Source organism: Pinus tabuliformis, chromosome 2_2 (genome assembly GCF_031772625.1).
Source record: "Pinus tabuliformis cultivar Carrire ecotype Pingquan chromosome 2_2, CPIR1, whole genome shotgun sequence".
Lineage (NCBI taxonomy): Eukaryota > Viridiplantae > Streptophyta > Pinopsida > Pinales > Pinaceae > Pinus > Pinus tabuliformis.
Window position 1 is genome coordinate 972,075,609 of NC_142300.1, and position 72,089 is coordinate 972,147,697.

The 72,089-nt window shown below is 40.2% G+C and overlaps 1 pseudogene across 1 annotated transcript; it reads left to right on the plus strand.

Annotated features, from left to right (window-relative positions):
- The first annotated feature begins 27,925 nt into the window (after window positions 1–27,925).
- Window positions 27,926–51,553, plus strand: LOC149196487 (UDP-glycosyltransferase 86A2-like; annotated as a pseudogene). Its single transcript, XR_016255144.1, has 5 exons — window positions 27,926–28,058; window positions 28,214–28,320; window positions 28,552–28,775; window positions 49,796–50,271; window positions 50,420–51,553. The product of XR_016255144.1 is annotated as a UDP-glycosyltransferase 86A2-like (transcript).
- The last annotated feature ends 20,536 nt before the right edge of the window (window positions 51,554–72,089 follow it).

Sequence of the window (72,089 nt, forward strand, 5' to 3'; positions counted from 1 at the left end):
GCGACTATGTTATGATGAATATTGGGTTTATGATTTAATAATGTATTGATGCACGCTTCTGCAAGGTTTACATTGTTATATGAACGTAAGTAATAATATCTATTTATGCGAAGAATATCTTAATACATATCAAAGATATCAGACACTTAAGCCAATCTGGGTAATAATAGACTTAGGAGTAATTATAGAGGCGCTTAAGTGGTGGATTTACATATTTAAGGTCTGGGAAAGATAGTCGTAGACCTTCGTGAAGGTCTAGAGGTTGATAAGAGTAAGTTATACCGATAAGCCTTAAGGGCTTATCGATTTGTGTGAAGGAAGGTTTAGGGCATAAAACAACATCACGCTCATCTCTGGGTGTGAAAAATTGGTTCCAGCATCCCCCCATACTACTTCAGGTGAGACTTCAATCCGTCCTCCACAGGTTGATGCTGAAAGGGCTAGTAGTGTAGGGATTCATTTGGCAAACTTAACTCTGAACCTAGCTGAGGACCCACTAAGCCAATAGGTCGACATGTACACCCAATAGTTATGGCATGTATCAATGTACCCCACAAAGATCCCCAACTCTATTATTGGCTCAAGATTTTTCCATGCATCTTTGGTCACATGGCAACAAACTGATGACCGAAAAATCCTTAAGTGATAATCTTCTGGCCTATTACCATAATAAGACTCCTCTGGTGTCTTCATCTCAAGTATTTGATGTAGGTTATGGTTCTGAACATAAACCGTTGTGTTGCATGTCTTATCCCACGAGTGTAGTGGTAGGCCTTGATCATGAAACATCGCCCTTGTTTTCACTACTATGCTTCTGTTCTTCCTCTCGGAAATCCCATTCTATTGAGGGTTATGGGATGCTATCGACTCTCGTTTAATCCCTTCTGCTGCACAGAAATTCTTAAACTCATTGGAGACATACTCACCACCATTATCACTACATAGATATTTAACCTTCTTGCGAGAATATTTCTCTACTAATGCTTTGAACTCACAAAACTCTGTGAAAGTTTGATCCTTTTTATGCATAAAAAAACCCAACATTTACGAGAATAGTCATCAACAAATAGAACATAATACCTGTGTTTCGTCATGGATGCTATCGAGAATGGTCCACACAGATCTGAATGGACTCTCTCCAGAATAGATTCTGCTCGACAGTCTCTATCTCCAGAGGAAGACTTGGTGTATTTTCCCAAAGTACAACCCTTGCATGTATCAACTTGCTCAAGCGTACCTTTGGGAAGACTAATAGAGATTTGTTGCAATATATTCAACGCCCCATGATGCAAGTGGCCCAATCACCTGTACCACAACTCGTCAATATCTAAACTCAACATATTTTCCACTTTTGGACTCAAAGCAACACAATTCTCTACTTCTATCTTATAGAGATTCTGAACTCGAATCCCTATCTTCTTTACTTGACCTCTGGCTATGTGTTGAATGAAATCCTTTCCTTTTGAAAATATCACATCATAGCCTCTATCCTCAAGCATAACAATGGATACCAAGTTATTCGTTAGTCCGGGTACATGCATAACATTCTTCAAGGTCAGTGGAGTTGAATTCTCCCTCTATAAAGTAGTAGTTCCCACTCTAGTAACACTATACTTACCATTATCACCCATCTCGATATGCATCTTGAGATCTTTCTCCTCTAGTTCACTGAATAACTATTTGTCGCTAGTCGTGTGGAAAGAAGCTCCACTGTCTAAGTATCAAACACTTCCCACCATTAAAGACACCATGCATGCAACGAGGGAAAAGTCCAATTTGTATAGGGAGGCCAAAGCCTCACCCACCGCTCCTCTTGAGGACATCTCCTTGGACTTCTCCAATGGACAGTTTGTAGCAAAGTGATGCATTTTGTGAAAATGAAAGAATTAAAATTTCGTCATGTCCTTCTTCTTACCTCCATGACAAGAATCTGATTTGGAACAAGAAATTTTACCTTTCCCCTTCCTCTCCTTAATCGCTAAGGAACAATTCTCTTCATCATCAGTCATTGATGAAGAGCCATCCCTGGTGTTCCTCTTGATCTCATCCTACATCAAATTCAAACATAGTCGTTCTCAAAATAACAATTTCTTCAGACCATTGGTGGCATCCTGATAACTATGCCAACTCTTTGGGAGTCCAAGAAGAGAAAGGCTCACTATATCATCCTTAGAAATCATGATTCCAACACTTCCAAGTTCATCCCTACATTAAATTAACTTGTTCAAGTACTTTGGAATCGTCTCGTCTTTCTCCATCTTGATTTTACGAAGTTTATCCTTCAACGCCAACTTCCTTTGATCACTGCTATTCTGATACAAGTCTGTCAATGTTTTCCACATAGCATGCAGGCTTTCCTTTCCATGGATACTCGAGAAAATATCATCTTTAACTTCCTCAAGTATTATCCACCTTGCCTTCACCACACACTTTTTCCATTCAATCAAGTTATGTACATTCGTAGCTATTGGCTTGGGGACTTCTTGATTAATGAATTACTTCAAGCCATTATCTTCTAGCACAACCTCCATCCTATCCCTCTAGGCTATAAAATTTGAGCTACCTTCCAAGGCATACTCAGGCCTCAACCCATGTAATTTCATCTACTGATTCTGAAGTATGTATGCAAATTTGACTTTCACCTGTAACCAAAAACTCAAAACTTTGAAATCTCCATTAGAGAGGTGACTTTAAATCAACGATATCTCCCTCATAAGAACTTTGATCCTGTCGATTTTTTTTTTTGAGTTTGGGTATATTTTCCCAAGGAATCTAGATATGAAATTTGTTTATAAAAATTTTGCACATAAATTCTCAGATCTTCTTTGCAAACTCTAGGCCAAAAAAATAATATTGCTTCGATACCATGTAGAAAATCCTATAGATTCACAAGTTAATGCAATTTTCTAAAGCGAGAGACAAGAATGTACTTCTACTCTTTACAACAAAAGCCCATAAAAATAGAGAAAACAATTATCAATAGAGGAGGAGAATCAAAGACATATAACAAAATAAATATCCGAGGAAAGACACAACTCAAAACCCCACTATCGGTTTTGTATTAATCAGGAAAATCAAGATGAAATTACAATGCTTGTTCTCTCTAGAACAATCCCAACACTCACCAAATTCAATCTCCAACTCATAAGTAAGCTCAAAGACAAATCTTAGCCTCTTCACAAGCTCTCCAAGTCTTTATTCCAATTGTGTAATTCCTATGAAGGATAGCTTATATTTAAAGGGAAATAAAGCCTTTAAAAACTATGTGTTGGCTTATTGGGGCCTGACTCAGGTTCAGAGTGTTTTAGCCAAACAAATCCTGAAACTACCGACCCTTTCGGCAACAATCCACGGAGCGCAGACTGCGGTATCACATGAGGTAGTATGGGAGGGTGCTGGAACCAGGTTTCTACACCCTAGTGATGTCTTGATGAGGTACAGAACATTCGCAAACCGATCCTATGCACTGCGCTACTTCTGTGAAGCCGTCTGTTCAATGCAACGACCTTCGCGTGGTGAGAGTGAATGTTCTTTACCCTTTTTGTGCTCAGTATTATTATAGATCTTAAATTAAGTAGGTCCAATACTTCTAGTTATCATTTAACATAAACAAAAATGTGCGGAATCATAAACCATAAATAGATGCATAGACCAGAATATAGAAACATATACGCAATATTCCAAAACCAACTTATCTTTATTAATGCTTTTTTAGTTACAATCAACTCCCTACCCTGCGCACTCAGCTACAGGGATCTGCGCACATAACTGCAGACTCTACTAGGCCTCTGTGCACACAGTTGTAGAACCTCTTCTACTGCTACGACCCATGACTTAGACTTACAGACTTAGATCGAATATTACTTTCAGAAACCCGTACACTTCTGATCTCCATAAAAACTACTTCTACACTTAGAGCCTCGCTCTATTTATACATTCCCATGGTCTGCAGACCATTGGTAGGTTGACACATTCTAGATTAAATTACAATATTTTAGGGTGGGCTACCCTTTGACTTGACTCATTACAACTCACACTTTGTGCACTTCATGGAGCCTTTACAATACCAATACCCAAAATTGTGGGCTTTAAGCCCCAAAATCATTACGCAGGCAATCTGCTACCCAACAGGCCCCCAACACAACCATCGTGACTTGTCTCGAGTCACTTGGCTCATGCGGTGATCTTTACCTAAAGTTCATCCAACAATCTCTGCACTTTTCTTACATCTACCAAACATTCCTCCACTGTCTGCTATATCAATTGTGCTTTTTCACATATGTGTCCTACATCTAGGCTAGCTTTTCCTTAATCGTGGCAGTGATTGTGAACGCTTCTTTGAGCCAAGGCTGGATGTGTCCTTTAAGCCTGTTGCTTTCTATCATGCAATGTCCACCTGTTCTTTCAGAGTATGGGCCTCCCTCATCTTGGCCAGTCATTGGGTAATGACAATCATCTGTACGGTCCCCCGAACATTGTCATAGGCCTACTGTAATTCCGATGCCTCTGTTTCTAATTGCTAAAGCATTGGGTCCTCTTGTAATGAAGTGAGCGTGACAAGTGACTGGTCCAACAACCTTGTGTAGTCCTAGACAACATGCACTATTTCTTCCAACCCTGATTGAATGGCGTGGTGGTGCTGCTCTCTGAGTTCTAGGGGTGTAGAGGATGGCACCTTCATTCGCAGCTCTGTGATCTACAGGTTTAGCTCCAACTAAACCTTCTCGCCCTCCTCCTGGGTCTTGCGGACTCCTGCTGCCAGTTGATGATTTTTTTCCATGGTGGGGAGTGCCGCTGGCATGGCCAATGCCGGGATGATGCTACAAGCCTCTTCCACTACCTGTTCTAATCCCTAGTTTTGGGCAACCATGCTGTTGCACTGACGGCTAAGCTGTTCTAACTTGTCCTTCTGCTCACTTAAGATTTGGAGAGTGTGACCCTCCCTAGTACGAAGCTCTATAGTTATCCTATCGTCCAGCTAGTATAGAGTTTCTCTGGGAAGGGCAGCGAAATTCAATCCCCAGCCCCTCATGTCTCTTCGGCTTCTGTGAATACGATGCCTTCTAGTAACATCAAAGTGTTCATTTTTTGGGCGTGCACCATCTACTTAGCTTCAGCTACACCTTCTGCAAGGTGCGGTGTCATCTCTCCTGGGGGTCGCACCTGTAATGCCTACAACCGCGCTCTGAGCGCCCCCAACACAGTGGTATTCTCCATCATCAACTCCTCCAGGGAATCCTTAGTGACTTCATGAATTGGTTCATTACTATCAATGAGGTTTCCCTCCGTAGTATTCATTGTCTTTGTCTTTTTGTGGGGGGTGGTTGCTCCTGGATGCGCGGCTTCTTAATTTGGGTCAATTTTGTTGTAAGGTCCGTGCATTCTGGTGTCTCCTCCTCCCCCTGTATGTCCTGCTCCATGGACATTTCCTGACATTCCTTGGTTTCCTCAGTGGGCACAGCTATGGTTCGTACCATATTCTCTATTGCTGTTGCCTCATCCATCTTCTTCTGCGCGGCCACATCTTATTCCTGACACTTTCTCTCCGCCAGCTTCATGATGCGCAGCTTGGTCTCCCTCTTCCTCTTCTGTGCAGTGATCTTTCCAGTTTTGCCAAGTCTAGGGCATGCCACTGCAGGGACCATGACGCCATGACTTCAAAGATCGCATCATCTGTGGAAATGAACGACAATTTTACCCATTCTCGGGCTGGATCCTTGCACTCCCCGATATACAAGTTATGCATATCCACCTTGAATTTTGTTGCACTTTGTAAACTGTTATATACTGTTGTTGGGTTGTGTTATATTCTTTCCACGTAGTTAACAGGGGGTTTGAGGTGTACCCGTAACCCCACTTTATGGGGTCCAGGGCAGCGCCCTGGAAAATTTTAGTTTTGGACCCTATGTTAGGTTGGGCCGACCCACCTATGGTTTTGTGCATGATATTCGCACATGTTTTTTTTGGATGCAATGGTTTTCGGTCCATGGTATTGGACACGATTGTTTTTCAGTCCATGGTATTGGATGCTTCGGCATGTATAAATATGTATTCTAACATTGAAAGAAACATAATGAAAAATCAAGCTAGTAGTCCCGGTTTTGGGATTTAGGGGAAAATCTCTGTGTATATGTGTTTTATGTGTTATGCTCTCGCATTGTTTATTTTATGTGTTTTAGAATTCGTATGCAGGTAATTTCTGTACAGGGTTAAAACCTACACTTGGTATCAGAGCAGATTTGGCTTCAAGGGGATGCCTTTGTTGCTGAGGGGTTTCTCTCGGGCTTGTGGTAGACGCTGTTTAGTGGGAGATCTGTGAGATCGATTCTGGTGGTGAAAGAAGATGGTGAGCAGTGGAAATATAGAGATCGAGAAATTTAATGGTCAGAGTTTTGAGTTGTGGAAACTCAAGATGGAGGATCTATTGGTCGATAAAGATCAGTGGATCGTGGTAGATCTGGGTACTAAACCAATGGGAGTGTTTGATGAAGAATGGAAGAATTTGGATTGGAAGGCAAAGAGCACAATACGATTGTGTGTCTTAGATTCAGTATTGTTGAATGTATCAAGGGAAGCTACAGCAAAGGCTTTGTGGGACAAGTTAGGGACTTTGTACCAATCTAAGTCTCTGGTGAATAAACTGTTCCTGTGCAAAAAGTTGTATAACCTGAGGATGAAAGATGGAGACTTGGTGACAGAGCATCTGAACGCATTTAATACTATGGTAAGTCAATTAGCATCTATTGATATTAAGATTTCAGTTGAGATAAGTGCATCAGTTTGTTGTGTTCTCTACCAGATTCGTGGGATAGTTTGGTTATTGCAATAGGTAGCAATGCAACTAACTTTCAGTTTCACTAAATAGTCTCAGCCTTGCTAACAGAGGATATGAGACAGAAAAATATGGAGAGCCAAAATGGTGATTCCCTATCTGTATGAGGATAGTCCCAGAACATAAACAAAAATAAGTCATCAAATGGGAGATCTAAATCTAGACGGAGATCTAAATCTCCAGGAAATCCTGTAAAGGTGGTGTGCTGGAAATGTGGAAAGGAAGGCCACTTCAAAAGGGATTGTAAATCTAAAGCTCCTGACAAAGGAAAGGGATTTGATGAGGCTCCTTTTGTAGAGGCGAAAACCACCTCAGATGAAAGTGGGGACGTGTACTTGGCTTCTTCAAGTACACATGTAGATCATGAGGCATGGTTGACTGACTCAGGCACATCCTTTCAGTTCACTCCCCTTAGAGAGTGGTTCTGTGAGTATGAGAAATATGATGGTGGTCATGTCTTCTTGGGGGATGAAAGGAAGGCTAGAATCATTGGTCTTGGAAAATTAAATTTGAAGCTGCAAGGTGGAAGGGTTAGAACCCTTCTGGGTGTTCTACATATTTCTGCATTAGCCAAAAATCTGATTTTTGTTAGTAAGCTAGAAGATGCAGGTGTAAAAACAGTGTTCGAGAAGGATACTTGCAAGATGGTTCGGGGAGCACTGGTATTGATGCGGGGAGTTCAGATAGGAACTCTGTACAAGATACAAGGTAGCACTGTTGTTGATGGGTGCAACAGTTTTGTGGTTCCTGAAAGTGGAGCAGAAAATCTAATGGTCTCTAGAGAAAAGACCATGATGTGGCATCAAAGGCTTGGACATATTGGAGAGAAGGGCCTTCAAATACTTCATGGTAAAGGTATGGTAGAAGGTATGAGTAATAGCTCTCTGGATTTTGATTTCTATGAAAATTGTGTATACGGGAAGTAGAATCGGGTGAGTTTCCCCTTTGGTGGTAAGAGGGCGAAACATATATTAGAGCTTGTGCACAGTGATGTGTTTGGACCTGTGAAGGTTCCATCACCGGGTAATTCTGTGTAGTATGTATCATTTATAGATGTCTTCTCAGGGAATACATGGATATATTTCCTTAAGAAGAAATCTGAAGTCTTTGATAGGTTTAAAGAATTTAAGGCTCTAGTGGAAAACCAGACAGAGAAGAAGATAAAGGTGTTGAGGACAGATAATGGTGGAGAGTTTTGCAGTAAGGAATTTGAAGAATTCTGCAAGAAGTGTGGTATAGCATGGCAGAAGACTACTCCATATGCACCTCAACAAAATGGAGTTGCAGAAAGAATGAACAGAAATAACGAACAAGACGTTGATGGAAAGGGCAAGAAGCATGCTTAGTGGTGCCAGGTTAGGACAGGAATTCTAGATAGAGGTGGTGGATACTGCATGTTACCTAGTCAACAGGTCACCTTCATCAGCTTTGGAGGATAAGACTCCACAAGAGGTATGGACTTGTAAGAAACCTTCTCTTTCACATCTAAGGGTATTTGGATGTGATGCGTATGTACATGTTCCAAAGGAGAAAAGAATGAATTTGGATAGTAAATCTAAAAAGTGCATCTTTATTTGGTATAAGGATGGTTTAAAGGGTTAGAAGCTTTGGAACCCAGTAATAAGGAAGGTTATGTACAACTGAGATGTGGTGTTCAAAGAGGTGAAAGATGTTATTAAACATGAAGTCCAACCAAAGGAACCTGAGAAGATAGAGTTTGAGCTAAAGGAGGGAGAATCAGACTCTATAGCAGAGGAGGAATCAGAAGATGAAGAGCCACAAACTCCGACTATGAGAAGATTAGTTCGAGAAAGAAGGGAACCAGAAAGGTATAGTCCATCTACTTTCTATTAAAAATTTTCTTTGTCGGTTACTAATGATGATCCTATAACTGTGAAGAAAGCAGTGGATTTAGAGGATGGAAAACTCTGGAAAGAGGCCATGGTTGATGAAATGGCATCTTCACAAAAAAATGAGGCTTGGGATCTAGGGGAGTTGCTGGCTAGAAGGAAACCCATTGGCAGCAAATGGGTGTTCAAAAAGAAGACAAATGTAGAAGGAGAAGTGGAGAAATACAAAGCTTGGTTGGTAGAAAAAGGCTATTCCCAGGTGCCGGGAATTGATTTTGGTGATATTTTTTTCTCCTGTTGCCAAGGTAACTTCTATTAGATTACTTTTATCTATTGCTGCTGCTTTTGATTTTGGGATAGAACAGATGGATGTGAAGACAACATTTCTTCACGGGGATCTGGAAGAGGAAATCTACATGAAGCAACCTGAAGGCTTTGTAGCGAAGGGTAAGAGAGAACTGGTATGCAAGTTAAAGAAGTCTTTGTACAGGTTAAAACAGACACCAAGGATGTGGTATCAGAAATTTGATACATTTATACGGGGACCTGGCTTCACCAGAAGCAAAGTAGATCATTGTGTGTATTTTAAATTAATTAGTGACCGTGTTATTTATCTCGTCTTGTATGTGGATGATATGTTGCTGGTTGGAAATGACAAAGAAATTATCCAGGATTTGAAGACCCAATTGTTCTCAAAATTCGACATGAAAGATCTTGGTGCTACAAACTATATTTTGGGCATGGAAATTAAAAGAGATCAAGCAAAGAGGAAGCTCAGGTTAAACCAGAGGAAGTATGTCGGGACAATATTGCAGAGGTTTGATATGCAGGATAGTAAACAAGTGAAGGTTCCTATTCCAGTAGGTGTGAGGTTATCTGCTAAACAATGTCCCAAGACACAAGAAGAGGAAGAGGACATGTCCCATGTTCCATATGAAAGTGCAGTTAGTAGCCTGATCTATGCAATGGTCTATACTAGACCAGACATTGCACATGCAGTGGGAGTATTGAGCAGGTTTATGTCAAAACCAGGAAAGGAGCATTGGACAGCAGTGAAGCGGGTTTTCATGTATTTGCATGGCATTAGTGATTATGGTCTGTGCTACCAAGGAAGACCATGATTGGATAGAATGTTGGATATTCATGGCTTTGTTGATGCAGACTGGGCTAGAGATCTGGATCAGAGAAGATCTACAAGTGGGTATGTGTTTAACCTATTTGGAGGTGCAGTCAGTTGGATGAGTAAGAAACAATGTGTAGTGGCACTGTCAACTACAGAGGCAGAATATGTGGCAGCCACTCATGCAAGCAAGGAAGCAATTTGGTTGCAGAGATTGTGTTCAACTATGGGGTTAGTACAGGAAGCTATAAGGATATACTGTGACAACCAAAGTGCAATTTTCTTGGCAAAGAACCCTGCATATCATTCAAAGACAAAGCACATTGATGTTCAGTATCACTTCGTGAGGGATATGATAGAAGAAAAAAAGGTGTTGTTGGTAAAGGTGGACACTTTGAAGAATACTGCAGATTCATTGACAAAATCTGCGAACTCTGAGAAGTTCTCTTGGTGTAGAGAGACAATGGGCATTTCAGGGTTGGGAAAATGACTAAGCTCTCTTGTGGCTCCCTGTGGAAAGAAAACAATAAGTGGGAGAATGTTGGGTTGTGTTATATTCTTTCCACGTAGTTAATAGGGGGTTTGAGGTGTACCCGTAACCCCACTTTACAGGGTCTAGGGCAGTGCCCCAGAAAGTTTTGGTTTTGGACCCTATGTTAGGTTGGGCGGATCCACCTATGGTTTTGTGCATGATATTCGCACATGTTTTTTTGGACGCGGTGGTTTTCAGTCCATGGTATTGGATGCGATGTTTTTTTGGTCCATGGTATTGGATGCTTCGGCATGTATAATTATGTATTGTAACATTGAAAGGAACATAATAAAAATCAAGCTGGTAGTCCTGGTTTTGGGATCCAGGGGAAAATCTCTGTGTATATGTGTTTTATGTGTTATGCTCTCGCATTGTTTATTTTTTGTGTCTTAGAATTCGTATGCAAGTAATTTTTGTATGAGGTTAAAACCTACAACTGTCGGGGACAAGCGTGGAATGCGGTGGATACATGTTCGTAAACATGCCTCTATGAATGCCCAAAACACTTTTATCTCTCGAATCTGCACCACGTCTTTCATTGCCCAGAGTGAGGTGTACCTCATGGCCTCGGTTAGGTTCCTGTCAATGGTGGGAAACTGGCTGGCCATTGGCAGCTCCCCGGTAATCAGCAGGATGGATAACAACAACCATGCGTAGTGGAAGGTCTTACCCTTGTCCTGGGCTTCCTTGCAATTCGTCAAAAATTCCTCGCAGAGAAACTGCGCCTAGTTGAACTGAACCTCTTCTACACACTGCTCTACCAACGCAATTACAGATGCTGGCACTTCATTTGCGTGACATTTCCTCATGAGCTTGCCATCGAGTAGCTGGGTGGCGACGCGCACCCCTCGGTCCTTGATGCTTGCTATTACATACCCTCGCTTCCTCTTCTCTAGCTTATATTTGGCCTTCATAGCTTCTGCGATGCCCAAGTCACTGCTCTTTCCTGCGATGTCTGCGGGATTGCTTCCTTTAATAGGCAGTCATGATATTCGGTGAATTAAGTTGGTCGTGATGGGAATCGACTCCTCTAGCCACAGATGCCCATAACGTACTAGACACAGTAGCTACCGAATTACAAAAATTGTGATGGGCACATGGTGCTAGTGGGGTATCCACTGCAGATGGAGTAACCCAGCCATCTCCACACCACGCAACCATTTCTGCTGTAGTAATTTCTCTGCGGGAAACTATGGGAACTTCTCATTATCTGCAAGGTCCCAGTATTCAAATTTGATATTCGGTACTCATCCTAGCGGCAGACCATCAAATCTTATCTCATCCAGAAGAAGCAGGGTCTCAAGTGCACTCTTCGTGGCCTCCAGGTCCTTCGGTATTTTGGCTGTCCCTTTCCACGGGGGAATGTAGGGGGGTAACTTTATCACCGATAGTGTTTGGGAGACATTCTCTTCCTCATCGTCCTATGACTCAACTTGGGTTATTAGGGCCTACAAATCTTCCTCCTCTTCATCTGTTTCAGCAGTGACAATGTTGCCCTTCTCTGTCATTGACAATTTACTAACTCTTGGGTTGCATGGTGATACCTGGACTGGCCCCATTGGATGTTTGTTTTTCTTTGTTCGCAGCATGCATGGGGAATTCGGTACCTCTGGTGCACCTGCTGCCTCTCCAAGCTCTCCCTGGGTCACCCAGGGTTCTGGGTTAACTTCCGTGAATCGCACTCTAGTTCTGGACATTTGTGTCTATAGTGGGTTCGTTCGGTCACGTACTTACAGGCGGTGAGGTAGCTTGGTGTTCGTCGTTTTGTACTAGCTCAAATCTCAAACCACCCAGTGTCATTCTGTAGCTACCCCATGGATTTTTATGGTAACTTTTGAATTTGAACTCAGTTGTTCCCTCCATATCTAAGTCAATAGTACCTACTTGGCGGCAGATCATCCCGAATCTAGCTCTTATTTCCTATCTTAATGGCCCACCGCCCGCTCCTTTTTGCCTTAAATTAGACCTCTTGTCATGAATAGTGACATCAATAATCACTTCCCAGCCTACCTGTGCAACAACGCAGATTCTTAGGTGCGACCGCGATCCTTGTGATAGAATGACCCTGCGCAAACCCTCCTTTCCGCGGAACTCTAATGCAGACTTGTTTATAGTCTCATGCCTTCTTTCAACTACGTGGGGTGCTGAGACTGTGCTTCCTACAGATAGTCAGGTGGTCGCACCTCTGGTGCGAGGCTTTTATTTTCCTGCTAGCCCAAGATGCGGGCACTCTTGAAATACCCTTACGTCCAGTGGTGTGCCACACTCTTTTGTATGTGGTATGCTTCCTTGTTCAGTAACGTGTGGTTGTAGCCATGATAGCAGGGTCATTCCTCTTTCTAATGTAGTAGTAGGGCTGGCTAGCCTTGATCCCAAAATGTTTAGTTTCTCGTGGCCTACATGTGCGACTTTGGTGTTCAGTTCACTGATTTCTTCATCCATTGTCACACTTCTCTTCCTTAGCCATGCCCACTCATCATCGAGTTCATGAAGTCTCATGACTCCTCTCCGAAGGTCTTCTTGCAGCTTCCTAATTCCTTTACCTAGGTCCTCATGTCCTGTCCCTATAGTGGTCTGGGGCCACTTCTCTGGTTTCCTGGTTTCCTTACTTCTTGATACTGTTGCGCTCTGGTTTTTTCTTATGGTCCTATAGGCCCATCGAACTGCTGGTACGTGTAGGTCCCAATCCGTTCGTCCCACCTGGTAAACTTTATTCATTATTCCATGTAGCCTTGTGAATGCTTCGTCATGGGGTATTTGTGGTGTGTGTCGCTTTTCCTGTTGCCGCGTTAGGTTGATCCTTAGCCTCTGATGTGCTTACCCATCACTCATTTATACCCATCAACATAGGTGGCTGCGCAAACTGCTTTGCCCTAGCTTCCCTACTTGCTTTCAACGCGAGGACTTCCAAATCATAAGTGCATCTATCCCCTGCATTCATGCCAGTTCCCAATATTTTCTGGTGTGTTTGCTACCATCGTGCCAGTGTCGCGCTCAATGCCCATTCCATCGCACTGTACCTCTATTGCTTTGGTACTTACCATTTGAATTTGTCTAGGAATTCATCCATGCTTGTCTCCCCATTATATGTTGGCAGTTCCCTTGCTTCGGACCTCACGCACCGCAGTGATCTAACCATCATGTTGCAACTTAGCGTTGTTACTTCGTGCAACTGGTTCTATCAACGTTATATTTCTTCATCCGAATCTGAAGTACATGAACTGTGGCACTCCCATGAGATTCTTCCATCTTCAGTCGGGTTCAACCGATCTTGGTCTTGTGTAGTTATCTGATAGATGTAATCCAACTCATTGTCACTGTCACCCTTGCGCACAAGTTCTATGTAGTGTGCCCCTTTGGCCGGATCAAGTGGAACTACTACATGTAGGGACTTTTTCTGGAAAATCATTTTTTCGTTTCTCCAAGTTGATGACTCCATTCATATCCGTGGCCTAGTCTATCCCTAATAACACGGGGTAAGGGTTACTATCATCCACAATCTCTATTACTTCAAAGTCATTCTGCGTTCTCGCACCTTCGATATTCACAGTTACCCCTTGCAATCTTCCCATGGGCACGATCTTTTGTTGGTTCGCCATCCATAATTCAATAGGAGACCATAGTAACGCGGGCCTGCCCATGCATTCCCATGTCTGCTTTGGTAACACATTCGCATCTGATCCTAGGTCTAGGATGACCTGATCCATCTCATATTCACCAATTTGTGCCATCAATCGCATTTCCCTTCCAGTGTGCAAGCCATGCTTCCCCAAATTTCGAACTACGAATAGGCTCTAGTGCCTCCTTCCTTCTCCTATTGTGTCATATTTGTAAATCCTTCAATCCTATCCCAAGTTGTTCTTAAGGGGGGAGGTTAGGATATTCCGACACATAGGAAATAGTTAAGTATAACTTGGTCTAGTATAGAGTTAGGTAAAGTGTGTTTCTTTACTATGTACATTTTGTAACTTACAATCCGATGGTCACGATATGTAGTGATCCGATGGTTCATTCTCTCCTCGGTATTACCGAAACTTGATCCGTGGCTTAACACCTGATTGGTCCATGCTCTTAGTCCATCAGATGGATGTTAAATCTGCCTTCTTGCATGGAGAAATCTATATGGAACAACCTATTGGCTTTATACAAACAGACTCTAGTCTTGTATGTCAGCTTAAGAAATCCCTTTATGGTCTCAAGCAAGCTCCTTGAGCTTGGTATGCCAAAATGAATAACTTTCTTTTAGAAAATGGCTTTTCTAGGTGTCATTCTGACAATACTGTCTACACCAAGAAAGTGGGCAAGTCTCTTATCATTCTTGTTCTTTATGTTGATGATCTTATCCTGACTGGTAGTGATCCCAACCTTATAAAACATGTGAAGTCTAGCCTTAAAAGGAATTTTGAAATGACAGACTTAGAACACTTACATTATTTTCTTGGTCTTCAAGTCTTGCAATCCAAGGAAGGTATTTCCCTTTCCGAGTCCAAGTATGCCTGTGATATTCTATGCCATTTTCACATGGAAGACTGTAAGCCAGCCCCTTCTCCCTCTCAGTCTGGAGTCAAACTTTTAGTCACTTGTACTTCTCCTAAAGTTGATGCTACCTTATACACTCAACTTGTAGGAAAACGTTTGTATCTAACCCATACTTGTCCTGAACTTTCCTTTGTCGTTGGCCTTGTTGCTCGGTTTATGCAAAACCCACATGAAAGTCATTAGAAAGCAGCTAAAAGAATACTTCATTATGCTCGAGGTACAATTCAGTTTGGGATTCATTACAGTGCCGAAGAAGCTCCTCTATTGGTTGGTTTCATTGATTCCGATTGGGCTGGTGACCCTGATGATCCGAAGTCTACTGCAGGTTATGTGTTCACTCTTGGTTCAGGACCTATTACATGGTCTTGCAAGGAAAAAGGTGCCATTTCTCTTTCTTCAGCAGAAGCAGAGTATTGTGGTGCCGTAGAAGCTAGTACGGAAGCCTTGTGGCTTCGTTAGATCCTGTCATAGTTTGGCTTTCAGCAGCAGCATCCGACCACACTTTAGTGTGATAATCAAAGTACCATTCAACTATGCAAAGATCCAGTCCAACATTAGCGCAGCAAACACAATGAACTGCACATGCACTTCATCAGAAAGCTCATTCATGACCATGTTCTTGAAGTGCAATATTGTTCAACAGATGATCTAGTTGCAGACATCTTTACAAAGGCTTTCACAGAGGCGAAGTTTACTAAACTTCGATTTATGGTTGGAGTTCAGGAAGTTGTCACTAAGGGGGGATAGGCTCTAGTGTCTCCTTCCTTCTCCTATTGTGTCATATTTGTAAATCCTTCAATCCTATCCCAAGTTGTTCTTAAAGGGGGATGTTAGGATATTCCGACACATAGGAAATAGTTAAGTATAACTTGGTCTAGTAGAGAGTTAGGTAAAGTGTGTTTCTTTACTATGTACATTTTGTAACTTACAATCCGACGGTCACGATATGTAGTGATCCGATGGTTCATTCTCTCCTCGGTTTTACCGACACTTGATCCGTGGCTTAACACCCGATTGGTCCATGATCTCTATTTAAAGAGCATGGAGGGTCATTTGTAGGTTAACCATTCATGAGAGAAGATTACGTAAAATTTCATTCTTTTATTAATAAATTGCCTGAAGTGGCCACGTTGGCTCAAGCCGCGGACTGTTTCCTTCTTTGAGGGTTTTAACCACGTCAAAAACACTGGTGTATTTATCTGTGATCTATGTGTGAGCGGTGTCCTTTGGTGTTCTGTCTGAGGAACTTACCCTGTAAATTCCTACACTACGCGTGGTTCACTCGGTCCTACGCACCTAGCGATCAACTCTTGTAGTCCTTTAATTGCCTTATTGTAGCGTAGCAGCTTCATGCATGTCTCTAAAAAGGTAGTAAGCATAGAAGGATCCATCCCTGTCTCTGGTTGATCCTTACTACCTGAAGTAGAGGCTTCTGCGAAGCTCTTCTTAGCTTCCATAAACGTTTCTCTTGCGCACTCCAAGTCAAACTCAGGTTCCTTTGTAGGAGCCTTGCGAACCCACGTATCGCCCTCGGGTTGCTTTCCCTTATCTTCCCCTATGGTCGCGCCACTTCTGAGTACCATGTTCATGTTAGGGTCTTCTTCGTGCAGTTCTGACCTCATCATTTGGATATTTTTGAGTTGGAGTAGGCTATAGTACCCCTTTCTCATGCATTTGTGCGATCAGCATCAGACAATCTACCATTTCATGATCAAACTGCTCATAGTACGGATAAGATATTCTCATCGGGTTGGTACAATCACGAACGTAGTGCCCTAGTCCTCCATAATTGTAACAGATTAGTTGTTCGCGCCCTCATCCAGGTCCCATTTAGTTCCTTCTACAAATTAATTACTCCAAAAGACTTGGAATATGAAATTATCCATTGAGGATATAAATATTATATTTTAAAATGTGTGAATAAGAATGAGAATATACAATTGAATTACAATGAGGACAAGAGGCTTGCTTATATACCAAGCAAGTGTCTCTTCATGGAGAGTCATGTCCTATCAGACCTACCTCTTCAACCTAATTACTAGCTTAACTAATTATTATTTATGATTATTATCATTTACATTATATTTATATTATTTATATATTTTATTCGTAACATTGCCTCCTTCCTAAAAAATCTTTGTCCTCAAAGCATGTCGATGAAAAAGGCTTGGTCTCTGTTTCAGCTTCAAACGTCTTTCTCTCTCGGAATAGTCATCCTCGTCAATACAAGTTGATATGATCTTCTTAGTGACAAACAAAATTGTCGCACTGAGAAGAGATCAGACCATCCCAGGTTAATCTTCTGTATAATATTTTGATCACTGGAATTTTGTAATGACTTGTTAGCATAAGACTGGATTGAGATTACATTACTATTATCTAGAAGGTCAATTTGTTGTTTCGGTTCTGAATGGTTCAGATACGTAGCATGGTTGATTCGTCTATTCTCATGATTCGGATGTTGATATGGGACTTTACTTTCCCTTATTGGGCATGTGGCAATTTTTAGATTTTCTTTTGGAAAAGATGTTGTTGAGTTGGTTATGGAACATTCACTGGGGGTGTTCATTGTTTGAACTGCAACATCTAAGTGTGTCATTTCTTTAATTGACTTGTCTTCTTGAGTAGTCATATTCATTGGATCAGTATTTGTTCCCTTATTTTCAACTTGAATTCCTACATTTTATGCTTCCTTCTCGATAAGTTGTTGTACCTTGTTTTCTAATGACGTCTTATCCTTCTTAAGTTTCTTAATTTGCGTCAGTAATTTTTCACTATGGTTTTTAAGTCGAGAAACTTCTTCATTTTTTTCAACAGTGATTTTGTCAATTTCACTTTGCATATTTTGTAATACTTTTTTTCCCTCTTTAGACATTACTTTTGAAATATCTGATATATCTTCTGGTGTTACTGAATTTGGTTTCAGCGTAACATCTTGGAGTGTTATTTTCTTCTTCTTGTAAGAAAATGTTAAAAACTTTTTCTTCATATTTAAGATGATAGATCCTAGATTTTCCATCCAAAGTGATCCCAAAACAATGTCACTATCGTCAAGAAATAAGGTTTTCACAGTGAATTGTGAGATAAAAGTGTAATCTCCAATACTTAGGTGTAGATTGCTCATGTCATATTGTTTTTCACATGTGCCAAAAAAATTCGTTTCAACTATATTTGATTCAGGAATCACCAATTGGATAGCACATTTAGGACTAACATAAATACTTTTTTCAGCAAGACTGATAGAGATTATGATATCTCTTCCTCCTAGTGATCCTTTGATTTTAAATAATGTATCAATACTTTTACTAAAGGTTTTAGGAAACCTTTCATTACTAGTCTCCATTTTAGTTCTTAAATATTACATACTTTTTGAAATCACTTTTTTTTTTAATAAATATCTTTTTAATATATATATATATATATATATATATATATATATATATAGATATATATATATATATATATATATATAAATTATATATATTATATAATTTTAATTTATATATATTATAAAATTATAATTATATAAAATTTATATACTTTTTTTTCAATCAATAATATTAGATTAAATAACCCTTTAATAAGTTTCTTTTATAACTTTCGCTTCGAAAGAAGGCAGACTATTTTCCTTTTTCTTAAAATCTCTTTTTATCTTAATCCTTTGATAATATTTTTAATAAAACCTTTGAAATAACCTTCGTTACAACAATTTATGTTAGCTTGAACCATCATAAAAGCATAAATATTCAGTGGCTACAGAGTTCAATTGGCAGACAGATTCCTCATTCACCACAATGATCAACGTGAGTTTGAACAATCACTTTTTTTTCTCTCAAGAACAAGCTTGGACTCAATCTATGCTGGAATCCATAGTTACAGAATTGCTTTTAGCAATTTCCTTCTTCCGTCAAGCATGTGTCTTAGACTTCACTACATATTTACTCGAGAGTGAATCTTGATGGAGATGCCTCTACTCTTCCATTTACTCACAATTTATTTATTTAATCCTTACTCGAGAGTCAATTTATTTAAATCTTTGACTCTTTTTCTATATTTTTTTTTTCCTTTTTTTTATAATGGCCAAAGGCATGAAAAATGGAGAACCTCCCAAATTGTAGCGAAATGCTTCAATTATGACAACAACAAGGTTGATGATGGTTGATGGCCAAGGGCCGGTGACTGAAGAACAAGCTCTGTGCAGCAGTGAAGCGGCCAAAGGATTGACTCCTCTGATACCAAATGAAGCAAACAAAGTTCCTTCTACAAATTAATTACTCCAAAAGACTTGGAATATGAAATTATCCATTGAGGATATAAATATTATATTTTAAAATGTGTGAATAAGAATGAGAATATAGAATTGAATTACAATGAGAACGAGAGGCTTGCTTATATACCAAGCAAGTGTCTCTTCATGGAGAGTCATTTCCTATCAGACATGCCTCTTCAACCTAATTACTAGCTTAACTAATTATTATTTATGATTATTATCATTTACATTATATTTATATTGTTTATATATTTTATTTGTAACACCATCGACACAGGTGGTCGTGCAAACTACTTTTCCCTAGCTGCCCAGCTTGGTTTCGACACCAGAGACTTCCAAATCATAAGTGCATCCATCCCCTGCATTCATGCTAGTTCCAAATATTTTTTTGGTGTGTCTGCCACCATCGTGTTGGTGTCGTGCTCAATGCCCACTCCATCGCACCATACCTCTGCTGTTTTGGTACTGATAGTTCGATTTTGTCTAGGAATTCATCCACGCCTGTCTCCCCATTATATGTTGGCAGTTCCCTTGCTTCGAACCTCATGCACCACAGTGATCTAACCATCATGTTACAACTTAGTGTTGTTACTCCATCCAACCAGTTCTACCAACATTCTATTTCTTCATCCGAATCTGAAGTACATGAACTGTCGCACTCCCATTAGATTCTTCCATCTTCAGTCAGGCTCACCCGATCTTTGTCTTACGCCATTATCTGATAGATGCAATCCAGCTTATCATCGTTGTCATCCTTGCACACAGGTTCTGTGTAGCATGCCCCTTCGGCCGGATCAAGCGGAACTACTACAAGTAGGGACTTTTTCTCAAAAATCATTTTCTGCTTCTTCAGGTTGATGACTCCATTCATATCCATTGCCCAATCTATCCCTAATAGTGTGGGGTAAGGGTTACTATCATCCACAATCTCTATTACTTCAAAGTCAGTCTGCGTGGTCACACCTTCGATATCCATGGTTACCCCTTGCAATCTTTCCATGGGCACGATCTTTTGTTGGTTCACCATCCGTAATTCAATAGGAGACCACAGTAACGCGGGCCTGCCCATGCATTCCCATGTCTGCTTTGGTAACACATTCGCGTCCGAGCCCAGGTCTAGGATAACCTGATCCATCTCATATTCACCAATTTGCGACGTCAATCGTATTTCCCTTCCAATGCACAAGGGATGCTTCCCCAACTTTCGAACTATGTGCGGTTCACCCGGTCTTGTGCACCTAGCGATCAGCTCTTGTAGTCCCTTAATTGCCTTATTTTCGCGTAGCAGCTTCATGCATGTCTCTAAGAAGGTAGTAAGCATAGAAGGATCTATCCCTGTCTCTAGTTGATCCTTACTACCTGAAGTAGAGGCTTCCACGAAGCTCTTCTTAGCTTCCATAAATGTTTCTCTTGCGCGCTCCAAGTTAAACTTAGGTTCCTTCGTAGGAGCCTTACGAACCCATGTATCACCCTCGGGTTGCTTTCTCTTATCTTCCCATATGGTCGCACTGCTTTTGAGTACCATGTTCACATTAGGGTCTTCTTCGCATGGTTCCGACCTCATCATTTAGATATTTTGAGTTGGAGTAGGCTATAGTACCCCTTTCTCGCGCATGTGTGTGATCAGCGTCAGACAATCTACCATTTCATGATCAAACTACTCATAGTACGGAAAAGATATTCTCGTCGGGTTGGTACAATCGCGAGCGTATTGCCCTAGTCCTCCCCAATTGTAACCGATTAACTATTCATGCCCTCGTCCAAGTCCCATTCCTCCTTTCCCTCATCTGCATTCTTGGAATCCATTGTGCGTTATTGCTGCAACTAGATCGAGGTTGCGCGCTTTTGTTTGCATTCGATAGGCTAGAGTCCTATCCATCATTAGCTCATAGCTCCGACATGTCCGCTCATCATGGCCCACTGATCTACAGAATTTACAAAATAGCTGCTACAAAGTCTGCGTATACTTCTGCAGTAGGTGACAGTTGTCAATAGTGTGCTTTCCTCCCACCTAAAAGATCGCGCACCAGAGCGTGGGTGTCGCACTTCGCCCCATTTGAGCCTCTAGTCTCAATGGCATTGGTCCCCCTCTTGCCAAATAGTTCACAAATACTGGACAATGATCCTTATTGTGACCCTAACCTTTACATTTTATGCACCACACTTCTACGCGTGCTTCCAGCTGAGGCGCCCTATCCTACTTCAAAACCTGCATCTCCATGCATAGGTTTTGTAGCTACAAGTGGATCTGTTGGACTCCCAACCGTGGATCCTGTATAGGTGTCTCATGCAACCTCATCGCCATTTCCAATGCTTCTACCTGGGTTGAGAGGTTCTATTGTGATAGCACCGTCCTCAGGTGCGATGTCAGAGATGCCACAAACCACGCATGGTGTTGCGCATCTGTCAGTGTCATATTAGACTCGTGGATCATACTCTTCAGCCTTTGATCTAGATCCCAGGGGGTTTCACCTAGAAGCATCACGATCTCCTTAAGTCCGATGATTGACTACGTTTCAGATTTCGGCCAGCTAAATTCCTATTCAATGCGAACTAGATCTCCTATATTCCTGCATTTGGGTGATCATTCGAGTGGTTGATATACCAAGTCAGCGTGCGGTCCTGCAGTGTGCTTACCAATGTGGCCTTCTTAATTTTATCATCTGTAACCCCATGTTCTTCCCATACTGCTCTTACTACAAACCAAAACTAATCTGGATCTTCGTTCCCTACTCCTCTGAATACCGATAGCTTGATCGCGGTTGCCATGCTGAACTGCTGGTTTGGTGGAGGTGGCGTGGGCGAAGATGGAGGTGAATGAGGTGATGATGTATGTGGGGATGGTAACTACGAAATATGTTGCCTTAAACTAACTGCACTCCTCGGAGAAACCGACGCGCACTCTTCCTCACTCACTCACGGAGGTGAAATTAAAGGACTGTTTCCTAACCCTTCGATACCTTTGTAGACTTTTCCGCTCTGTGTCGTTCTACTCATTAATGGATTCGCATCACCTGTTTTTCACATAACAACATCTTAATCTAGGTATTCAAATATTTGATGTACTTACCTCTCCGGGGTTTTGTTTTCCTGTACCATGAACTCGTGAAGCTTATGATCCAACCAATCTTCAATTTCTTTCTTCATAGGGCTCCAGTGTTCCGACATCAGACATCCCTTAGGTAGATCCCGGTCCCAGCAATGGAACCATTTGTTGGATTATTGGGGCTTGACCTAGGTTCAAAGTGTTTTAGCGAAACAAATCCTGAAACTTCTGACCCTTTTGGCAACAGTTCGGGGAGCGCGGACTGAGGTCTCACCTGAGGTAGTATGGGAGGGTGCTGGAACCACGTTTCCACACCATAGGGATTTCTTGATGAGGTCTGGAAAGTTCACGAACCGATCCTACGCACTGCACTACTTCCGTGCATCTGTCTGTTCAGTGCAACGACCTTCGTGCAGTAAGAGCGAATGTTCTTTACCCTTTCTGTGCTTAGTATTATTATAGATCTTAAATTAAGTAGGCCCAATACTTCCAGTTATCATTTAACATAAACAGACATGTGCACAATCATCAACGATAAACAGATGCATAAACTAGAATATAGAAACAGATACACAATATTCCAAATCCAACTTATCTTTATTAATGCTTTTTCAGTTACAATCCACGTCCTACCCAACGCACTCAGCTGCAGGGATCTGCGCACACAGCTGCAAACTCTACTAGGCCTCTACGCACACAGCTACAGAGCCTCTTCTACTATTACGACCCACGACTTAGACTTACACACTTAGATTGAATATTACTTTCAGAAACCCATACACTTCTGATCTCCACAAAAACTACTTCTACACTTAGAGCCTCGCTCTATTTATACATTCCCATGGTCCGGGGACCATGGGTAGGCTGGCACATTCTAAATTAAATTACAATATTTTAGGGCGGACTACTCTTTGAATTGACTCATTACAACTCATGCTCCGCGCACTTCGCGAAGCCTTTACAATACTAATACCCAAAATTGTGGGCTTTAAACCCCAAAACTGTAATGCGGGGGTTCCACTACCCAACACTATGTGATCCATCAAGGATCAGTTCCTAAATTCATGCACTATCAGTGCATATCAGAAAAATCTAAAACAAATAGTACATTGTCCCTAGACTCTAGTCTCAACTGGGTATTTCTCAGAATCAACATGCATGAGTTTCTGATGAGTAATTATTGAGTTAACTAGAGTAGCACTAGTGGAGTTCATTAGTGTCACCACTGACTGTTAACTCACTATTATTTCTCTCAACAAGTTTGAGAACCAATTTAACTAAAATGACTCATGAAACTGAGTCTTCTATTTTACAACTCACAATTAACTCACATTGGACTCCTACAAAGTAAGGAGAACATACACATGACAACAGAAAGACTTTGAACTCAAATTTCCTAAGTTAAGTAAGTTTAGTAAACTTAACTTAACTAATTGAAGGTACAAGCAATCCGAAACTGGCCTACTCCTAGAAGCATATTTGAGGTAAGAAGCTTCCATGGACTTGCTAGTTTTTACAGAAAGTTTATAAGAGGGTTTAGTCAAGTTTCTACACCAATCCTTGAGACAATCAAGGAGGTCAATCAGCCATTTCGATGGATAGAAGCAGCGGACAGAAACTTTAATTTACTAAAGAAGAAGATAACAGAAGAGCCAATTCTAGCATTGCCTAATTTTGAGAAAGTCTTTCAAGTAGAAACAGATGCAAGTGGAGTAGCAGTTGGTGTGATACTGAGTCAAGAGAAAAGGCCAATAGCATATTTCAGCAACAAACTGAATGATGCAAAGAAGAAATATTCTCCTTATGACAGGGAGTTTTATGCTATTGTGTAGGCATTGAAAAAGTGGAGGCATTACTTGCTCCCTAAAGAATTCGTCTTATATTCAAACAATCATGCTTTATAGTTTATTAATAACTAGCCAAAGCTAAATCAGAAGCATGCCAAATGGGTGGAATTTCTACAAAGTTTCACTTTTATAATAAACCATAAGAGTGGTAAGTCTAATAAAGTAGCAGATGCATTAAGCAGGGTAAGTTTTCTTTTGCAAGAGTTTGAAGTGGGTGTTGTAGGTTTTGAGGAAATGATAGAAATGTACAAGGATGATGAGGATTTTAGATACATCTACAAAACAGTTCAAAATCCAGTGAGCCATAACAGAAGTCAGTGGATGGACTACCTCATTCAAGGAGGCCTATTATTTAAAAGAAACAAGCTATGTATTCCCAAATTTTCCATGAGGGAGAACATCATCAAGGAGAAGCATAGTGGAGGGTTATCTAGTCATTTTGGACAAGATAAAACTTTTGCTCAGGTGAATTCTTTTTATTATTGGCGTAAATGCAAACTGATGTTAAAACGTTTGTTGAGAAATGTAGGGTATGCCAGTATGCCAAAGGAAGGAGTCAGAATACAGGACTCTATCAGCCATTGCCCATACCAAATCAACTATGGGATGTAGTTAGTATGGACTTTGTTCTGGGATTGCCTAAAAGTTAGAGAGGAAATGATTCTATTTATGTTGTAGTAGATAGGTTTTCTAAAATGGCACATTTTATTGCTTGTAGGAAAACTAGTGATGCAACCCACATAGCTAATTTATTCTTTTCAGAGATTGTAAGATTACATGGTTTACATGTAAGCATTGTATCTGACCGTGAAACCAAGCTCGTGCAGCATTTCTGGAGGACACTTTGGAAGAAACTGGGAACTAACCTCAGTTTTAGTTCATCATACCATCCTCAGATAGATGGACAAACTGAAGTAGTGAACATGAGCTTGGGGAATATACTAAGGAGTTTAGTATATCAGAATCCCAAATAGTGGGATTTGGCATTAGCTCTAGCTGAATTCGCTTACAATGATACACCAAATTGAAGCACTGGAATGAGTCCATTTCAGATTGTCTTTGGAATGCATCCAAGAGGAGTGTATGAGCTTAGAGATTTGGGAAAACAGGAAGCCAGGAGTGCAAGTGCTGAAGATTTTTCCGAATAGATGCAGAGATTACAAGAAGAAGTCAAAGGTAAATTGCAGGAGAACAGTAACAAATACAAGTAGAGAGAATATCTGAAAAGAAGAGAAAATGAGTTCCAAGTAGGAGATTTAGTCATGGCATATTTGAGGCAAGAGAGATTTCCTACTAAAACTTATAACAAACTGAAAATGAAGAAAATAGGACCTTGTAAAATTAAAAGGAAATTTTCAACCAATGCATATGAGATTGAGTTACCAGAAGGGATTGGCATATCCCCCATTTTTAATGTTGGAGACTTATATCCATTCAGAGAGGCAGAAACAAAGTTGCAGAAAGAAGAGACAGGTGATGACATTCAAACCATGAACTGGTAGGAACAGTACCAAAAGTAGTCAAGAAAAAAGTTGAAGCTATTTTGGATCAAAGAATATCTGAGAAAACCAGAGGGCGGACATATTTCCAGTATCTAGTCAAGCGGAAGGAGCAGCCAGTGGAAGATTCCAGTTGGTTGACAGCAGTTGAACTACAAAAATATGGAGTAAGTCCTGACAGCTTGAAGAACAAGTCTTTTCTTCCCCATGAGTCTGATGTAGGAGCATCGGGATTAGCCAGCAATGTGAAAACTTGTTCACATGTTGTGGCGAAACAGGTTGAAATTCATTGACTGTTGGGTCAAAACTAGTTTTTTCTGAGAGGGTTGGATCTCTCAAATGATCTGTTATAATTAATTGTTGTAATAAGTTGAGACTATCTTATTTTAGATTTAGGGATAAAGTTGTCAGCATAGGTGTGAAGGAGAGCTAAGAAATAGAGGATTTGTTGTTAGATCTCTTGAGAATAGAAGATTGTTGTTAGATATTGTTAAAGGAATTATTCGAGTGATAAAAAGGAGAAAATGTCATAAGTGAGAGATTAGAGAGGATTTTTGTGTGGAGCGAGAACATAGATAGAGTGAGTGGATTGCATTCTTTTGGAGACAGAGGTCTTTATTGTAATAACAGGTGAAGGCCGAGTCTCTGTTCTTTATTTTACTGTGAATAAAACAATGTTGCGTGCATTATCATTTGAGTAGCCCATGGAGGCTTTGAATGTTGACTTCCTCTCTCTATGTTTAAACACTTTGATGCTTGTTCTGTGTTTTCATAGTTTGTAGTGGAAATCCCCATGTTTAAGACATATTTGGTGTTCTGGGTCCGTAAGCGGAAATCCCATTTACACAAGAAATCATGCTAAAACACGTAGCGGATTTGAAAGGGCAGATTTGAAATTTTATGTAACTGGTTGTTGAATGTTATTGGGTCTGATAGTTCATATAGATATATATCACATCGCTCAAACCATTCAGCATGTGACAAGTCCTGTCCCCGACCCTTGGTGATATGTGATCGTCAACACATTAGTGTTTCGCAGTGAAGGTGATATATATATTAAAGGGGCCTTTGTAAACCGCTGATAGCGATAGCGATATCGCATCGGACTAAGGGTGAGTTTCGATAGTGGAAACTTGAGGCCTACTGATCACCAATTTTGTGATTCGATTTGAGCCGTTGGATCAGTCAGATCCGGATCTGCGGTGATAAGACATATATTTGCTTATAAAGGTTGAAAAGCATTCTTTAAGCCCTTTTCAAAGGTTTGGGTCCCGGAAAGGATTAAAGCATCGATTTAACATTTGAAGGGTTCTTTCAGTCCTGAAAAAGGGAAAGCATTGTTTTAAAAGGATTTGGTCCCGATAGTGAGGAGGGGTGATTGTGGGTTATATTAAATCCATTGTTTCTACTGCATCATTTTTGGAGGTATAGTTCGATGATTGGACGTTGTTTGGGCTCGTAAAGTGCCATGTAGCTAGTCTGCGCTTGATGCTGGATATGTGTCGGAGGTATCAGATCATGCTAAACTTGAAGAAGTGTTTATTTTGCATCCCTTTCAGAATCTTGTTGGGTCATGTAGTGTGCAGACAATGATTAATGGTGGACCCAGCTAAGATCGCAATTATAATCAACTTGGAGGCACCAAGAAGTGTTAAACAGCTACACGCAACATTGGGTCATACTGGTTATTATCGAATGTTCATCAAGGGTTATGCTCAAATTTCTGCGCCGATGGAAAAGTTGTTGAAGAAGGACACTACATTCTGTTGAAATGAGGAATGTTAATGAAGCTTAGATTTGTTAAAAGAAAATATGGTCATCGCGCCGATCCTAGTCTTCCCAGATTGGAAGAAGGAATTTCATGTGCATGTGGATGCGTCATGTATTGCGATGGGAGTAGTACTAACACAAGGTAGTGAAGAAAATTTAGATCACCCAATAGCATTCGTGATCCGAAAGTTATCGGAGGATGAAAAGACTTATTCGACGACAGAGCATGAAGGGTTGGCTATGGTGTACGCACTCCAGATGTTTAGGCATTACTTGCTACGTGGAAACTTTATGATGTACACAAACCATTCTGCATTAAAGTACCTCGTCAACAAGACTGTGTTTCAAGAGTATGATTTTGAAGTAATTATGAAGCTAGGGCGCTTGAATGCAGGGCAAGATCAACTATCATGCATTAAAACAGGAGAGGAGCCTACTAATTTGGAGGAAGGATTGCCTGACACATAACTCTTTGTGGTGCGCATAGCAAACAATCATTTTGCAGACATCATCCACTTCTTGACTATGGGAATGGCTCCAAAAGGATACACAAATCAACAGAAGAAGGAATTGGTGTCGTGCAGGATAGATTTAATGTTATTGCAGGTCACTTGTATAAAATGGGATCGGATGAGATATTACGACGATATGTTCCTGATTTTGAGCATAGCAGTATCCTAGCTGAAGCTCATGGAGGAGCTGTAGGAGGCCACTTGCAGGAAAAGCAACAACGCAAAATATTTTACGTGCTGGGTTGTGGTGGCCAACCCTGCATAAGGATTTCAAAGCATATTGTAGGGCATGTGATTCATGCTAGAGGACCGGCAGGCCATCACGGAGGGATGAGCTCCCTCTAAATCCGCAAGTGTCATTGGAACCATTTGAAAAGTTGGCAATTGACTTTGTAGGACCAATTCAGCCTCTGGGAAAGAAGATGGGTGTGCAGTACATAATCACCGCAACAGAGTATTTGACCAGATGGGTGGAGGCGCAACCTGTGAAATACTATAAAAGGGTAACCGCAACAAAGTTCCTATTCGACTATGTGTTGACCAGGTTTGGTTACCCGAAGATTTTGATGATTGATCGCGGTACGCACTTCCTTAATGAAACGATCATCGCACTGATGGAAGAGTTCCAAGTTTATCATCAAAAGAGCATGCCATATCGTCCTCGGGCCAACGGGATGGTGGAAGAATTTAATAAGATATTGGAGAATGTGTTGACAAAGGTTTTCAATGCGCAGAGGAATGATTGGGATTTGCACGTACCAACGGTGTTATGGGCTTACAGAACTAGTTGCAAGAATATGACTGGACAGACACCTTTCAGGGTAGTCTATGGTATAGAAGTTGTGATGTCGATGGAATACATTGTGCCTAGTCTACGTATAGCATTTTTCACAGGTATGGCGGACTACGAAGCCTTACAAGAATGGCTCGTGGAGCTGAAAAAGCTGGAGGAAGATAGGTTCTTGGCTAGATTCCATCAATAGGTTCAGAAGGAGCGTGAAAATGCATGGCACGGTCAACACATTAAACTGCACACCATTAAGTTAAATGATTTAGTTTTATTATATGATAGCAAATTTGATAATTTTCCAGGAAAATTTTAGATGCATTGGCTAGGGTCATATGTTATCAAGGAAATTATCGATGGTGGACCAGTTCAACTTGTGAAATTGAATGGGGATCCATTTCTCGAAAAGGAAAATGTTAGCCAATTGGAGCCATACACCAAGGCTCCAGCCAAATGACTATATGATGGTAGCATAGTCTTAGCGCTCCAGGCAACTGCAAGGAGGCATGAGACCATAAACTACATTGCCTAAGTTGTAGAGTTTTGCGATGAGAGGCTTGTGCGGAATAGAAGGGTGTCACAGTATCAACAAATGTGTGAAGGGAGTTGCACTACATGACAAGAGACCGTGTGACGTAACCAGAAAGTGACAGTTACTATCATTTTTCATGATTTGACTGCCGTAACACAGTTAAGAGGAGTGAACGACCAACATTTAAGGCATTTAAGACTGGAATTGAGTGTGAAATCTTGGGAAATTCGCCACTAATATTCCATTTATGGATAGATTTCTGGGGTAATAGTGGAATTTGAATTTGTAATTTCCTATAAATTACAGATGGTCATCAAGTGAGAAACAATTTGCAGTAGGAAAATTTATGTGTTCTTTTGTCTATTGCATGAGCTCTTTGAGAATTTTCTTACAAGCCCAGTGTCTGATCAGTATCCTAAGCCTGAGAAGAACCACATGTCTGCACTAGCTGAGGCTGCTAGTATTGGGGGCACTGTTGCCTCTAAGGGAGCTACCCCTGAGGTCGTCAGTATGGAGACTCCCGCAGTAGTGCCTATGGTGTCAAGGTCACCTAGGCCGAAGCCTACGCCAACAAGAGAGGCTCCCAAGCCTAAAAAGGATAAACAGAAGAAGACGTTGTAAGTGTGCGAGTCACTGATGAAACATGTAGCTACACAGATGCAGTGGAAAGAAAATCCAACTGCGCAGGAGAAAGGAAAAGTGGTAGACTTGGAGGCCAAGGAGGGTGCAGAGGACATCAATATTGAGGGGGTAGACCCTATTTCGAAGCTTCCAAAATATATCCTCCCTGCACCAAGGCAAGGTGAAGGTCCCAAAGGACCCAGATGAGGGATAGTTCCTCCTTAACACACCTTTGCTACTAGAAAACATAACATTTGAAGGTTCGCGCTTGGTGCGCATCCCACATATGAAGCTTGAAGATTGGGATTTGGGGGACATTGAGTGGTTCCCCCACTTGGATACTGATACCTTCATGAGGCAAGTGTTCTACAAGGAGTTTGGTGTCATTCCCCTGGAGCCAATGGAATGGATTCACGGGGTAAGCAAGGAAGGGTTGTTGAACCTGCTGTGGGTGGTCACTACCACCATGCCCCCATAAATTTGACAGTGATTAAGCAGTTGTTGTGCCTTGTGCATGATGCATTCTTGTGGTTTAGTGAGCCAATACCAATCCCTGATATGCTGATCCATAGGATCACATTACTCCCTCATTCAAGAATGAATCTAGCAAAGGCGTTTGGTGGAAAGACGGTCGAGCGCGACCTCACCGAGAAGATGAAGGACAAGTTCAAACTTATCAAGAAAGCGTGTGGGTATTCTATTTCAAGTATTATTGACCCCACGGTGAAGGTGGTCACCCAAATTTTTGCTGACAGGGTGATGAGGAAGTGTCGCATTGACGAGGTGGCGGCACTAGTGGTTTTGTTAGCGGCCTAGTGCACGAGAGGGTGTATAGTTTAACTGTGCACGCTACCTATGCAATGAGTTCCTCATGAACTTTCGATAGGCACATGACCAGAGTAAGGCTTTCGATTATTTGTGGATGTTATTATAAATTGTGTTGGTCACGTGGGAGTTACCGAAGGATAGCTAGTTTCCTCCAGTTGAAACAAATTTACCAAAAGCAGCCAAGTTTGCTTCTCTCTAGGCTACAAAGGACATTGCCTGGGTTCACAAAAGAAAAATATTTTGGGTGTTGATGGAGTAAAGCATCCACATAGCCATCAATTGAAAGCTACAGTTGTCTCCAACCGTCTTTGAGAAGTTATCTCGGTACACAGAGTTCAAGGCAGACTTCCACCATGTTTACATCTAGGCATGGAAGGATCTGGATCAGAAGTGGTACGATATTCCAAAATTAGCTACAGATGATTCCATTGTCGAATTCCTTAAGCGATCGCCACCAAATTGGTACACACCATATGATTTGGTCATTGGGACTAGCATGTCCATGGAGAAGGAGAAAAAGGAAGTGGCCCGACTAAAGGTTTAGTAGTTGGCAGAAAAGTGGAAGAAGGAGACTAAGGAGAAGGCTTACACAAAAGTGGAGCGCGTATCAAAACAACAAGCAGAGTAGTAAGAGCGCGGCTCTGACATTAGTCAAAAATCTTCCCCGCCCCAAACAGAGGACAACAATAGTCAGAATATGGTGACAAAGATATGGAAAGAACTCGTTTCCACATAAAGCAACATAGAGAACATGAAAAGGAGGGGTAGTGAAAGAAGACCAAAGCCTCCAGGTCGTCGCTAGATCCAATCACCTTGATGGAGTGTGACTTGGATGATATTGGAGATAAGGTAAGGGATACCATAGCAGAACTACTGCACCAGTTTGAGTAGCAGTAGAAGCAAGCACTGGTCACTATATAGACGTGTCTATGTGAGCTACAAATCCAAACAACTAGATTGTATGCATGTGCAACAAAGAGTAGCGCAACATCAACTAGTTTGGTGTCGGGGACCACCCAAGCAGTAGATTTGGTCTGATCCTTGTATCTCCAAGTAGTCGCGCTACCTGACGGTGCTCTGAGTGAGGAAGCAAAGGCTGACAAGGCTATTGTTAGTGCTTTGAAGAATGTTGGCCTCAACATGTCCACGCTCCCTAGTGAATTCCTTCACAAACTGCAAGCAGGTGTGATTACAGAGATTAGGGCCCAGGAGCAATGTGCACTGAGCATGATCAGCATGCAAAAGGTGAACAACGAATAGATTTTCATTGAGAAGATAGCAGCATTGGAATCATGGAAGAAGGTTCAGGAGAAGAACGAGCGAACCGTAGCCGTCATAGCTGAATAATGGATAACTGTTCCAGAACTGCACATACCAGAAGCGTCGTTGGAGGCCAAGATTCAAAAGTTGGCTGCAGGTGTGCGCGATGCAAGGACACAGATGGGAAAGGTTTAGTTTGAAATGAACCTTAAAATCATAGAGCTTGAGTTAAATTCATAGCCTTCAACTCCACCAGAGATCAGAGAACAATGCGAGGGAGCTGTCAAGGATGTAGTCGCAACAGTAGATGTCGCGGTGGCAGATTACAATGTGCTCTTCAAGCAGTCTGTGGATGTCATTACGACTCTGCAGGAAGATCCTAACCTGCGTAGGTTGAACAAAGAGGCCTGGGAATTGCAGCAGTAATATGATGAAGCAAGAGCGATGGCGTGCACCATCACTATATCACAATGACTAGCTAAGCTGCATGAGGCAAAGTAGTTGCTCGAATAGGTGGAGGCAACACAACAGAAAGAGGTGGTCCTTAAGGCCATATTGGGGCCTTGGCTAGATGAGGCCTATGTTATCTCTACCTTCAATGAAGCGAAGCTGGTAGGTCTATGGAGGACACAACACAAGGTGAAGGAAGACAGTGTAGGACAAGAAATAGAGTAGCTAGTGGAGCAGATGAAGCAGGCAGCCACGTAGAGCGCGACGGAGGTAGCAGTGGCGCAAGTCAATATGGGAGGTATCCATAGTAAAATATTCACCCAAAAAGAGTGACTTGAGGGCGAGTCACGATATTTGTGTTGGGGCCCTGTTGGGACAGGGTCCCCTGCGGTCAATTTTGGGACAAAAGCCCAAGTTTTGGTGCAGAAAGCCCAAGTTTTTGTTATGTAAAGTGTAAAGTCTCTGCAAGTTATGGTCACGGAGTGCGTAGATATTAAGTGTCATAAAGGGATTTTCCCTTCTTTTATGTAAGTTTTGTAGGCTTGTATAGACCTACCCATGGTCTGCAGACCATGGGATTATATAAAAAGGAGAGTCTTAAAGAGTCTAAGTTAAGTTCATGAGTGAAGAATGAATATAATGGGTCTTTAAGAAGTAAAGAGCAAAGAGTCTTAGAGTAGAAGAGAGGCTGTGCAGCTGAGTGCGTAGAAGCCTAGTAGAGTCTGCAGCTGAGTGCACGGACCCGTGCAACTGAGTGCGCAGGGTAGTCTCGAGTTTGTAAGAAGAACTAAAGTATCAATAAAGAGATTATTTTAGAAATATCTGTGTTTTGCCTATTTACCTCTATTATGAATGAATGCGACTATGTTATGATGAATATTGGGTTTATGATTTAATATTGTATTGATGCATGATTCTGCATGGTTTACATTGTTATATGAACGCAAGTAAGAATATCTATTTATGTGAAGAATATCTTCATACATATCAAAGATATCAAACACTTAAGACAATCTGGGTAATAATAGACTTAGGAGTAATTATAGACGCACATAAGTGGTGGATTTACCTATTTAAGGTCTGTGAAAGATAGTCATAGACCTTCGTGAAGGTCTAGAGGTTGATAAGAGTAAGTTATATCAATAAGCCTTAAGGACTTATCGATTTACGTGAAGGAAGGTTTAGGGCATAAAACGACATCACGCTCATCTCTGGGTGTGAAAACTTGGTTCCGGCATCCCCCCATACTGCTTCGAGTGAGACTTCAATCCATGCTCCGCAGTTTGATGCTAAAAGTGCCAATAGTGTAGGGATTTGTTTGGCGAACTTAACTCTAAACCTGGCTCAGGACCCACTAAGCCAACAGGTCGACATGTACACCCAATAGTTGTGGTGTGTATCAATGTACCCCACAAAGATCCCCAAATCTATTGTTGGCTCAAGATTTTTCCATGCATCTTTGGTCACATGGCAACAAACCGATGACCCAAAAATCCTGAAGTGACAAACTTCTTGCCTATTACCATAATAAGCCTCCTCTGGTGTCTTCATCTCAAGTATTCGAGGTGGGTTACGGTTCTGAACATAAACCGTTGTGTTGCATGCCTCATCCCATGAGTGTAGTGGTAGGCCTTGATCATGAAACATTGCCCTTGCTTCCCCTACTATGCTCCTGTTCTTCCTCTCGACAATCCCATTTAATTGAGGGTTATGGGATGCTATCAACTCTCTTTTAGTCCCTTTTGTTGCAGATAATTTCTTAAACTCATTGGAGACATACTCACCACCGTATCACTACGTAGAGCTTTAACCTTCTTGCGAGAATATTTCTCTACCAATGCTTTGAACTCACAAAACTCTGTGAAAGTTTGATCCTTTTCATGCATAAAAAAACCCAACATTTACGAGAATATTCATCAACAAATATTACATAATACCTGTGTTTGGTCATGGATGCTATTGAGAATGGTCCACACACATCTGAATGGACTCTCTCCAGAATAGACTCTGCTCAACTGTCTTTGTCTCCAAAGGAAGACTTGGTGTATTTTCCGAAAGTACAACCCTTGCATGTATCAACTTGCTCAAGCGTACCTTTGGGAAGACCAATAGAGATTTGTTGCAATATATTCAAAACCCCATGATGCAAGTGGCCCAATCGCCTGTGCCACAACTCGTCGACATCTTGACTCAACATATTTTCCACTTTTGGACTCAAAGTAACACAATTCTCTACCTCTATCTTATAGAGATTCTAAACTCGAATCCCTATCTTCTTTACTCAACCTGTGGCTATGTGTCAAATGAAATCCTTTCCTTTTGAAAATATCACATCATAGCCTCTATCCTCAAGCATGACAATGGATACCAAGTTATTCGTTAGTCTGGGTACATGCATAACATTCTTCAAGGTGAGTGGAGCTGAATGCTCCCTCTATAAAGTAATAGTTCCCACACCAGTAACACTATACTTACCGTCATCACCCATCTCAATATGCATCTTGAGATCTTTCTCCTCTAGTTCACTGAATAACTCTTTGTCGCTAATCATGTGGAAAGAAGCTCCACTGTCTAAGTACCAAACACGTCCCACCATTGAAGACACCATGCATGCAATGAGGGAAAAGTCAAATTTGTATAGGGAGGCCAAAGCCTCACCCGCCGCTCCTCCTAAGGACTTCTCCTTGGACTTCTTCAATGGACAATTTGTAGCAAAGTGACGCATCTTGTGACAATGAAAGAATTTAAATTTCGTCATGTCCTTCTTCTTACCTCCATGATAAGAACCTGATTTGGAATGAGAAATTTTACCTTTTCCCTTCCTCTCCTTAATCACTAAGGAACAATTCTCTTGATCATCAGTATTTGATGAAGAGACATCCCTGGTGTTCCTCTTGATCTCATCCTACATCAAATTCGACCATAGTTGTTCCCAATCTAGCAGCTTCTCCTGACCATTGGTGGCATCCTGATAACTATGCCAACTCTTTGGGAGTCCAAGAAGAGAAAGGCTCACCATATCCTCCTCAGAAATTGTGATTCCAACATTTCCAAGTTCATCCCTACATTGAGTGAAGTAGGTCAAGTACTTTAGAATCGTCTCATCTTTCTCCATCTTGATTTTACGAAGTTTATCCTTCAGTGCCAACTTCCTTTGATCATTGCTATTCTGATACAAGTCTGTCAATGTTTTCCACATAGCATGCAGGGTTTCCTTTCCATGGATACTCGATAAAATATGATCTCTAACTCCCTCAAGTATTATCTGCCTTGCCTTCGCCACACACGTCTTCCATTCAGTCAAGTTCTGTGCATCCGTAGCTATTGGCTTGGGGACTTCTTGATCAATGAATTACTTCAAGCCATTATCTTCTAGCACAACCTCCATCCTATCCCTCCAGGCTATAAAATTCGAGCTACCTTCCAAGGCATACTTAGGCCTCAACCCATGTAATTCCATCTGCCGATCTTGAAGTATGTATGCAAATTTGACTTTCACCTGTAACCCAAAACTCAAAACTTCGAAATATCCTCTAGAGAGGTGATTTTAAATCAACGATATCTCCCTCATCCAAACTTTGATCCGATCAATTTTTTATTTGAGTTTGGGTATATTTTCCCAAGGAATGTAGATATGAAACTTTTTTCTGGAAAGTTTGCACATAAATTCTCAGATCTTCTTTGCAATAGGCCGAAAAAATAATCTTGCTCCAATACCATGTAGAAAATCCTGTAGATTCACAAGTTAATGCAATTTTCTAAAGCAAGAGACAAGAATGTACTTCTACTCTTTACAATAGAAGCCCATAAAAATAGAGCAAACAATAATCCATAGAGGAAGAGAATAAAAGACACATAACACGATAAATATCCGAGGAAAGCCACAGTGCAAAACCCCACTATTTGTTTTGTATTAATCAGGAAAATCAAAATGAACTTACAATTCTTTTTCTCTCTAGAACAATCCCAACACTCACCAAATTCAATCTCCAACTCATAAGTAAGCTCAAGGACAAATCTTAGCCTCTTCACAAGCTCTCGAAGTCTTTATTCCAATTGTGTAATTCCTATGAAGGATAGCTTATATTTAAAGGGAAATAAACCCTCTAAAAACTATGTGATCCCTCAAGGATCAGTTCCTAAATTCATGCACTATTAGTACATATCAAAAAAATCTAAAACAAATAGTACATTGTCCCTACACTCTAGTCTCAATTGGGTCTTTCTCAGAATTGACATGCATGAGTTTCTGAGGAGTAAATATTGAGTTAACTAGAGTAGCACTAGTGGATCTCATTAGTGTCACCACTGACTCTTAACTCACAATTAGTTCTCTCAACCAGTTTGAGAACCAATTTAGCTAAATTGACTCATGAAACTGAGTCTTCTATTTTACAACTCACAATTAACTCACATTGGACTCCTACAAAGCAGGGGGAACATACAAATGACAACAAAAGGACTTCCAACTCGAATTTCCTATGTTAGGTAAGTTTAATAAACTTAATTTAACTAATTTAAGTTGGTATGAAAATAGAATTCGAATTTAATTCACATTTTAATTCAAGGACATGTTAAACTATAATTTCTTGTTTCCATTTGCCAACATTATGGGCAGTGACTTGGGCTCTGGGCTTGAAAAAGTGGCTTAAATCTTAGGTTCGCTGGTATAGCACTGGCAAGTTTAGTCTTTGGTCACTAGCATGCAAGCCTATGAGAGCGAGGACCTAGGGAGAGGATGTATGAGTGGTTGACATGTCTCTTGAGGGTTCTGTTGTTGATGTGGATAAGTTGGTTGATCTGTTCCATTGATTCCACTTCCTTAATGTCACGTAGGAGGTTGAGTCTAATCATAGTAGCCTCTCGTTGCCAGTTTACCCGATTGACATGGTTACTTGGGTAGATGTGGGAGGAGGGTGTTACATGAAGACACTTATTAAGGGGGACTATGAAGAATTATATCCTACTTATGAAGAAATGATAATGTCTAAATCATATTATGAAATTATAATAATATAATCCAAATGTAGTCTATGGAAGAATAAAAAAATGAGAAAAAATAAAGAAGATAAGGATGATGATTAGTTGAAAGTTTCAAAGAAATATTTAAGAAAATAATAGTAAATATGGTTCAACTAAATATCCAATTTATGACATAGTTATTATAGTCACCTAGTATTATCGAAGGGTATCTTTGGGGGTTTCTTGAGTATGAAATACCTATGTCCTTTGCTTCATATATATTTGCATGCATTCTTTGTTTGATACTACAATATATAAGCAAAGGTGGCGGGGGCAGGTGACAATAAGAATTAATGAGTTGCACAAGGGATGAAAGCAACCCAAGGGAGAAAACCGGTATCCCAAGAGCCATCACCTAGGAGGATGAGGAATTAAGAATGGGTTATACCTATCATTTTATCTCTCGTATATGGACGCACCACCCACCCCTTGGAATATACTTATGTCAATATAGTTAGTATGTTCCCTCAACATAATCTTTGCCTATAATTTCCTAAGAAAATATAGAGGCACCTACCCATTATTTTAGGGTGATTTTTCAAATACTACAAACCAAATATTAATCAAATGGTCTATGAATGGTTGGTAGGTGCATCAATCCATCTAAATACATGTCTTTGGTGATTAGTGATGGCCTTAGGAATTTGGAATGGATGATATAGTTATGTTTAGGGAAGTCCTTAGTGAGACCTATGGTATCTTTTGTATTTCATAAGTATTATACAATGTTTTTAATAAATCTCAAACTAACATCGACCCCATGTTAATGTCTCTTGGTTGTCGATTGTTTGGAGTGTCATTTGTTGAAAATGTTTGGTTTGGGTTTTGTCTAGGCTCTATATTAATTATCTACATTGCAATTTACTAAGTAAAATTAAATATACATTAACCTTTAACATTTCAAATAATTATGAAATCAAAAGAAATAAAATAAACTAAGATTCTTTCCTACAATCAAAACTGGGAAAAGTTGGTCAACCTATCCTAGATTTTCTCTCTTAATTCACCCCTACTTCACTTTGAAGTTTCCTAATGTTGACAAAAGCATGTGGTATCGTTTATGAAAGAAATTGACCAATTAAGGCATTTCAAAAAAAACATGGTAGAGCATGCATGCTCTTATGGATGTGTACCTCTTTCTACTAAGGGAACTTTGAAGTGGCTTAGTAGCATTCAAGGGGAATAAAAACATATGGACACTAGGAATTAAAGAATGCAAGTGTGTTCTTAATACCTACATACATGAATTTATTGAAGTATTTAAGGTCATCTCAATCTATGAATGTATACGTGTTGACTAACATCATGTATAAAGTAGATACACAAGACGAAACAACTTCAACCTCGCTATAAACATCACTAATGGAGAAAGCCTCAAGAGTAATGTAGGTAGGTGTCACAATGTTGGATTTGTGATGAGATTGAAGTCTAAGAGATTGAAGAAAACATGAAATTGTTTATGGCTATGCTCTCAACATCATTCCTCTCAACATGGATTTCCTACTAATGTGACCAATATGTCCTACAACTAACTATCCTCTTCCTTGACTAGATAATCATTTACATTGCATAACATGTCATTATTATTTGGGATAGTTGTTGCTGATAAACAAGAAACCCACCTGGACACCACATACTAGGATTTCTATTACCTTTTCTTTTTTTTATAGACTTGACTTGATTAACATATCTTAAAGATATTACCTACTCTGTATTTATGAATCATATTTTAATATTTTCTAGCGGTAGTGTCATTGCACATTACTTGTATCTCACGGTTTTCACTTTTCAACATTTTCGGATTCAATGCATGCCACTGTTGCACTCTAATGATCGAGTCAAAGTATTGTAAAATAACCAGATATTGTGATATACATGGAATTCTCTCTCTTAAAGAAAAAAGATACCCTCATGTGACATGTCATGTATGGTGTGGTCAATAAGTCAGTCGTGCGACAAAGATCACAGTATCACTGATTCTAGTGAAGAGAAAGCGACCGTTAAATGTACTGACTTTTTCTTAGAAAAAAAGGCGGCGACAAATAGTAAATGGGCAGTAAATGTATAGGGCTGTATAGGTTTACGTGTAGTTTAACTAGGCTGAGGAGTTGCCAAGAAAGTTATGGAAATTCTAGTTATATTTAGAGAAAATCCGGCAAGGATTTTTGTAAATCCAAGTTATAGTTAAACTTCAAAATTTTAGGTGTCCTAGACGTTTTTCATGGCGCTGAATCTATTTCCACCATCAAAAACAGGATTCAAACATTGTCTCTACCAGATTTTTTGAAATTTTTTGCCCAGATTCTAGCTACTTTTGACCATCTGGGCAATTCCTCCACCTGGTTAGACGACTCCATAGATTTATAGTTGGCATGGTTTTGTATATGTTTATAGTTGGATTACTGGTCTGTCAAAATTTAAGGTTGGACATATATAGCTCCCTGCATTTACTGATCATTAGCAAGTTAGTTATTAGCCCTAAATCTATTTTCACCATAAAAACACAATTACCCAATATAAAAACTTTTATTTGAAAAAACCATAGTCTAAACAGACTAATATAAATTCAGATAAAATTTTGATAAATATCTTATAAAGATTTTTGTAAATCCATGTTACAACTATTATATTTCAAGATTTTAGGTTCCCTAAATATTTTTAATGGTACTAAATCTATTTCCATTATAAAAAAAAAACATAATTCAAACACAGCTACTGCAAAATTTTCCCATATTCCAACCAATTTTAATCACCTCGGTATCCTTCTTCTTAAAAAAAAAATGTCAGCGCTAAACTAACTCCACCCAATCCTTATATTACAATACATGTGAGTGTGAGTTAATTAGTCAGTAGCCGATTAACAATCTAACCATCCAATGGGTCGCAACCCAGAATCCTTGCATGCCCTCCTGTTCCCATACCCAGCGCAAGGTCACATAACTCCCATGATGCACTTCACGAAGAAACTTGCTTCCAAAGGTGTTACAATCATGTTCATTAACACTTACCACAAGCACCAACAGATCACCAATGGTATCAACATAGATCAAAGGGACAAGAGAGGAATTGATGTCTAGGAAATCTTGCTAGGAAATTTTTTTGCATTCTTCAGAGTCGGCTACCACCACAAAATGAAGAGCCCAACAAATTGTTGTCTTTATATAAGATAATGTGAATGGTAAGTGAAATAACAGCCTCAATATAGGTGCAAGAGAGTAGTAGCTTACAAGGTTGTAGACTTATGGATTTGATTTCATCTCGTCATGAGTGACTGCAGACACGGGCACACAAATAAACATGGTGCGACGATGGATGGGATAAACAAAGGGAGCACATGCAGAAGGATAGGTTCACCAGTGAACAAACATATGATGCATGCAAAGAGATGTGATTGCGAATAGATGATCATGCAAATATGTGTCCATGGATGGATGAATGAGCAAACATGCAAGATGCATTCACGAACGGACGGATGGATGAAAATGCACCTTTCGCGAATGGACGAACCTGTCAAGATTACCAACATAAAAGAAAGGAGAAATGTGTGAATGCAACATCAAGTGAAGCAATGACCATCAAAGACTAATCTTTAACACTTGTAATGCATGTTGCTTTAACATGTGTTTAACACTTGAACTAATTCTCTTGTTGTAATACATATATGCTAATGTAAATGTGTTGTATATGTTGTTAACATTGTCTCACCCATGTAGAATACTCTCCCAGACATTAGATATACCTTTCATATAAAACTTTCTGTAACAACCGTTATACTCACATGGACTAATCTGCTGAGTGGTATATGTGTTATCTTGCCTTAGGTGTTGTGACTGCCGCATCCATGTGGACTATTCCGTCGGAAGTTGTGGACATCTTATTGTATTGTGTGTTCCTAGCAGAGTTGGGACTACTCCCAACTGACTTGGGACTCGCTCCCACCCTCTCCCTCTACAGTGAAATAACCATTGACATAAGAGACACTTACAATCACAAGGCATGTGAAAATCACTTCTCGCAAGACAAAGCGGACCACTCTCGTATGCTGACAAGCAAGAGTTGAGGAAAATATTTAATATAATGGAAATCGGGCCATCTTACCGAATGGGAATCCCACACCAAATGGTGTGAGGTCTAGCTGGGACTTCATACCAGAGTGATCCCCTAAATGTTGGTAGGTCCAGCACTGTCAACATTTTTGGTGCTAGAAGGAGGACCAGATGACAAGCTGAGTCCTCACATATGTTTTGAATCTCTGCATATATATCATGACTAACTACAGAGGTGCTCTTCGAGAGTGTATGTCTTATGGAAACGACTTCATTATCTCGGAGAAGCTCTCAGATAACTTGTCACATAAAACATATGATGGTTGAGGCTACAGAGCCTTGGTTATGCACACGGTCAGTGTTGTAGGCTCATGTGAAAGACATGGACTCTTTGAAGAATACATGACCTGCACATTGTTTGTCTACATGCTTCGAGGGTACCCCATGCACTGTTGTGCCACGCTACCTAAAAATTATATTCATTCTCTTTCTCATCTAGTCACAGAGATAGACCATGCTTTTAATCACTTTAATCATAAAGCACTCGCCAAGGAAATTCTGGAATTACAAAAAGCACCCAATGAATCCATTGAATAGTTTCACACACACTTTTGTAATCTTGCATGCCAATTTCCCGAAGATGAAATTTATTGGGAATTTCTCAATGTAATATTCGAGTATCTTCTTTACATATCCAAAAATCTGCAATTCTTGAAATCATTCGAATCCTTCTCAACATACCTCGGTGATGGAGCTGCATAATCACAGTCAGGCACAATGCTATTACAAGTGATTTTCCACCTTCACTTCGTCTAACAGCTCTACCATTATAGAGTGATGTGGGAGAACATGCATACACATCTATTGAACTACCACATCCTCCCACCCCACCTTCTCTTGATATCTACGCATATTTGGCTTGCAATCCAGTTGGTTGTCACGTTGATTCATTCCCTCAACCTCTGTCCTCGCATTCTATTGATCCTTTGGATTGTACTATCTTGTGCTCTTCCATTCCGGACTCCTCACCTATTGTGAATGAGGATCAAGTTGACGATGGAGTTGGTGTTATGAAGAATCGATGCCATCATTCATGATGAGTGTGTCAGGGAATCTAAAGAAGAACCCGCAATGAAGGATGACTCCCTTCCATCCATGTTTCACCCAATCTATCCTAACATCCCTTATGATTCTACCACTATTGATTTCCCCTGTGAAAATGCATTCCTGGATGTTCCCACTTCTGATCATTCACAGGACACATCAGATGTCAGTCTGTCATTACATTGCAGAGAGGGCACATCTTCCTTCAAAATTATGTCCAATCTGTCATTTGTCATTTATGAAAACATAGAGGGTGAACATCCTTGCTTCTCATCTACCCCTCTAGCTAATTCATCAAATCATGAGGATGTTGACAAACATCCTAAATTTTCTGATCTTGGTTGTTGTGATCTCTCTACTTCTTCATCTGATCACGAGGTTGATTCAATCATTGTTAATCTATCAAAGACACTGGTCTACGATGATCTATCTGTTGATGAATTCGAAACCCCGCAGAATATCAAGGAACTTCAGCCAAAGCTGATGGTTATGTCAGGTCCTCGTTGTCCTAAGGTTGGTTTTTCTTCTGATCAGGAAATTGTTGAAACACTCAAGGCTCCTCATCACTCTCTGCTTTGCATTCAAAATCAATCTAACACTCAGATTTCACTTCCTCCACTTGAACTACATGATCCCATCGCTCATGCATTGGAGGAATATTATATAGAAAGCACACTTGCACAACATAAGTGGTCTACCTTTCTCATGTTTTCTTGCATGTCACAATCAATAGAATGCATACACTGAACATATGTACGTAGTGTAGCACAACACCATGGAAAGTCAATAGATTGCATGACATGCACTTTCACTCATTTTTGTTCTGTGGACACTTGTAAGCTCGATGTTTGTACATCTTCATCGTTATATCTTTCATTCTTGTTGGTTTACCCAACTGCAATGATCACAAAATATGCCTTCACCAACATGGGTTGACCAATGCGTCGTTGGCTACATTGGAAGTATCACTTCACATGAGACGACCCATGCACTATTAGCTTAGGAGTAGGAGTAGTATTTTCTTTCAGTTGTTTTCTTGCATGCGTGATTTCTTCTTTCTTTGTGTGTTTGCTTGCTTGCTTGTTTGTTTGCCAACTCACTTTGCACATGCATTTGCTTCTACTTCTTGCTTTGCTTTTCAATTTGTTTGCTTGTTTGTGTCCGTAGGTTAGTTTCACATGGATCGTGTGTGACTCTTAAAACAAGCTAGGTGAAGTACATGAGGACTTGTACATCTATCAATACTTGGTTATATGTCATCTTATCTCTTATGTAAGAACTTGTTGCATTATACGTTGATATAAAATACGTAAACAGTCTAGGAGAAGCTTGGCCCAAACACATATCGGCTGTAATCACTTGATGGGAGGCTTGACAACCTTCTTGTTAATGGCCAATATCTCAAGCATTATTTACAGTAGGTCGGACCGCATCCCATGCCATGTACATAGTCTGCTTGTTGCTTATTCTTTTCATTTTGTTTGCCTTAATTACCATATTTATTCTTATCTCGTTTGTTCCGCTTACTATTTTTGTTTACATTTGTTTTTTTTCTTGATACCTTACTATTTTTGCTTCCGGAAATAAGTGCTTCCAACTACTGCGTTCTAGATTTTGAATAGAGTATGTGGTTGAGATTTGAAGAAACTTGTGACAGTGCAACACTTGGCCAATCTTGTGTCCGTCTTCTCTGTGCTTGGTTATAACCTTCGGCCAATGAAGTCTTGATGGAAAATATGAGTCATCTGCAAGGGAAGTTTTGGTCCAACCATGAACCTGTGTCCACACTGGGAAGCCCCATGCCTGCACTCAGCCTTCTACTCTATGTGTTCAAGCTCATCCAACTAGTAGAAATGGAGAAGGGGAAATCTAAACAAGCAAACCTATGTCAGAGGACTTACATGCTTCTCTGAAGGAACAACCTCTTCTTCTCTCAATAAGTCAGGATCCCTCTTCTGCCCCAAAAATAAATAAGTGCCTATGCAAAGTCCTCTTGAAAAATACAAAGGTGAAAGAAGAGAAAGGCTTCCTGCACATAGAGGTGAAGCATGCAACTCCACTGGGTACTGACCAGGCTCACCGGCAGTGGAGCAATGTGTGTGTTCCTGCATGACTCCTTCGGGGTACTGTCTAGACCTGCTGGTAGTGGAGCAACACCAGAGATGAAAACTTATACTTTGAAAATCTTCAACTCGTGAGCTAAACTACCCTTCCTGAATTTGAAACATTGTGATCAAGCTGAAATTTTGATTGTGTTTGACTGAGCTAGAAAATGGTGAACCATGTATGTCCATGAGGTAAGTGGGGAAGCCGAAGTAACCCACATAGTGATCCAATACTCCATGAAATACCAAGGCCCTATCCTACCAATGAACAAACACAGAGAAGCTGGAGTTCTACCAGTGTGTTGCCAAGTGTTGTAGCAGCTACTACCACCCTCCAAAATTTTGGCCTGCACCCAATTTTGGAGCCTCCCTTGAGAGTTTCACTTGATGACTGCACAAACTCGGGATCACTTTGTGAGATCATGTGAGTATTTGCACCCACCTTGATTGATCATTTCACCCAAGTTCTTGCATGTTGATGTCAAAGTCATGCTTGCGACCCTATTCTGGTTATACCCAAAGTCTTCACTTCATGTATACTTGTTGTGTTCGCTATGAAAACATCTATCGCACTCACACATGGAGTCACATTCACTATCACGCAAGCATCATCATGGTCATCCAACAATCAATCATAAGTGTCGCGTTTGTCACTTATACCATCGATCAATCATGTTGAGCATGTGTGTCGGGATGGTTTGAGTCATCTCATCATCAAGTCATGTAAGTATGTGTTTGCAAGATCTCGTATGTATATTTCACTCATTCACACACTTAGTCACTTTTTTGAAGTTCTGATGATCGAATTCCCCTCTAATAGCCTGACCATCACCTCACCATCAACTTGATTGACTGTCACCCACAACAGTGCATAAGCACCAAGCAAGCAATTTCAAGCTACATTGTCTGTAAGAAAATCAATCAACCTTCATGTTGGTCAACCAGAGAGTTTGACCCAACAACCACCCCAGGACTAAGTCCCCTAAAAAATTGCATAAAGGCTACAGACCTTTCCTGCTCCACTGACTGAGAAAATTGTGCAGACAGGCCGGACAGACACCTAGTGCCCATCCCTATCTCCCTCAAAAAATGGTGTAGTTTTTCCAACCATCTCTCCCGATAGTCAACGGGTTGCTCACAGAGAAAATTGCGCAATTTTTCCAGCCATCTCTCTCGACAATCGACAGGCTGGTCACCAAGAAAATTGCGCAATTTTCATGAGAAAGTCCTCTATTGCTTAGCAGTCCGATCAACTCAAAAATTGCACAGAGGTGACCAGAAGGCCAACCTCCTAGCATCAGTACAGTTTTTCCGACCAATAGCTCTCAACAGTTGACTCATAGTTCCCTCAAGGAATTACGTAGTTTTTTTGTCAAGCTACAACAGCTGACTACTAGTGCCCTCCAGGAATTGCCAGGTTTTTATGCCAAGCTACAACAATTGACTTCTAGTTCTCCTCAAGAATTGTGTAGTTTTTGCTACCAAGATCCCGGCAACTGACTGCGAGTTCCCCTCAGGAATTGCGCAATTTTTGGTGCCAATGACCTAGCAGCTGATTGCCAATTCCCCTTAGGAATTGCACAAATTTTGCTACCAAGCTCCTGCTACCTACTCGTTCCGGAAATTGTATAGATTTTGCCTACCCAACCTTTCTGCAGCCCTGACTATTCCTCTCAAAAACTGTGCAGTTTTGTCCTCCAGTTGAGCCAGACCCCGCGGACAGTCACTATCAATCTGGATTACCCATCTTCATCACCTAGTGACTCCTATGCAATTTTCATTAGCAGTACTCGGAGCCTCCATCCTGTTTCACAACCTTTTCACCTCTCCCGATCATCTGCATCTGAAATGATCGTGCATCATGGTAGACTAGGAGGTTTATGGATTTGATGGTGTCTTGTCATGAGTGACTACGGACACAGGTACACAATCAAACATGGTGCAACGATGGGATGAACAAAGGGAGCACATGTAGAAGGACAAGTTCACCAACGGATGAAGAGACGATGCATGCAAAGAGATGTGCTTGCGAACTGATGATCATGAAAATATGTGTTCACGGACGGACGAAGGAGAAAACATGCAAGGTGTGTTCACGAACAGACGGACGGACGAACATGCACCTTTCGCGAATGAACAAATTTGTCAAGCTTACCAACATACAAGCAAGGAGCAATGTGTGAATGCAACATCAAGCAAACCAATGACCATCGGAGACTCCATGCACTTTGCCATGTGGAGGTGAGGTTGTGACACACTATGAGGACATCCATCACCCAACAGCATTGCAGCTCAACATGCACACCAACAGCAGAATGAATGTACCAACATTGTCATGTCGAGTCATGTCATGAGTCATGTTGTTCACATCTCTACTATGGGCCATACTGGCAATCAATGTAATGTAATGTGGAAGTCCAAGAGACCCACTTGTTGTATGAAGAGTCATCTAATTTGAAAATTCATTGAAGTCAAATAGTCATGAGGGTAGTCGAACAACCACAAGGGTCAGTTTCACCCTTGGCTATAAATACCCCCTCATTTGTACATGCAAGGGAATTTTTCACCTCATCTCCTCCACCATAGCCTTGAGAGTCTGTAATCTTTTCTTGGAGGAGTAAGTAGTGGCTGCAATGCCCTGCACATGAGGTTAGTGATTTTTGGTGCAATGATGTGTCTTGGAACTTTCATCTAATTCAAAAAAATGCTCAGAGGCTAGCATGTTTTAACACATGTATTGTAACTGTTGTAAGACTAATCTTTAACACTTGTAATGCATGTTTCTTTAACGTGTGTTTAACTCTTGAACAAATTCACTTGTTGTAATACATATATGTTAATGAAAATGTCTTGTATATGTTGTTAACGTTGTCTCGCCCGTGTAGACTACACTCCCACACATGAGACAAACCTTTCACATAAAACTTGCTATAACAATCATTGTACTCGAGCAGACTATCTTCCCTTGTGTTTTGTGATTGCCGCATCTGTGTGGACTGTACCACCAGAAGATGTGAACGTCCTGTTGTGTTGTGTGTTCCTAGCAGAGTTGGGACTACTCCCAACCAACATGGCACTAACTCGCATCCTCTCCCTCTACGGTGAAAGAACCATTGACAGAAGAGACACTTACAATCACCAGGCATGCGAACCTCACTTCTCGCAAGACAAGGAAGACCACTCTCTTGTGCTGACAAGCAAGAGTTGAGGCAAATCTTTAAGATAATGGCAACCAGGCCATCGTAAAGGATGGGACTCCGACATCAAATGGTGTGAGGTCTAGTTGGGACTTCATACCCAGGGTGAACACCTGAATGTTGGTGGGTCTAGCACCATCAACATAGTGTATCTTGTCTTTTGAACCACTTAAATGTAACTTAGATTCACTTGGAGAGCAAGAGAAGGCACTATCAATGAAATCTTCAAATATTTGTTTTCAATATGGACTAAAGTTCAATACTTTAGTAATTAATGTCACTAGATTTTTGTAGAGATGAGAATATAGAGCAATAGAAAGGGACATGGGGCTATTTTTTTCCTCTCATATGAAACTAAACCATCTACAGTCATTAGTGCTCCAAAATTTTCTTTAGGCTTGATATATATATATATCCCAATTTTTTTATGGATTTTTTAATCTATAACAAATAGACACATGATGCCCCTCCCCATGTAAATGCCACCATGTGAAATCACGGGCATGTGGTAAATGGATTGTTCAGATAATCTATGTGTTCGAATGAATGCAAATGATATTAAAGGATATTACCTCAAACTCAGTTTGCACTCATGGATGTTCACTCCTACATTTAATGATTATTGGAACTCGACCCCAGTGCATTCCTCACCCATGATGGAAATTATTTCATAATTTATGGGTAGCTAGCTTAAACATTATGTGTTTTTGGGGGACACCCAACTCTAAATGTTGTTTGGGTAAGTTTGTTTGTTTTTTTTTTTGTCGTCTGAATTTACTTGTTTTTTATTTCCATTTCCCATTCTTAAAGGTATTTGATTTTGTTTAACAGATTCAGGAAAACCTCCCACTCTATCAACCTAAATTCACCTCCCAACTCACTTCCTTGATTCCTATACCATCGCCTTTTTAATTACTTGTTGGCCCAACCCTCCCATATATTTTCTATTATTTCTCTTGGATGGTGGTCACCACTGGGTTTCATCATTCGAATACTAACTCCCCTTAGAAGTTTTCTCCTCATACTTCTTGTCTTTGGTCTACAATTTATCGTGTTGCATCACAATACTTCTAAAGGTCACCATAGACATATTAGGAGAAGGAAACATCATTATTCAAGGGTTCATGTGAATGTTGAATCCTTTGCTACTTCATAACAAGAAAACACCTCTTGTGTTATAAGGTTGGAAATCGACTTTGAAGGAAACAAGCTTCGATGGAATGACATTTCCAATATGATGTAAAGATAGAGGAGAATATTAATTATGTGATATGACATCTGTGATTTTATATTAATCTAGTTAAGAACTCTATTTCTAAGTTAATTAAGTGATTTTCAAGTAAATCTAAGTACCATATATTATATGAACGTGTCTTAAAAGATGAAATGATAATTTAGACAAAAATTGTTTTCAACTATAACATAAGTTTTGTGAATGATATCCCAATAATTATAAAAATATTATATTTTATTGAAAGTAATATAAAATCATACCTAACTTACACCAAAAACAACCAAATTTATTTATACAAAATACTTCTTTATAAAAATACTAAAAAAAATATTTCTTCAACAATATAATTTTGTTAAAAAAAAATAAAAAAGATAAAATTAATTTTCCAATAAATTAATTTTATAGTTTTTTTACCTATCATACTCTTTCAATCATTATGAATATCACACCATACTTATATATTAGGAAAATAAACTTTAAAATTATTGAATATTATTTTATTCTCATACTTATCAAAAATGATTTTTATTAACATTTATTTTTATTTTATAAAAACACTTTCGAATATAAATATTTAACACCATACACTAAATTAATAATTAACTTAATATTCAACCCATTAAATATCCCTCGATGGTTATCACATAAACAAAATAAATAAACAAACAAAATTAGTACATAATGTTTAAATTTGCATTCTAAAATACTAGCTACTCTATTCTTATAGACTTGACTTGATTAACATATCTTAAAGATATTAAGCTACTTTATGTTTATATTTATATCATAAAGATACCTAGTAAAGTATCAAGATACCTACTTTATGTTTCTTGCTTCCAAAGGTGTTACAGTCACGTTCGTTAAGACGCACCACAGGCACCAACAGATCACTAAGGCTAACAATCACAGTGCTGAACAAGACGACCCTCTTGAAAAGGAAGCGCTTAATGTTGGTCTTGATATTCGCTCTATTCAAATCTCTGATGGATTACCTCTGGATTTCGATCGGGCAGCCAGATTGATCGATTTTATGCGCTCTGTAGATAATATGGCAGGAGAGTTGGAACGACTCCTTCAAAATCTCAACAAGACAGGGCCGGCAATTTCTTGTGTCATAGCTGATAGTTCACTTCCCTGGTCATGTGAAGTCACAAAGAAATTAGGTATTCCCTGGATTTTGTTTTCGACACAGCCTACCTTTCTTTATTCGATCCACTATCACGCACATCTGCTGGAGGATCTCCGTTGCAATCTTTATGAAGGAACCGGTAAGGTTTCTGGGTGCTTTAAATAGTTTTTTCGTTTGAAATCCAGCTTACAGAAGCTTTCAGATATATTTGCGCAGGTCTTCATTAGTAGGCATCTTGTTTAATTTTATTTTGGATTTTAATTATCAACAGTGCGATTTATCTGCAGCTGATGAGGGCAGCATTTCGATTGATTTTATTCCCGGCGTACCAAACTTAGAAGCAAGAGATCTTCCGTCCTTCATACGCCAGTCGGACCCCGAGTCACAGGCCATTCTTGATCTGATTCATAGGTCCTTTCAGGCATGTCGCGAAGCAGATTGGGTTCTTGGCAATTCTTTTGACGATCTCGAAAGAAAGGAAGTGAATTTTAACCCTCCGGTACTGCATGTTGTTCCGTTGCTTCCCTCGGGTTTTTTGAACGGTGAACATTCCAAGGACATGAGAGTTGGAACGAGCATTTGGACTGAATGTGACTCTACCGAGAGTTGGAACGAGCATTCTATACGTTTCCTTTGGGAGTATGGTTTTTGTCACTAAAGCTCAGCTGGAGGAAATAGCGATGGGTTTGAAGGACAGCGGGCAGTTGTTCCTCTGGGCTCTTCACCCAGACATAGTCTCTTCTTGAACAGTCTCAGACAGCCTACCAGACGGTTTTCTGGATGAGATAAAAGGGCAAGGGCTCGTTGTTCCATGGTGCAATCAGCTACAAGTGTTATCCCATCCGTCCGTTGCGGGATTCGTTACTCATTGTGGATGGAACTCAATGCTTGAAAGCATAGCTGGTGGAGTTCCCATGGTAGGTTTTCCATTGTGGGCGGATCAATTCACCAATAGCAAGCTCATGGCCGAAGAATGGAAAATTGGATACAGATTGAGCAGTGGGAAAGTACTGATACCGAGGAAAGAGATATCCAGAACTATCAGAAAACTGTTCAGTGACGAAGGGACGGAGGTAAAGAAAAATGTCAAGGCTCTAAGAGACAGTGCGAGGACTGCGGTGCGAAGAGGAGGATCTTCGGATATAAACATTGAGAGCTTCCTAGAAGCTTTGAAGGGGAACCGTATCCCTAAATAACTACATGAGAGTGAACCATCTCACTCGTCTGACGCATGATGTTTTAGCTGAGTTTATAAATGTTTCAGTTGAATTTATAAATGTTTTAGCTGAGTTTATGAATGTTTTAGCTGAATTTAGCTGAGTTTATAAATGTTTTAGTTGAATTTATACAAAATTCTTGTATAAATTGGAAGTTATTTAAATTCGGAAGGGAGAAGTATTGAAATTGAGCGCTATTTGATCCTGTCCAAACATCTAAAATGTGTGATTTCAAAACAATAAAACGACTTTAATTTTCTCTTTCTATCTAAGTAGAGGATGATTTAATCGATTAAGCTGAATTTTATCATTGAATCATTATAACTATTCTAGTTTATCATAAGCTTAAAGTTTTATATAATTTTTATTTTGTATTTTTTTAATGATGATGGTGGTTATTCACATCATTAAAATAAATTAATAAATTAGTACATTTTTCATGAGTTAAAAAGGTAAATGAAAACGTTAAGAGAAAATGTTTTCCCAGAACTCTATGGTCCCTTAAGCAGTTGGATTTAGCAACCATTATTCCTTCATTGAGGTTTAGCCAAAAAAGACATAAAAAAATACATGGAAATTGTTTAATTATGTAACCATTGACAATTACTTGCATTGATGCTTGCTGGGAATTTTAACCAAGCAATGTTCATCTATAGAATTCTAAGACATATGGAATTTTAACCAAGCAATGTTCATCTATAGAATTCTAAGACATATGGATCGCCATAGCACATAAGGGAACTAAACATAGCACATACAAAAGTGAGTGACCAAGTGACATAATAGACTATTAGTCTAATATTATGACTTGAGAACGAGCATTGGAGTTGCCTTGGTTTCGAGTTGACGGTGTAAAGCCACTGAATGGAGAAAGTGAAGTCTTCATTTGCGAAACTTCCTAGGTTCGGGAGTCCACCTGAAGGTGTTTCAAATGATTTCAATATCAAAGAAATATGGTCTCCCATCAAATTCCCTTGCTCCCAGTTGAAGGATATTGTTCCTCACTTTAGGCGGAATAGATTCAAAATGGTAAGTGATAGAGTTCCAGCCAAATAAACACCGACATCAAGAAGTGGATGCTCTTGTCGCACCACCCCGAAAACTACCTTGATGCAGCCTCAGAGCCATGAAAGGACTTATAATAACCAAACATGACCAAACTAGTGTATGACCAGACATAATTGGTGTGACCCGCAATGGAACATGTGGTTTATAGTAAAGACGAGATGAAAATATAGGTAGATAGGGATTGGAATTTGAGTGAATAGGCCATGTTAGAAAGGCTTCGTCAACCACTAAAAGGGTGATTGGCCTTATATACTATTGTAGGTATTCTTCTTGTGGACACTCATGTTGTTGGTAGGGAAGGCATATAGAGACTGTGCAAAATATTGTTGAGAAGATTAGACCCATGATTTTTTAGAACCAAATGGAAAATGTGTCTCGGTACGAGACACCACATAAAAGGATCGAACAATTGAATGGGACATCTGAAAATTTAGCAATTTGGGAGGGAGAGGAAGGTAACACACTGACCAGCTTGAATGAAGGGCTTGTCATTGCGTTATGTAAAAATAGGAAGAAAAACATGGTCACGTGTAAAAATCAACCATACTACTAAACCAAAACGATATATAGGAAACATCGAAATGACTATGAACACTGAAGCACAAAGGATGAAAATATAACAACGAACCTTCACCAAGTTCGCAGAGTGCCAAAATTGGGGAGCCATAATGGAGTACAGGTGTGAAGATGACTACAAACCTGATGACATTGTACAAAACCTGCGCCCCTGGGAAAATATCCCTGTCATAGAAAATCTGCCACCCTAGGGCGAGCTTCCCGTCATTATAGGGAGAACTTATGACATGGGTATCAAAATGGTTGAAGAGACCATTCGAACAATCAAGAGCCGAGAAGGACAGGTATGTGTGTTGGCACATATGTTATTACCCACATTAAACACCAAATTCATGTGCAATGAATCCATGATCAATTTCAGAAGCCAATGACTATGAACAAGGAGAATGTTAGACGAATGCCCTTCTCCCACCACCTTCCTACATTTAAAGTGACTTGACAAAGTAAGGGGTGGTTGAGCATGTAGATGATATAACCACCACACTTTGGTGGCATTAAATTAGACAAGTGTTGACGTGGGCACAGATCCCTGTAGGCACCTTCCCCTTCACCACTATTTTCTCTCGCATACCCATAATTCTAAATGATCCTCATGTAGAACATTAAAGGCACCTCTATAAGGGAATAATAAGTTAGATTCATAATTGTGATATTTTAGAACCTATAATTAATAAACAAATAAAAATTAAATAAAAATAATTAACAAACATACAATTATAAATAAAAATATTCTCTCTCTCTCTATATATATAAAAACTAACTATAACTTAATATTCATTTTATTATAGAAATTAAAATTATATATATAACTATATGTATTATTAGGTTTTAATTAAATTAAAAATTATTTTTGGGGAAAAGGGCCCGAATTTTGTATAAAGAAATGTAAAGTCTCTGCATTTTGTTGTTGTGGAGCGTGAAGATATCAAGAGTAAACAAGGGTTTTCGCCCTTAGTCTAGATAGGTTGTGTTAGCTTGATGAGATCCGCCCTTGGTCCACAGACCATGGGATTGTATAAAAAGGAGGTCTTAGAGGAATCCAATGGGGTTAGTTCAGTTAAGTGGAGTCATTGATGAGTTTGTAAAGGAGTTAAGAGTGAGAGTCTTCACGTAGGAAGAAGGCTATGTAGCTGAGTGTGTAGAGGCCTAGGGTAGAAGTCCACAGTTGAGTGCACGAACCCCTGCAGTTGTGTGCATAGGGTAGTCAGAGCCTGTACTGAACATCTGAATCATCAATAAAGAAGAGTATTATGAAATTATTGTGTATTTTACTTCTATCAATTGGATGCAATTATGTTATGTTAAGCACTGGGTTTATGTTTTATTGCTAAATTGATGCGCGAATCTATATGTTTCCCTCTATTATATGAACTCAAGTAGAGATATATGTTTATGCAAAGATAATCTAAACTACATGATAGAACTGGCGTCCACTTAATATAATTCAGAGAACTATACAACAAAGTAGTTACAAAGGCACAAAGTATCAAGACTACTTGTTAGGGTTACGCAAAGGATGATCGCATACCTTTGCGGAGGTTCTAAAAGACTAATAGAGAAATAAATCGATAATCGCTAAAGGCTTATCGATCTTTGTGAAGCTAGAGTTAAGGTATAAAACCGACATCACAACCATCTTAGGGTGCAGAAACTTGATTCCTGCATCCCCGAATACTGCTTCGGGTGAGACTTTAGTCCATGTTTCATGGATTGATGTCGAAAGGGTGAGTAGTGTAGGGATTTGCTTGGCTGAGTAAACGTTAAAGTTGGCCCAGGGCCCATCAATTCAACAAATGGTTCAGTTGTCATGTTGGGAATGGGTCCCTTCGGGTCAATGTTGGGGTTAAAACCCATGTTTTGGGGTAGAAGGCCCAAATTTTGTATAAAGAAATGTAAAGTGTCTGCATTTTGTGGTCGCGGAGCACGAAGATATCAAGAGCCAAAAAGGGTTTTTACCCTTAGTCTAGATAGGTTTTGTCAGCTTGATGAGATCCTCCCTTGGTCTGCACACCATGGGATTGTATAAAAAGGAGGTCTTAGAGGAGTCTAAGGGGGTCAGTTTAGTTAACTGGAGTCATTGATGAGTCTATAAAGGAGTTAAGAGCAAGAGTCTTAGGATAGGAAGAAGGCTCTGCAGTTGAGTGCACAAAGGCCTAGGGTAGAAGTCCACAACTGAGTGCGTAGACCCCTGCAACTGTGTGCACAGTGTAGTGAGAGTCTGTACTGAACATCTTGATCATCAATAAAGAAGAGTATTCTAAAATTGTTGTGTATTTTACTTCAGTAAATTGCATGCGATTATGTTATGTTAAGCATTGGGTTTATGTTTTATTGCTAAATTGATGCACAAATCTATATGCTTTCCTTTGTTATATGAACGTAAGTAGAGATATATGTTTATGCAAAGATAATCTAAATTGCATGATAGAATTTTACAACCACATAAGATAATTCAGAGAACTATACAAAAAAGTAGTTATAGAGGCATGTAAGTACTGAGACCGCTTGTTATAGTTACGTGAAGGACAATCGCATACCTTCGCGGAGATTTTGAAAGACTAATAGAGAATTACATCGATAAGCCCTAAAGTCTTATCAATCTGCGCAAAGGTAGAGTTAAGGTATAAAACCGACATCACAACCATCTTAGGGTGTAGAGACTTGGTTCCTGCATTCCCCCATGCTGCTCTGGGTGAGACTTTAGTCTGCGCTCCGTGAATTGATGCCAAAAGGGCCAATAGTGTAGGGATATTCTTGGTTGACTAAAAGTTGAACCTGGGTCAGGGCCCATCAAGCCAACAGATGGTTCCATTGCCAGGGTTTGGATCTGCATAACGAGATGTGTGATGTCGTGTCATTGGAATCCAACTAAGAAGGAGATTGAATACTAGTTGGATAGAAAGATCCACAAATTCATGGCACAATAAAACATGAATCTGTGATTGACAAAGGAACAGTGGTTGGATAGATATATGTACATAGAAATTCATGAAATATTCTTTTGTTCTTTCTTGGTTGAATTATACGAGTGGATTGTGAAGTTGGTAGACGACTAGGGATGGTGGAGGCTAAACGGTCCAATTGTCTGGATCCCGTAGTTAGTAAGGAAATTGGAAGCCTCTAAAGATAATATCACGCATGCTGTTGATCATTGGCTCAATTGTATCATAGCAAGGTTTGTGACAGAGTTCGCAGTTGATACTTCAGTCACCTACAACAAAGAAAAGCGCCGCTTCTTCAAGGGGCTACAAGGTAAGTATTTGAAATCACTAAATACTTGGATTAAGATGCTCTTGTGTGAAAAGCGGGTCATGCAGTTACCTTGATGTTTGGAGCTACACACAGTGGAAGGTCTTTCAGGGATGGAGGAAGAAAAGGACCTAAGTATAGCCCACTAATTGAGCCTCCTTTGAGTGACAACGAAAGAGCAACGCAAGCTTCTCTATTGAGCACTATTTAATTGATAAGATAAGGCTTCCCTCGAATACCTACACTGCCTCCATCCTCACCTCCACTACTTACCCCATTGCCCACACCACCGCCACCTTCACCACTGTTCAACATGGTAAACTCTGTAAAGCTACCTGTATTCAAGGGCGTAGGAAATGAAGATCCAGACCAGTTTTGGTTTATCGCGAAGGCTATATGGGAAGCTCAAGGTATCATGTACGCTCAAATGAAGAAAGAAACATTGGTTAGTGCTTTGGAGGGCCTCGCTCTAATGTTGTACATTAAGTACAATATTGATAACCCGATGTCCCTGTTGGAAGATATCCAGACTATGTTGAATACGAAATTCAGTAGAACTAAGTCTCAAGTGCAACCCATTATGGGATTCAAGGAGATCATGATGAAGCCTGGGGAGACACCCTGGGATTTGGATGAAATATTGAAGTGTACGATCTGTGAAGCCAACATGAAGCTAATTCATGGATAGCACTACGAATGGTTTGTGGCCTCACTCCTTCCTCACCTAAGGGTTGCGTTATCACAACAGAAGATTGGGACCAAGGCAGAAGCTTTGGAAATCGTAATGAGACTACACGCAACACCAATGCAAGATGCTAATCTGGGGGTTTAGTACATTCACGTGAATTTGCAGAACCTTTGCCTCGAAATGCAAAGCCTGAAGAAAGACAAAATAGCTCGGCCAGAGGCATGTGAAGAAGTCTGGTCCCTGAATGTAAAGGTTATGGGCATGACAAGGATCACTGTCCAGTATTTGTGAATTATGTTGTAGCAGGGGGACTAATTCCTCTAAGGTCAGAGGCTGTAGTAAGGAAAAAGGTAGGGCCCACGCTATGGTGTGCTATATGCTAGGTAGCTGGAAAACATGCGACTGATAATTTCCATTCACTATAGAAATTCGTACAGACACCACAACAACTTTTCTGCAACTTCTAACAATCAGTAGGTCACGACGAGCATAATTTTTGTAGTTACAAATCAATGATGGATGGGACACCTGTGTATACGGTGCAGGCAGAAACACGGCCTCTAGACCAAGGCGCTAGGGGAGTACAAGGTGAGTATCATGGGCGTGGCTGAGGCTGAGGTGGAGGAGGGCTTGGTAGAGGCCGAAGGCAGCTTATCTGTTACAATTATGGAGGACTAGGACACTACGCGAGAGACTGCATGAATCCGATGTGACTGTCATGCTGCTGTTGTACTCAGTTTGACCACGCAACTAAGGATTGCCCTATATTATTAGCTAAGATTCACGAACATGTAGTGCGACCTCCGCAACTGACTCAGAACCTACAGATGATGAGGGCAGACCCTAAGGTAAACATTATGGTACAGAGTGGAATGACGACTGGCGAGGATAAGGGGATGCAACCTGAAGAGGGTGAGTGGGTACGAAAAGTACTGGAAGAGGAGACTAGGTTTGATCTAGAACGCGCAAAAGAAATATTTATTGAAGCAGAGAAACATTTCACTGAGGCCTCTACCTCAGGAAGTCAGGAGAAATCGGTTGAAGAAATAGACCCATCCATGGTTACCACATTCTTGGAGACCTACATGAATCTACTCCACAATAGTAAGGTTGTGAAGGGATTGTAGGAACTGATCAATTAGTGCACTGGCAAGGATAGTGCTACTGGCAAACTGTGCATAGTCAGAAAGCTTGGTAACTATAAGCCAAGGACTAGATGTGAGATGAGACTCACTGTGCAGACAAGGGAATACGAAATGGACTAGGTTATCTTGGATCTAGCATTCGACACAAATGTTTTGCTGAAACAAACATGGGAAAGAATGGGGAGACCTGTGCTCTAGTGGTCTCTGATCTAGCAAAGGATGGAAAATCAAGAGAAAATCATCCTAATGGGAAGGTTGCAGGGGGTAATAGTTGACATCGAAGGCCCGATCGCACTGGCAGATTTTGAAGTAATAAAGATTGTGGATGATAACAATCCCTAACCCGTGCTCTTTGGGATTGATTGGGACACTTGCATGAATGGGGTAATCAACCTAAAGAAGCGAAAGATGATATTTGAGAACAAATCACTCTGTGTAGTGGTGCCACTAGATCCTGCAAGAAGGACCGCACCATACACAACCAGTCCACGATTATGAAAGTGATGATGATTTGGACCAGATTTACAAATAACAGCGTGAGACCGGGATTGGATGAATTTGATAGCATACCGATGTATTGCATGGGATTGTGAGAGCTCCTGCACATTAGATTCTGTTGAGGGCCCTGAAATCAGGTCAACAACAAGGGGGATACCCACCCAGTCGGGAACCTAGTTGACGGCTCCGTGCCCGTTTGGTGTAGCGGGTCCGACTGAGGATAACGGGACCAGCTTCCCGTTCTAAAGGGGTGTGTGTGTGTGTGTAGAGTTTAGTGATGTGTGTGTGTGTAGAATATGATAATGAAAATATGGAATTATTTCTAAGCTAAGCTAATCTAGTTCTGAACTCTGAGAGTGAATTTTATACTACTTTAATCTATAAAGAATAACACATCTAATCTACGCTAACCCGGGATAGAAAATTTTCCATTATGCGATATAGAAAGGTTTCACACAATAACTGGTAATGAAGATTATTCAGCTATTATGAGAATATAAATCAATTAAGATGAACCATCCTGCATAAAAAGTTAAGCAGAACGATTGTGAACAGCATATCACATAATTAGTTATTCATGTATTAAGCACAAATCAATGACTCCACCGTACAAAGGTGCCAAATGGTAGTCCACTCATTCATACGTTAACATATAAACAACATCAGCTGTATATTACTCTAAGAATGCAAGCAGAAACTCGTCAAGAGATAAAAGTACCATTTATGACTGACTTTATACTCACAGACCTGAAGCAATAATGATCTATTTCTACTTACTTCTAATGCCTACTAAGAGTACAGAAGTGCAACATCAGTAGCAGGTATTAAAATGCAAACATAAATAAATCTTGATCCGTCCATTCATCAAAAACCCCCTCCGAGGGTGCAAAAGTGCATGTTCTGAGGACAAGTTTTTTGACAAATTTCCGGACCCTTCTCCAATGCAACGAGAAGGGTTAAATACTACTAACCGGCTAATTTTAATTACACAAATTGAGGGAACGGCTTCAAATGACCACCCTTTTACTAAAAGCAAATTTATTTCTAAAAATCAAATCTAATTTCTAATCATTTCTGTATCTGTTCTTTAGTGCTGTAAGCAATGAGTTGTTCGCCCTGAAAGAGTCGGCTGGTTGTCCTTTCGTTTTGTTCGAGCTTGATAATTAGAAATAACAAGAGCTGGCACCCCTTTCTGACAGGCTAGAAGATATTTTCGAAAATGTTCTTCTGGAGGAGTGTCTTCACGGCGTGTATACTTAGCACAACTCAGATTTCTTTCAAACTGATTGTGCTATTGCTATTTCGGTTTCCGTCTGTGCGAATGACTCAATGAGCTGGGGATTTTGTTGCCTGAATGATTCTCTCAATTGAAACTTGTTTCCATTCTTTGTTCTAGGCTTTTCTGAGACGTCTTTCCCCTTAAGCGTTTTTCTTTTTGCTTTACCCAATTTGGGCTTCAGGATCTTTTGTAAACACGTTGCTTTTGTGCGCCTTTGACTCTAAGTCTTGGACAGTCTATTTTCATCAGTGCCTCTTGGGAGATATTCTGGAATCTGCGGTTCTGCTGCATGCGGCATCCAATTGCGGAGGCATCTTCTCTCTGTTGTCTTATTGGCACTCTTCCCTTAGATGTTTCCTGCATATAGATTTATATCAGTAGCATGTCTTGCAGTTTACGCAAAGAAGAAGGGAAATGACGAAAAGATTGACATGAAATCATTAAATTCTAATGAATGCGTAATTCTGACATTCATCATGACTTGAATCTTTGATAAATGCAATGCAATCGTTTATGGATACTCAAGCATGCGGCCATTAATTTCCCGTAAGGTGCGCGCCTAATTTTGGGCTCACAGATCATGCTGAGGAATGCCTGCGATGAATGATTTCTGCGATTTGCATCGCAGTCTTGAAAATTGCGATGTAAATAGGTGGCGTCGCAGCCATTGACAGTCTCATTCGTCGCAAACCATAGGTCGCAGATCGCAGCTTTGCATGGTCGCAGATCGCATATCGCAATATCGCAAGATCACAAGGTTTTCGCTTTGTCACTTCGTGTTGCTCATGCGACATTGCGACGTGCGACGTCGCATATCGGCCGTCGGCGTTTCTTCAGGTTTTCCCTTTTCAAGCGCTTTTAATGCTTGCGATGCGATGGGTTCTCGCGTCGCTCGTCCTTGGTGTGTTTGTGTGCTTTGGGAAAGCGCTCTTTTTTCCTTTGCGACGTGATATAGCTCTTAGGGGGTTGATACAAAAGATTTTTTTCAAACAAAAATATTTTTTGGATTTTTTGGTTAAGGGTCCCCTTTTGCTTGATGTTATTACTAATATCAAACAAAGAGGGGGGTTGTTTGTGACCACAACAATGGCGATTCACTGTGAAGAACCAGTTATCTCTGCATTTCTATTGACCGTTCACTTCCGAAACAACAAAAAATTTTATATGTCTAAATTTTGTTATGGACAGATAGAGTAGATTACCCCTCACCTTGTCGACGATATTTTGTCTCAACCTTTTTACATCTCAATTTCTTGCTTCCTCAGGTTTCTTCTTGCACTTGCATTAGACATTACTGGGTCTTGATAAAAGATAAAATAAGGTCTTCTCTGCGTACTGGCTTAAAAGTATGCTCATTTGTCGTAGGTAGAGCCTCTGCTGCCCGCAAGCATCGATAGCCTCGACAGGGTTACCATATTATCCAGCAATGATCCTTTTTCCTGCTTTGAGGTTACTCGCAACTTTCCAGAGAAAAATCCTTTTTAACACACTTTTCCTTTTTTAATTCTCTAAAGAACAATGTCTTGGTTTGGTGGCCAAATTATGACACAGTCATTCACCTGATTTACACTTGTGTTGAACAAGCCGGCTCGTGATGAGACCTCTTGTCTTTTGATTGCAACAATCTTAAGTCGTTGCCCTGTTTTGATAGACAGTATTGGCAAAGTCAGCAAGTTATAATATTTGTGATCATGATAAGCCGGCTCGTGATGAGACCTATTATTCTTTGAGATATAGTGTTTTGCTTGGATTGTTTCTCTGGATGCTGTAGTTTCCTTTTTGCAGGGAGGAAGTCATTGTTTTTCCTTAAGAAAGCTCTGGACGACAATAATAGAGATTTTGAAAACAACAGCTTTGCAGAGAATGCTTATTTTATTATTGATGATACCCTTCATGGTGCTGATACAAAACAATTCTTTTACCAGAGCTTGCTTTTGTCAAAGTTTTTTAGAGGTTGAAACGAGTATCGTAATCAAAGTGAAGTTAACTCTATTTGTCAATAATAAAATTCAGATTTTTAAAAAATTTTGCTATTTGTACAAGCGAAATCAAAATCTGATAGAGAATTGGCGTGCTCTTTCATGAATCCTTTTTAAATGATCATCTACAACGGGTTTTATTCAAAAGAGAAAAGCAAAACAAAAATAAAAACTAAAAACTAAATCTATCCTACAAAAATTAGAAGATTTCTCTTCTATGGAAAATATAATTTAAGAATCAGTCCATTGACAGGTAAAGAATCTCTCCTTCCTGCCAAATCCTGCAATACGAATGTAGATGGGCCTACGACTTCCATAATCTGAAAAGGGCCAAGCCACAGCTTTTGAAATTTTGTATGTTTTCCCTTTTCTTCATGAGCCTTATCCCATTTCAAAACTAAATCACCCATCTGAAAGTTTTTTCTGGTTATGATGCTTGAGTCAAAAGAAGATTTTATTAGCGCTTGGTGATGAGCATGGGCTTTCCTAGCTTGTTCTCTTTGTTCTTCTAGTTTGATTATTTCCATTTGTCTTAATTGTGATCAGGAAGTAGGTACTTCATCGATGTATTGCACTAAAGACAAGGAGGGAATGACTAAGTGAGTCGGAAGAACCACTTCCCTCCCATAAACTAAATTAAAGGGAGAAGTGCCGATTGAAGCTTTCTTTGTGATTCTATCAGCCCATAAAGCATTTACCAGTGCTTTGTGCCAATTCCTTTGGTTTTGGTCAACTGTTCTTTTGATAATTCTGATTAGGTTCTTGTTTGTTGATTCAGCCAATCCATTACCTTGCGGATAGTAGTTGGCAGAATATTTCAGTTTGAACCCTCTTTTAAGCGCAAACTTAGTCATAGCATTTCCAGAAAAATATGAAGCGTTATCAAACATTAAGGCCGTTGGCAATCCAAACCTAGTTATGATAAATTGATCTATGAATTCAATAATGTTTTCAGAATGAACTGTCTTGAGAGGAACTGCTTCTACCGATTTGGTAAAATAATCAGTTTCCGTAAGGATATACTTATGCTGCTTAGAAGAGTGAGGAACGATCTCACCTATTATGTCCAAGCCCCATTGACTGAATGGTTGGTCGATCTTGACCGGTTGTAGCGGCATGGATGGTTTCCTTTGTTTTCCTGCAGCAGTCTGGCAGACTTGGCATTTCCTTACGTGATTGTATGAGTCTTTGAACATCGTGGGCCAATAATATCCTGCACGCAAGATTTTGTGTGCAGTCGCATCTCCGGAATAGTGCCCACCTGCTGGTCCATCATGGAGTTCCTGCAAAACCTTTTCGGCTTCAGTTTTCTCAAGACACCTAAGGAGTACAGAATCGTAATTCATTTTAGACAGGACATCATTCATGAGCTGGTATTGTTTAGCTTTTAATCTCAGAGCTCTTTTCTTGGTATGATCCAGATGTGATGGAGCATACCCGTTCTTAAGAAAATAAATGGTGTCAGCATATAATGATTCTGCATCGTTTAGGCTTACCTCATATGCTTGTACCTCTTCAGATGAGTTCTCTGGGATTTGCGATGCTCCGGCTAACATCTTGCAGAAGCCTTGACCTTTTACGATGTTTGCTGGTTTGATCTCAAGATCATATTCTTGTAAAGCAGTAATCCAATTAGCTCTCTTCTCGCCCACGTCTTTCTGCACCAAAAGGTTTCTTACCGCTGGAAACGGCACTACGACTTTGGTGTGGGCTTTAAGCAAGAAAGGTCTGAAATATTTGATTGCTTTGAAAACAACATATGCTTGTTTCTCTATGTCTGAGTAATTAATTTCAGCACCTTGTAAGTTCGAGCTAAAGAATGCAATTGGAGCTTCCGCTTTCTCTTGATTTGCTTGGGTCAAAATCGCAGCATAGGATTTCTCTGAGGCAAAAGTGTATAAGATGAAAGATTCTGAAAAATTTGGGGTGGCCAAAGATGGAGCATTGATGATAGCTTGTTTGATTAAGTTAAATGCTTCGTGCTCATCTAGACCCCATTTGAAAGTTGAATTCTTTTTTATCATATTTTGTAAGGGAGAAATAATACGTGAAAAATCCGGGACAAATCTTTTGACAAAATTGATCTGTCCAAGGAAGGATTGCATGGCTTTCTTGTTATGAGGTATGGATATTTCGGAAATTTCCTTGATTCTGTCGGGTTCTATGTGAATACCGGATTTCGACACTATGAATCCGAGCAATTTCCCTTCGCTTAACGCAAAGAAAGATTTCTTCGGGTTGAGCGAAATCCCATACCTCAAGCATCTTTGAAAGATTTGCTTCAAATCTTTGAGGTGGTTGTTTCGATTTTTGGAGTACACTGTTATATCATCCAGGTAAATCACTACTGATTTATTGACTAACCCTTTAAACTCGATGTCCATGGCTCTCTGAAAGGTAGCTCCGGCATTGATCAGACCAAATGGCATCTTCTGATATGCATTAGTGCCCCATTTGGTTCGGAACGTAGTCTTTAACTGATCATCGGGATGCATCAGTACTTGATTGTATCCTGAGAATCCATCCAGGAATGACATTAATTCTGAGCCTGCTACTGCCTGTAGAATTTGCTCCATAGGTGGGAGGGGAAAGTTATCTTTCTGACAGGCTTTGTTGAGACTTCGGAAATCAATACAGATTCTAATGTCTCCGTTTTTCTTCCTAACGGGCACCATATTGGATACCCATTTAGAATGCATGACGGGGAAGATTATTCTGGCTCTCAACAACTTATTAAGCTCAGTTTTTATCTGATTTTCTAGGTTAGGGTGTATTTTTTTGAGCTTCTGCTGGACAGGTTTTTCATTGTCAATCATAGGGATAACATGTTGAATGATAGAAGTGTTGTAAGTCTTCAGCTCATCGTAATTCTAGGCAAAAACGTTTTTGTATTGTCTCAGAAGACGGATATATGCTGATTTTTCTTCAGGGGCTAGGCCCTGGCCTAGGTTAACGTTCTGTGGCTTCTGATCGGTCCCTAGGTTTACTAATTCATAGTTCAGGGTAGAACTGTAAAGTTTAGCATTGTCGGACCTTTTAAACCGACTTTTCAAATCATATAGATCTTCTAGCTTGACCACCGATTTCGGTATAGCATTGTTAGAGCTATTTTGTTGTATTTGATGATCATGATGGTCTTTGTCGATTATCTGATTTGAGTAGGATCCTTCAGAAGTAAGGAAATTTATGATGTCAGGATCGTCGTTGAACACTCTCCAATTGGTGATATTTTCAGGGATGGATGGTTTAAAGATCAATTCTATTGAAAACCTATCAGGACTAAAATCTTCAGAAGGGATAAGTCTAGAGGCTACATTAGCTAACAGGTCTGCGCTCGCGTTTTGAATTCTTGGAATTGACGAGATGTTGAATGCTACGAAATGTGCAGTGAGATCTTGAACTAATGATTGATAATGCTTTAAATGACTTGACAGGCAATGTATGGTGTTACGTACCTGTTTTACAACGATCTCCGAATCTCCAAAGACTTGAAGATACTTAAGGTTCAATCCGATTGCTTTGTATAGGCCTTGAACCAAGGCTTCGTACTCCGTTGTGTTGTTCGTGCAATCGAACTCAAGTCTGCATGTGAGCATAATCTTGTTCCCGTCTGGGTTAATCAGAACGCATCCTGCTCCTGCTCCCTCATTTGATTTAGATCCGTCAAAATATAATTTCCAAAATAAAGATGTATTTACAGAATTATCTAAAAAACTAAAACATTTTGAGTCATCAGTTTGTGAGAAATTTTCAACTTGGGATAAAACTGAATTCTCTAAGTATGGTGAAATATGAGCATTGAAATTACCTAGGAAAGAATCTATTGCGTAATTGCCTACAATGCTGCTATTGTACGTTATGGCCTCATTTTATCCTTCCAGTTCAGTCACTATGTATTTTTTGTGCAACTCTCGTTCAACCTTTATCTGATTTGGTTTACCATTGTATGGTAACCACATGTGCGACCAATCGGTTGAAAAATATCCGTAGAGTTTTTCCGACCAATCCCTGCTAAGAATCAAACCATAGAACTCAGGGATATCAGCTACTAGAATGTCGATAACCTGACACACTTTCGGGTTAGACGACAATCTTATGGTCACCTGATTGAGTTCACCAATCACTTCGACTTGGGATCCATCAAGTTGAACTATGCGTACTGCGGATTTTTGAGGTTGCACATTCAATTTAGCACATATTGACCTGGGTAAAATATTCGTTGAAGCACCAGAATCAACCAAGCAATTGTGCACGTTTTTGTTGAAGATTTCATATGTGAGAAGAAAAGGAGGAGTATGAGATCTTGATCTTCCTCCAATCAAGGCAATGTCATTTGGATCAATTTTATTGATCGTGTTGATTGGAGGCCTTCCCAGATTGTGGGAAGCTATCGCTATAGGTAAAGATGTAGTAGGCACAGCATGTGATTCTTTCATCATTATTTTCTGCTGGTGTTTCAATTTACTCAATTCATACAGAGTGATATTAGCCCTAGTCTTCTTCATGTCATCAATGATGTTATACTCCATTTCATCCGACACTATTAGTGTTCTTGATGGAGGCGTTTGATCAAATTGGACTGGGCTAATCTGGGTCGCTTTAGCAGTTGTCTTTTTTGTTGCGACCTTTTCTTTTGTTGCAGGGCTTGCCCCCTTTTGTTTTGGGGTAGTTATGGGAGGATCAAGTTGATTTTTTCTTCTCGTGCTAACATGAAATGCTTCTTGATCCTCTTCTTGTGGGAGGATGAAGTCCCACATTCCTTGTAGTTCTACAACCTCTTCCTCGTCGGTTTGCCCTTCAGTGGTATTCTCTTCTTCTTCGTCTTCTTCAGATTCAACGTTTGAGACAACACTAGGTGGTCTTACCTCCATGGGAGGATTTCTTTTAAAAGCCCTAAAGGGCTTTTTCGAAGAAGTCTCTGCTGCTTGTTTCTTAATATCAATCATCTCATTTGACATGGTTTTCAACACTTTTTGTAATCCTTCCAAATCGAAAGGATCTTTCGTTGGCTTCTTCTTGGTGTCTTCTTTGAAAGAGATCTTCTTAGATTTGCGTTCTTCTATAGCAGATCTCTTTTCTAGGGCTACCACGCGTTTTTCCACTGCTAACGCTTCTGTCAAGTTGTCGACTAAGGTGGTCTTGTTTGCCCTATCTACGAAGATATCCAAGTTTGGAGGTAAAGCCGTGATGTACCATTCACATCTTACTTCCTCGCTGGGTTGTGAGGTAGCGGGGATTTTGTTGAGGATCTTATTGAACCGTAAGTTAAAATCTTTAATGGGTTCTCTAGCCTCAGCCTTAAGATTAGATAGGTCACTGATCAATGTCGCCGTGGATCTGTCATCACCAAACTTGGTGAGGAACTGACATTGAAAAATGTCCCAGCTAGTGATGGATTCGGAAGGTAACGAAAAGTACCATGACCCGGCTGTTCCTTGCATTGTATAAGGGAACAGCCGAACAATAGCGTCTTCGTTAGTGACTCCGTTGAGATTAACAGAAAGCATGAAATTATTGATATGTTCCTCGGCTAGCATGCCTGCTTCCGGATTGAATTTAGGCAGCCATTTCTCATGATGGGCCAGTATAGGGCTCAGGGGTGGAGGCATTAAAACCGCCCCAGGATTGTTCCATGGAGACTGGGCCATCATTGAGTTGCTAGTTAATGGAAGTGTAGAAGATGAATTCTGATGCTGAGAAGATGAAGATATTAAGATCTTAGATGTTTGAAGAGGAAGGTTTGTAGAAGATGGGTGAGTGAGTTGGAATGAAAGAGTGGGTGGTTGACTTCATGGTGAGGGAGTTGATATGGACGAAGTGGATGAAGGAGTCCGACTGTCAGACTCTGGTGGTGTTTTCCTTGCTCTTTTCCTGGTAGGGAGAGGGAGTTCACTTGGTTGTATGCCAAATTTTTCACTCTTTGATCTGGTAAGGGGATGAATAGGGTTATACTGCGAAGTCACGCTGCTTTTAGATTTATCAGACTTCTGGTTAAAAATAGAAAATCCCTGGAGTTTACGAACCAAAGTCCGAATTTCAGGTGGTTCAATGATAGATTGGTCTGATATATTCGAATATGTAGCAGTGGTAGATACTCGAGCGACTTCAAATTCTGGGTTTAACCATGTTGGAGAAGTCGAGGGAGTTGATGAGGGTGTATTACTCTCAGAATGGTATTTAGATATTTCTTTAGGTGCCATTCATAGTTCGTGCCCTCCTTCTAGCGCCAAATATGTTGAGGGCCCTGAAATTGGGTCAACAACAAGGGGGATACCCACCCGGTCGGGAACCTGGTTGACGGCTCCGTGCCCGTTTGGTGTAGCGGGTCCGACTGGGGATAACGGGACCAGCTTCTCGTTCTAAGGGGGTGTGTGTGTGTGTAGAGTTTAGTGATGTGTGTGTGTGTGTAGAATATGATAATGAAAATATGGAATTATTTCTAAGCTAATCTAGTTCTGAACTCTGAGAGTGAATTTTATACTACTTTAATCTATAAAGAATAACACATCTAATCTACGCTAACCCGGGATAGAACTTTTTCCATTATGCAATCTAGAAAGGTTTCACACAATAACTGGTAATGAAGATTATTCAGCTATTATGAGAATATAAATCAATTAAGATGAACCATCCTGCATAAAAAGTTAAGCAGAACGATTGTGAACATCATATCACATAATCAATTATTCATGTATTAAGCACAAATCAATAACTCCACCGTACAAAAGTGCCAAATGGTAGTCCACTCATTCATACGTTAACATATAAACAACATCAGCTGTATATTACTCTAAGAATGCAAGCAGAAACTCGTCAAGAGATAAAAGTACCATTTATGACTGACTTTATACTCACAGACCTGAAGCAATAATGATCTATTTCTACTTACTTCTAATGCCTACTAAGAGTACAGAAGTGCAACATCAGTAGCAGGTATTAAAATGCAAACATAAATAAATCTTGATCCGTCCATTCATCAAAAACCCCCTCCGAGGGTGCAAAAGTGCATGTTCTGAGGACAAGTTTTTTGACAAATTTCCGGACCCTTCTCCAATGCAACGAGAAGGGTTAAATACTACTAACCAGCTAATTTTAATTACACAAATTGAGGGAACGGCTTCAAATGACCGCCCTTTTACTAAAAGCAAATTTATTTCTAAAAATCAAATCTAATTTCTAACCGTTTCTGTATTTGTTCTTTAGTGCTGTAAGCAATGCGTTGTTCGCCCTGAAAGAGTCGGCTGGTTGTCCTTTCGTTTTGTTCGAGCTTGATAATTAGAAATAACAAGAGCTGGCACCTCTTTCTGACAGGCTAGAATATATTTTCGAAAATGTTCTTCTGGAGGAGTGTCTTCACGGCGTGTATACTTAGCACAACTCAGATTTCTTTCAAACTGATTGTGATGTTTCTATTTCGGTTTCCGGCCGTGCGAATGACTCAATGAGCTGGGGATTTTGTTGCCTGAATGATTCTCTCAATTGAAACTTGTTTCCATTCTTTGTTCCAGGCTTTTCTGAGACGTCTTTCCCCTTAAGCGTTTTTCTTTTTGCTTTACCCAATTTGGGCTTCAGGATCTTTTGTAAACACACTGCTTTTGTGCATCTTTAACTCTGAGTCTTGGACAGTCTATTTTCATCAGTGCCTGTTGGGCGATATTCTGGAATCCGCGGTTCTGCTGCATGCGGCATCCAATTGCGGAGGCATCTTCTGTCTGTTGTCTTATTGGCGCTCTTCCCTTAGATGTTTCCTGCATATAGATTTATATCAGTAGCATGTCTTGCAGTTTACGCAAAGAAGAAGGGAAATGACGAAAAGATTGACATGAAAGCATTAAATTCTAATGAATGCGTAATTTTGACATTCATCATGACTTGACTCTTCGATAAATGCAATGCAATCATTTCTGGATACTCAAGCATGCGGCCATTAATATCGCGTAAGGTGCGTGCCTAATTTTGGGCTCACAGATCATGTTGAGGAATGCCTGCGATGAATGATTTCTGCGATTTGCATCGCAGTCTTGAAAATTGCGATGTAAATAGGTGGTGTCGCAGCCATTGACAGTCTCATTCGTCGCAAACCATAGGTCACAGATTGCATCTTTGCATGGTCGCAGATCGCATATCGCAATATCGCAAGATCGCAAGGTTTTCGCTTTGTCACTTCGTGCTGCTCATGCGACATTGCGACGTGCGACGTCGCATATCGGCCGTCGGCGTTTCTTCAGGTTTTCCCTTTTCAAGCGCTTTTAATGCTCGCGATGCGATGGGTTCTCACGTCGCTCGTCCTTGGTGTGTTTGTGTGCTTTGGGAAAGCGCTCTTTTTTCCTTTGCGACGCGATATAGCTCTTAGGGGGTTGATACAAAAGAATTTTTTCAAACAAAAATATTTTTTGGATTTTTTGGTTAAGGGTCCGCTTTTGCTTGATGTTATTACTAATATCAAACAAAGAGGGGGGTTGTTGGTGACCACAACAGATTCAGACGAAGAACCAGAGCACTGGCAGAGCTAGCTGCGTGAAGTATCTATGCTACGCTGTAATATGATAACCAAGTCGTTATGGTGCATATCATCAGAGGTAAGAAATATTCCTCACTGCGACATGTTAACTAACATCGATCACCTTTTGGATGCATTCGAAAGTGAAGTGCCCAAGAATCATCACTTCCAGTCATTACATTGGGCACTATGCGCTACATCTGCAAGATGGTGGGGTACAAACAAGGATAGTTTTGAGGATTGGCGCGAATATAGGAGGATAATGAGGATACACTTTGGCCACCAAAATGTACAACTAACAGAAAAGTATGATGGGAGGAATGATCGATGCAATCATTTGGCCAAATGGACTAAATTATATGGAGCAAAGTCGTAGTAGGAGTGGGTCCATATTTTTTGTCATACCTTGGATGTTATACCAATGAATTGGTACTTGGAGACAGAACTCCATCATGGCACTAAAGAATGGGATGTTTTACGCCAAGGATATTTGATGACATTCAATTTCGAAGATGGATTTGAATCTATTGATCAAGTGTTGCAGGAGGCGAAGACAGTCATCTTTAGGATACCACAGGATCGTCTAGACCTGATTCAACCTGATTAGATTACCCAGCTGAGCCATGCGCTAGAGTGTTACAATGTAATAGAAGAAGAAGAAGACAAAGACCTATGAAAGTTTAATATCATGGAGATTGAAGGTCACCATGGAGTTGAAGGACCATAGCTAGAGAACCAAGACATAATTGAGCTGCTCAAGACCCGGTAGGTGAACATCGGCATGGAGGTAGAACCGAAGTTTGTAAAGATTGGGGACTATTGGGATGACACAACAGTAGATAAGGTCACCGAACTACTCCGCGGATATCAGGACTTGTTCCCCACAAAGTTTTCTGATGTGAAAGGGATAATAAAAGAGCTAGGTGTCATGAACATCACCCTAAAACCAGATGCCAAACCTATGAAACAAAGCCCTTACCGCCTCAATCTGAAGTCTAAGGAAAGGGTCTGCATAGAGTTAGATAAGATGATCGTGACATGTATTATTAAACTGGTGAAAGAATCTGATTGGGTAAGCCCTATAGTGGTTCAGGAAAAGAAGTAGAAGAAAGAAATAAGGATATGCATAGACGTCAAGAAGTTGAATGATGCATGCATGCATGATTCCTTCCCAACTCTGTTCACCGATGAGGCCTTGGATAATGTTGGCGGCCAAGAAGCATATTTGTTCACTGATGGGTTCTCTGGGTACCATCAAATCAAGATCGTGTGGGAGGATAGAAGTAAGACGACCTTCGTGACTGAATATGGATGCTTTGAGTATATGGTGATGGATTTTGTGCTCAAGAACAAGCCGACAATCTTTTCACACGTAGTTGTCACGTTGTTCAAGGATTTTATTCTTAAATTTATGGAAGTGTAATTCAATGATTGGACAGTGTTCAGACTGGTTAAGCACCATGTGGAAAGCCTACGCTTGATGCTAGATACATGCCAGAGATACCAAATCACGCTCAATCTGAAGAAACGTTTGTTTTTCATCCCTTTTGGGATCTTTCTGGGCCATGTGGTATGCAGACATGGCTTGATGGTAGACCTAGCTAAGATCGCGGTCATAATCAACTTGGAGGTGCCCAGGAATGTGAAACAGCTATGCACAACACTAGGGCATACGAGATACTATAGGGAATTCATCAAGAGCCTTGCCCAAATTACTGCGCTGATGGAAAAATTGTTAGAAAAGGATGCTACATTCTG